This window comes from Lycium ferocissimum, chromosome 11 (assembly GCF_029784015.1).
Source record: "Lycium ferocissimum isolate CSIRO_LF1 chromosome 11, AGI_CSIRO_Lferr_CH_V1, whole genome shotgun sequence".
NCBI lineage: Eukaryota > Viridiplantae > Streptophyta > Magnoliopsida > Solanales > Solanaceae > Lycium > Lycium ferocissimum.
This window is the reverse complement of record NC_081352.1, coordinates 52,009,535-52,073,106: the sequence shown is the minus strand read 5'-3', so window position 1 is coordinate 52,073,106 and position 63,572 is coordinate 52,009,535. Positions and strand designations below refer to the sequence as shown.

The 63,572-nt window shown below is 36.2% G+C and overlaps 4 protein-coding genes, 1 long non-coding RNA gene and 1 other non-coding gene across 6 annotated transcripts; 2 read left to right on the top strand and 4 right to left on the bottom strand.

The window, feature by feature from the left end:
* Window positions 1-2,966: 2,966 nt before the first annotated feature.
* LOC132036872 (uncharacterized) lies at window positions 2,967-13,801 on the top strand. The gene is made up of 6 exons (XM_059427272.1): window positions 2,967-3,147; window positions 7,913-8,030; window positions 9,014-12,256; window positions 12,364-12,606; window positions 12,794-12,949; window positions 13,298-13,801. The coding sequence occupies exons 2-6, from the start codon at window positions 7,950-7,952 to the stop codon at window positions 13,550-13,552; spliced, it is 3,978 nt and encodes a 1,325-aa protein (XP_059283255.1). The 5' UTR covers window positions 2,967-3,147; window positions 7,913-7,949; the 3' UTR covers window positions 13,553-13,801.
* A 1,014-nt stretch (window positions 13,802-14,815) lies between these two features.
* On the bottom strand, window positions 14,816-16,658 carry LOC132036870 (scarecrow-like protein 23). The gene has a single exon (XM_059427270.1). The coding sequence runs from the start codon at window positions 16,440-16,442 to the stop codon at window positions 15,165-15,167; it is 1,278 nt and encodes a 425-aa protein (XP_059283253.1). The 5' UTR covers window positions 16,443-16,658; the 3' UTR covers window positions 14,816-15,164.
* Window positions 16,659-31,905: 15,247 nt separating this feature from the next.
* LOC132038814 (small nucleolar RNA snoR137) lies at window positions 31,906-32,040 on the bottom strand. Its single transcript, XR_009410289.1, has one exon. It is a non-coding gene; the product is annotated as a small nucleolar RNA snoR137 (small nucleolar RNA).
* A 1,102-nt stretch (window positions 32,041-33,142) lies between these two features.
* LOC132036861 (large ribosomal subunit protein eL27x-like) lies at window positions 33,143-33,793 on the bottom strand. Its single transcript, XM_059427257.1, has one exon. It carries the CDS (start codon window positions 33,691-33,693, stop codon window positions 33,286-33,288), a length of 408 nt encoding a protein of 135 aa, XP_059283240.1. The 5' UTR covers window positions 33,694-33,793; the 3' UTR covers window positions 33,143-33,285.
* Window positions 33,794-54,629: 20,836 nt separating this feature from the next.
* Window positions 54,630-56,694, top strand: LOC132036621 (zeatin O-glucosyltransferase-like). Its single transcript, XM_059426993.1, has 2 exons — window positions 54,630-55,256; window positions 55,690-56,694. Exons 1-2 carry the CDS (start codon window positions 54,635-54,637, stop codon window positions 56,463-56,465), a joined length of 1,398 nt encoding a protein of 465 aa, XP_059282976.1. The 5' UTR covers window positions 54,630-54,634; the 3' UTR covers window positions 56,466-56,694.
* Window positions 56,695-57,072: 378 nt separating this feature from the next.
* On the bottom strand, window positions 57,073-60,871 carry LOC132037136 (uncharacterized). The gene is made up of 3 exons (XR_009409783.1): window positions 60,528-60,871; window positions 60,114-60,185; window positions 57,073-57,218 (listed from the first exon to the last, which is right to left on the bottom strand). It is a non-coding gene; the product is annotated as an uncharacterized LOC132037136 (long non-coding RNA).
* Window positions 60,872-63,572: the final 2,701 nt, after the last annotated feature.

Below are 63,572 nucleotides of genomic sequence, written 5' to 3'. Positions count from 1 at the left end.
TGCGAGGGGGGGGTTTAATGCGAGATACGACGTGGCTATAACCCCCACGCCGGATTTAAATCGAATGAGATCGAATCGGTTTGATCAAGAAATTCGGCGAGACATTGGCTAAAGGGGCTTTAACTCGGTATTCTCTTTTGCCCGAACACTCTGTTGATTCATTTGCTATGCTCGCAGATATGTTTATCAAAGCATATGCTGGAGCCTGGAAGGTGCGAATGCGAAAGGCAGACATCTTCCGCATAACGTAAGGGGAGACCGAGTTGCTCCGGGACTTCGTCACCTAGTTCCAGAAGGAAAGGATGTTACTGCTCGTGGTTCCGGATGAATGGGAAGCTGAGGCTTTCACTATGGGTCTCAACCCTCTGAGTTCGGATGCTTCACAAAAACTCAAAGAAAATTTGCTAAAGTTTGAGGCACCGACATGGGAAGATGTTCACAATCGGTATACGTCGAAGATTCGCGTAGAAGATGAACAAGTAAATATACCGACATCTTCTATAGCCCGAAATCAAGGTCAATTGAACTTTGATCGGAGGCATTCCAGACACCAGTTTGAACCATACTCGCAGGGACCATGGACTGACAGGAAGCGGGAGCGTTTTCGGAGCGAGTCACTAGAAAATAACTCAAATGGAGAACAGTAATATCTACGAACACCGTCTCGTCAAAACAGCGGAAACCGCAATAATAAGTACCGGAAGCATTTGAAAATGGCTCCGAAGCAGTGACTAAAAAAAAAAGGCAAATGTGCCCAATTGCACCATGTTCGAATAAGATACCAGAGATAGCCCGAATTGGCTCCAGAATTTAACAAAAAAAAAAAAAAAGAATCAAGAACTGGCTAAACCCAATAGATGTCAGCACGGCCGCAAGTCTCTTGCAAGGTATTTTTGTCCATTTCAAGTAAACTGGTTGTAAACACTTGTGTACACTCAAGGAATGGAATGAAGCAAACTAATTGCACCTTCTGAACATTCTCGTATACGTCCAAATGAGACGAAATCATTCTTAAATTTGCTCACGCTTAAAGCAACTAAGGATTACGAATCCAAACAATTGTGCCCAAATGAACAAGAGATGTCCTCTTCATAAGCACCGAAATGTAAGGGCCCTCTCTTATAAAGCCGTCAAGTTAAATGGCAAAAAAGCCGGATGCTTTATTTTCCGGTCGTAAAGTTAACCGGACATGTTATTCCAGACTTTACCAGAACCAGAAGATTTAAATCCTTGGTCATTAAAATCCCTGGCTTCCAAGGCTACGAGGTTATAAAAGTTTCAGGTATAACTGAAAACCCTAGAATCAACACTCTAAACTTAAAAGTTTTTGGGAAAACTAAAAACTCAGAGTCAAGATTCAAAAGTTTAAAAGTTTTAGGGAAAACTAAAAACCCGAGAGTCGAAACTCAACGATTAAAAGTTTCGGATAAACACAAAAAATATGAGATCATGCTTTCTATAGTGATGGTACTTTTTCAGCACCAACCGGCCGTTGACAGAAGAAAAACTAGTGGTGGAGTTGTCATTTGAATCCCTAAGTCCTGCACTTTTTTTTTTTTTTTCTTTCGTCCGGTTTTTGTCCCAATTGGGTTTTTTCGGCAAGATTTTTAATGAGGCAGGCGAGAGGGTGATTACATGACTTTCCGGCAAGAAGGGAAAAAACTTCCACTTCCCGGTCACACCTGAGTAAGTAACCGGAAAGTGGGGGGACTATTTGTATAGGGTAAAATCCGTCGACACCAAGTGGACGTATCAAAGGATGACACGTGCCGATGGTGACATGTTAGATTTGAGTCAGCAAGTAAGGGGCTCCAGGAAAGCATAACAACGCTCCGGAGGAGTAACTTGGCAGCCGCTACCGGAGACAAAAACTATAAAGGGACCGAAGAAGCATGCCAACTCACCGGTCAAACATTGTTCAATGTGCAACTGTTACAAGAAACCTAAAGTCTTCCTCCAGTCTTAAATGTGCATTATTGCCCTTCATTGCCATTCATTGTCACAACATTAAATCCCTTTATTACCTTTTATTACCTTTGGCATTAATATTGGTAATGAAGAGGGCGTGATTTGAGGATCATGCACCCCATAGCTCTAGTATAAATAGATGTGCTCATCTCATTGTAAGGATCATCTGAAGATATATACAAGAATTACCTTGTTCTTATTTTGCTCTTAGTTCCAAATTGCTTTTGTTCAACTAAGCAAAGATCTGATCGTGCGCTTGCCCGGAGACTCTAGCTCAAAAGCTTCTCCAAGGCTCAGGCTATTGCTTTAAATTCCTTTAGCTTTCTTTATAATTATCTTGCTTAATTTTACATATTATCTCATTATTCGGTCATATTCATTTATGTGTCCTTAACCACATATCTTCAACTGTAACGATTTTTCGTGTAAACAATGACACTATCAGAGATACAAGAATAATAAAAATAAAAGTTTAAAGTCTTGTATACCATCAATATAAAAAACATTTTACACAACAGGTAATATAAATGATCTACAGGTAATTTTCTTTAAAATGTAATATTGAAAATAAAATTTATTACCCTTTATAACCGATAAAAATGACCGGATAGTGTCGAAATTGTTTCCACTGATGGTATGTGTTAAAACTCTGAAAATACAATAGTCAAAAGATTTGTTTATAGAGCATTGTATCATTAGGACTTGGTTTTAGAAAGTTAAACGAATTGAAATTTATGTAATTTGTAACCGTTGCATAAAAAAAGAGCGTGTTGTTTTGTATTAGGATGAAAAAGAAGACTAGTGTGACAATACAGATAAAGTTGTAATAATAGAAGAAAATGAGTGGCAAATGGTGCAAAGTAGGGTAAGGGAGCAACATTTAAAGAAAACAATTGGCTAATAGGGGACGGCCCGCCCACAAGCACAGCCACCTCCTCAAGGCCCCACTCCTCCTCTTTTACTAGCAAAAAATAGTCAAATAAAGAAAAATGCGTCTCTCCTATTTCCTTTCTGCTGCTCTACTAATACCAACATTTTCAAAGAATCTTTTCTTCATTCTCTCTCTCTCTCTTTGATTCATTCGTTAGGCACTTTTTGCAATTTCCAACCAAAAACAAAAGCTTCAATCCAATAAAGCAAAGAACCCAAAATCAAAATTATCGTCTCTCTCACACTCAGGTAAGCACTCATCATTTCCTCTGTGTTTTTTTTTTCCATCGATCTCTCTGTTATTATCTGTATGTATTATTGCATAAATTTGATCTGTGAAGTTACAGTGTTTATTTTTGCTCGTTTCTATGCTTCGAAATTTTGAAAAACCAAAAGGTGAAATTTCTAGTATGATCAGTTGATGAAGATCTCATTTTAGTTTCCTTTGATGATTGAACATCGAATTCTTCTACCTTCTTTCTCGATTTATATTTGAGTTTTTTTGGTTATATTTTATGTCGATTTAGATCGCTTATTAGTAATCAGTTTACAGTAAACGTTTAGCAGTGTGCTTTTGCTCTGATCTCGAAGACGAAAATACTCCAGTAAACTAGTATTAAAAGGAGCTTTTCGTAATCATATAATAATTTGATATTCATGATCTTTCTAATTGATTCTCGCTTCTTCGTAAACCGTTTGGTCGTCTTGCTTGGCTTACATCTTTAATTTTGTCATCAAGCACCAGTTCTTCTGATCATGTTTTACTTTCTGTTAAAAGTTTCGAAGTTGACAATTCAGACATTTAACATATGATAAGCTTATAATCACAAAGTTTGAAAAATATTTTGGTATATTATATATATTTTTAATTTAATATTACAAGATTCAAAAATCTCTTTTTATTTCTTAAACTCTACGTTCAGTCAAAATAAGACACTAACGGAGGAAATAAAATCGTGTAGGATTATTTTTGGCAATTTGTGGTTGAGAGGTTACATCAGTGGTGGATTTGATCATATTCATAGTGCAATACTTTCTCCGTATCAATTTATGTGATGTAGTTTGACTGGATACGAAATTTAAAAAATAAAGTAAGATTTTTATCTTATGGTCTAAAACAAATTAAAAATATTTGTACGATTATAGATTATTTCGTTAAGTGTAAAATGTAAAATTTAAAGTTAAATTATTATCAAATAAAAAAATATGTTATTTTTTTTTAATTTGACTAAAAAAAAATATTTCATATAAATTGAAACGGGTATCATAAGTACTGGAACTTTCAGTGATGTTGAAATGGTAATAGTTTGCGATTCTTATTTCTTACCTGGAAGACAGTGAGAGAATCAGTATGGTGCTTTACCTCCGTTGTTTACGCGATTTTGCCTCTCGAATTACGCCTTTAAATTTTGTTTTTCTTTATATTTTTTATTTTCCTTTCACTTTCGTTACAATTATGATTTATGTCCTCTGTGAAGGACATGCGAGCGCAACTATAGTTCAATTTTCGTCAGAGATCGGAATATAACCTGCATTTTGTGGGATCCACAAGCATCTTTTTTTTTTTCCTTTCTTTTTCAAATGAAAATCCGTGTGATTTGAAATATGAGAATATCTATGGCATATTACATTTGATTCGTCCTGAAATATGTTTTTACTAGATACTATAGTAGTTTCCAGTTTTTCACTTGGATAATTTTGCATTTAATTGCTTCGTCTCAGATTGCCAGCCTTTTTTTTTTTTTGAAACTTCTGCGCGCAGAGAAGTTTTCAATATTTCGTGTATAGACTCGTGTGTTGCACGTATATTTTGCAAGAATAAGTTTTTTTTTTTTTACTATATTTTGTGTACTATAATAATTTTGCCATTTCTATTTCTGTGGATTTTGTCTATATAATAATTTTACCACTCTTATTTCTGTGGATAGGAATTTCGGTATTTACAGTCAATTTTTCTCGCTTTGTTTGGAAAATGTAATATTTTACACCACGGGATATGCTTTAGGACGTTACGAGGAGAAAATCTAGTAATGTTACACTGTGCCGTGGAATAATTTGAGCTAATATGATTCTACTTTTCAACTCATTATTTTGACTGTAAAGTTCTGACACCGTGATGCTTAAGACTCGATTAGTTTTACATTTCTTTTACTATTAAATTCACTAAAAGGTGGTCGAATGTCGAAGAAAACAATAGTAATAAAGGTGGAATCCGAAGTAAATTTTTTAGCATGTCTCTTAGTAGTAGATTAAGTAACTCCAAAGCAATGAACTATAATAATCAATACTATTAGGTATGTGAGGCCTCACAACAAAGTGAATCTAAATTTATACTTTTTAGTGTATAAATTTTGTCTCCATTCATTTTGTAAGACAAAAAAAGAGCCAAATAATAAAAGAATTCAACTTTACATCTGGAGTTGGTAGAATTTCTTATTTGTTGGATCTATGACGGTGTGACTGTGATCTGATCGTGTTTTCGCTATTGTTATTTACGTTGTCATATTCCTAAATTTAATTGCAAACGAGCTCGCTTGTCTCACCTGGCCTACCAAACTTTAGTACTTTTTTCCTTTACTAAATTGACTGTAGCTGTCTGTAGTAGAAGGGCTAAATCTTTTGTTGTTTGTGTACATAGTAATCCTGTTTGACAATCGAAGGTAGAAATGGGGTAAAATATTGGGAACAGAACCTCCATTGTTGTTATCATCCAACAGGGAGGCCACGCTATAAGCAACAAATGATGACAAGAACTAAGAAAATGCCAATTGCCCTGCTTTGGATGTTTTGGTCTCTGTCCTACCTAGAAATTCGTGCACGGCATGATAGAGTAATGCTATCATATGGTTGGGTCCTTCAAGCAAAGTTCAATTAAATAATGCATTTACCTAATATTATAAATCAAAAAGATAAGATGATAAGTCTCAGCCTCACCAGTCAGCAGTTTATTTTTCCTTTCTGTAGAAGTAGCACTTGTTTTTTTCTTTTTCTTTTTTTCCTTCACTTTTTGATCCATGACCATCTAATCCCTCTCTCTTCATCCGAAAAGGGAAATGTAAAAACAGAAAAAGGATACTCCTTCCGTCTTAATTTAAGTGTCTTAGGAGCTATTTAGACATAATTTTATCTCATCAGATGAAATCATATTTGGACATACAATTTAAATTTCTTAAGTTACAGTTTTTTTTTATAAACATAAAAACCCTACAAGTTATGAAAACCATAAAAAATTTTCCAATTTTTATATAATCTTACCAAATGAGTAAATTATAGTTCATAATAAAATTAATACGCTACTAGAAGGTCTTTCTAAAAAATACAACATCAATTGATCAAATTTTTAGTTTAATAAAAAGGAAAATTTAACATGAATAGTAATGTAACTATTCTTTAATATAATCCTTTCACATGGTACGAACAATATCTTCACGCCGAGCATGCATTTCCCGGTTGGTAAACATGATTGATAAATATATCTATTAATTTATGGATTTTTTTTTTTAACAAAATATAAACATATGGGTCAAATTTTACATTTATATTTTTTGAAATCATGATTTCTAATCCCAAATCATGTCTTTTTGGATGATTTGGAATTTTATCTCATGAGATGAAATCGCATGTCCAAACGCTTACTTAATATATCTGGACACAAAGATTAAGGAATAAAAAGAGATTTTTGATTCTTGTGTTACTAAACTAAAGACGTGTTTAATGTACTAAAATGTCATTTTAATCCTGTAGTTTTAAGCTTGTCAATAATTATCATGTATGATGTTGAGACACTTTTATTGAGACAGATAAAAAAGAAAAATAAAACATTTAAATTGGGACGGAAAAGTAATATATTTTGTGTAGCCTTTTGGTTTAGTTACCCCCTGCTTTTGCTATCTTTTTGTCGTCCGTTAAAAAATAAAATAAAAAAATAAAAAAACAACAACAACAACAACAACTCTCTGTGATTTTCTTAATTGATTCATAAGGATGTATAAGCAAACTAAGAGCCCATTTGGCTTAGCTTAAAAAAATGACTTATAAGCTGGTTTGACAAAAAAATAGCTTGTAAGCCAAAAAAATAAGTTCGGTCACTTTAACTTATTTTTTTTAGCTTATTCTAAGCACTTTGTTAGCTTATAAGTTTATTTTGCTAAACATTTAAAAAATTAAAAAATAGCTTATAAGTTAGTTTGACTACTTACAAGCCAATCCAAACGGGCTCTAAATAAGTTGGACAAATTTGTTATTCCTTTATTGACCTTCCGTGGATTTAAAAGAAAGAGAATAAGTCACATTTCAATCACTAATATTGTGATGTGAGAAGTGAGAACTATGTCATCTGGAAATCTTGATGCCACAGCTTTTACGAAACCATTGAAAATAACTTTATGGTTTGGATAAATTATAAGTTATGTCCAAATCGATTTTTCGTTCCTTCTTTTCATTTGCTTTTTAAAACAAAAAGTCAATTCTTCTTTACAGCGATACTTCTATAACATGGGGCACGAAACTATATGCCAGTATTTTATATACGCCAATTTATCCAGCTAATGTTTTCTTCTCTTTCTTTTTCTTTTCCAATCCCTTTTAAGTTTCTAAATTTCTGGAACTAAGGTACCCTATTCATTTAGTTAATACTCGTCCACTTTTCCTTATCTTCTGTACGAAAAATAGATATTCATTTTTATTTATTCAATTTAGAAAATCAAATCATAATTAACACTTAATTCTGAACTTACCCTTATTATTTACTATAATCACTTATCAATACATTTCCCAAAGCATTGCATTTATTATACTCAAAAGGGTAATATAGTAAAATTATCATTCTATTTTTGGCTCCTTAATAGGCGTCGTGCCAAGTCAATATAAAAATGGACGGAGGGAGTAGTTACCAGAGAAGTAAAACAACATGATTGAAAAGTGAAGACTTTACAGCTTGTCTAAACTTTTAAAAAGCATTAGTACTTGTTAATTGATCTTTGTCTTACGAACTTAGCTGTTTTCATTAATCCAGATACTGTAAGAACTTCACAAGGTGAAATTATTTTGACATGGAAGCAGAGACAGCAACCACAGATGTACCCGCTGTACAAGTTTCAGAACAGATAGGGGGCAAAGAGGATCTTATTAAGGTAATGCTAGTTACTTGCTTTTTTGCTTCAGTGTCAAGAATATCATTTTCTTAAATATTGGCTGTGGTTAATATTGATATTCATATTGATGGGCTTCAGTAAATTGTATCAACGTATGGTTCAAATTAAAATGGCCAGAAACAAACTGTTCTTTCTTTTTCTGCCAATGCTTATTTTTTGAGAACTTCAGAAACCATTGATGTCCCACAGCATTTTTGCTTTGTCTGTGCCTATCGTGATTAAGATTATCGAAACCTCAGCAACTCGAATCACAGTAACAGAAACCTCGAAATTTGCACGTTTAATCAAACTACACGTCTGGCCAATTGCTTGATCTGTTGTGATTCCTTTATCGACAATAGTATGTGTTTACTTTTTCTTTTTGTGGGAATAGCATTTGGATCGCCGTGAGAACATTTAAATGTTGCTTATGTAAGAAAAAAATGCTGCTCTAAGTTTGTTTATTTTGTTAGACTTCTTCCTTAAGGATGAATGTTGATCAGTTCCATCTGAACATTAACATTGCATAAGTTAGGTGCTTTCGAGATTGAGGTTGCTCTCATGTGCAAATTTCTCACTCTAGAGTTTTTTTGTACTTAAAACGAAGTTTCTTTTTCTATCTACGAGCAAGCAAAAGACTCCGACTTATGTTACTCGAGGAGCACTTTACGAGTTTTCTTCTGACTACTTCTTGATCACTGGTGCTGGTTTAAAGAGTTAAGGTGGTGGTACCGGAAAAAGACAACATGAATTTACTGCACTGTTGTCAAATATGATGCAATAAATAGCCTATGACAATCTTAATTTTTTTCTACTCACTGCACGTTTAATACAATAACTATGGCAAGCAATTTACTTGATATCGAGTAAATCATTTTTCAAGTTTTCGCGGTTTAAAGATCAAGTAACTGTGATTGAATATACTGGTTAAGAAATTCCTTTTTCTTCTTCCTCATCTTCTGTTGGGGTAAATCTTATTTCAGGTGTCCAATGGCGAGAAAGGACAAAAGGAGCACGAAGAGTCTGCTTTTGATGGAGAGTTTATAAAAGTAGAGAAGGAAGCTTTGGAATCAAAGGGTGGTTCACATGCTGCAGCTGAAGCTTCTCCTGCAGAGGGCAAAGTGTTTGCAATGGAGCGCAGCTCAAATATTTCATCTGCTAGCAGAGAGTATCTTGAAGCACAAGAAAAGTCTCAAGAACGTGAGCTTGAATTGGAAAGAGTTGCTGGAGCATTAAAAGACACTGAATCTCAAAATGTGAAGTTAAAGGATGAATTGTCTCTCACAAAAGAGAAGCTGGAGGAAACTGCAAAGAAATTTGAAGGGCTTGAACTTGATCACAAGAAATTGCAAGAACAGATTGCCGAAGCAGAAAAGAGATATAACACTGAGCTTAACGCATTGCAAGAGGCATTGCAAGCTCACGAATTGAATAGCAAGGAGCATGTTAATGTTAAGGAGGCATTCGACAGACTTAGCCTCGAGTTTGAAAGCTCAAAGAAAAAGATTGGAGAGCTTGAGCAAGAGCTGCTGACTTCTGCGAGTGAGGCCCGCAAGTTTGAAGAGTTGCACAAACAAAGTGGCTCACTTGCAGAATCAGAGACAAAGAGGGCCTTGGATCTTGAGAGATTTCTGGAGTTGTCGAAACAGAGTGCAAAAGATGCTGAAGAGCAGATGACTTCTTTACAAAAAGAACTCAAGGGCCTAAATGAGAAGATTGCTGAAAATCAGAAGGTTGAAGAAGCACTCACGACTACAGCTTCAGAGCTTTCTAAAGTTCAAGGAGAGTTAGAGATCTCAAAATCACAAGTGCAAGATATTGAGAAGAAAATTGCATCAAAAGAAGCTCTTATAGATGAATTAAGCCAAGAGCTAAACATGAGAAAAGCTTCTGAATCTCAGGTAAAGGAGGATATTTCGGCTGTTGAGCTTCTATTATCGTCCAGTAAAGAAGATCTTCGGGCTAAGTTATCTGAGTTGGAAGACATAAAGTTGAAGCTTCAGGAGGAAGTAGGTTTAAAGGAAGATATTGAAGCTAAACTGAAAAGCCAGGAAACACAACTCTCGGTGTCGCAGGAGGAGCTGGACAAACTATCTACAGAGAAGGGAGCTCTTGAAGCTACTGTAGCCGAGCTAAACAATAATGTGGTCCAGATGAAGGAATTATGTAGTGATCTAGAGGTGAAACTGCAGCTCTCAGATGAGAAATTCTGGAATGCAGATTCTCTTCTTTCTCAAGCTTTAGCAAACAGTGCGGAGCTGGAACAGAAGCTGAAATCATTGGAAGAGCTTCACCATGAATCTGCATATGCCGTAACTACTGCTAACCAGAAAAATGTTGAGCTTGAGGACATGCTAAAAATCTCCAATACTGCTATAGAAGAAGCAAAATCTCAGTTTAAAGAAATGGAGAATCGCTGTGCTGCAGCTGAAGAAAGGAATGTGGAGCTAGAACAGCAAATATATCTGGTGGAACTGAAAAGCAATGATACGAAGAGGGAACTAGAGGAGTTCTCGGGGAAAGTTTCTGAACTAAATGCCACCCTTGAGAAGACCCTGGAAGAAAGGAAACAGCTGGATACCAGATTGCAGGAGTACGAGGAGAAGATAGCTCATTTGAATTCTGAGTTGGTCAAGTCAACTAGTCGTAATTCAGAACTTGAAGCGGAGCTTAAAAGTGTTGCTGACAAGTGCGCTGAGCATGAAGGTCGGGCCAACACCACTCATCAACGCAGCCGTGAATTAGAGGACTTGATGCTGGTATCACACTCAAAAGTAGAGGAAACGAGCAAACAGGTGAGTGATTTGGAGCTATTGCTCGAAACAGAGAAATATAGAATTCAGGAGCTTGAAGTACAAATAAGCACATTAGAGAAGAAATGTGTGGCGGCAGAAGCAGAATCTAAGAAGCACTCTGACAGGGTATCTGAGCTTGAAGCAGAAGTAGAGACATTCCAAACAAAATCATCAAGCCTTGAGGTTGCGTTGGCGGATACCAAGGAGAAGGAGAAGGAATTGAGTCAATGCCTGAACAGTGTGACAGAGGAGAAGAGTAACTTAGAGGATGTGTACAGGAATTCAATTGAAAAACTAGCTGAAACAGAAAACTTGCTTGAGGTCCTGCGTAATGAATTAAATGCCACACAACAGAAACTGGAAGGTATTGAGAACGATTTTAGTGCTGCTGGATTGAGAGAGAGTGAGGTGATGGAGAAGCTCAAATCAGCAGAAGAGCAGCTAGAGCAACAAGGAAAGGTTTTGGAGCAAGCAACAACTCGAAGCATAGAGCTTGAGTCATTGCATGACACTCTGAAAAGGGATTCCGAGCTCAAACTTCAAGAAGCAACTGGCAAATTTGTTACCAGAGAATCAGAGGCACAAACATTGAATGAGAAACTGAAGGCTCTTGAAGATCAGCTAAAGAGTTACGAGGAGCAGATTGGTAAATCTGCTGAAAGATTTTCAGCTGTTAAGGAAGAACTGGATCAGGTGTTGGTGAAGCTGGCTTCATCTGAAACTGTCAATGAGGACCTGAAAAAGAAAATATTGGAGGCAGAAGATAAAGCTGCAGACGTTTTATCTGAAAACCAACAATTGATGGACACAAATATGCTTCTAAAGAACAGGGTGAGTGATCTTGAAGAACTATTAAACTCAGCCCATGCAGAAAAGGAGGCCAGTGTTCAACAACTAGTTTCTCATATGAACACTATCACAGAACTGTCAGATCAGCATTCCAGAGCCTCTGAACTTCAATCGGCAACTGAAGCCCGCATATCAGAAACGGAGGCAAAGCTGCAGGAAGCCATTCAAAAGTTCACCAACAAAGAGTCTGAAGGTAAAGAGTTAATGGATAAGCTACACTCTCTTGAAGCTCTGGTGAAAACATATGAAGAGCAGGCTCATGAAACCACTACTCTGGCTGAAACTCAAAAAGTGGAACTAGAGCAAAGCCGCAAGAATTTGAGTGGGCTTGAAGGCGTTGTTGAAGAGCTGAAAGGGAAGTGTACCGAACTTAAAAAGGAGAAAGAAGGACTAACTCAAGAGAACTCGGAGCTAAAGGGAGAAGTGGCCTCAATTGGGTCTAAACTCAAAGATTTAGAAGCCAAAGTGTCAGCTGTATCTGCCGAGAAGAATGAAGCAGTTGAAGAGCTTAAATCCTCAAACCAGGTTATAGACAACTTAAAAGAACAGCTTAGTTCTGAAGGACAGAAGCTACAACTTCAGGTTAGTGACACTTTGAAACGGTATCATTCATACTACTAGGCAATTACTGCAGGTGCATATATTTATGTCTTAACAACTTACTATTCTAAAATATTCACTGTTTACAGTTATCATCCATTTTGGAGGAGAATAGCTTGCTCAATGAAACACATCAAGCCTCTAAAGAGGAACTGCAAAGTGTCGTAGCACATCTTGAAGAACAGTTGAAAGAAATCAAGTCAAGTGAAGATTCTCTGAAGAGTCAATTAGAAGTTTTCCAGGCTGAGATTCATCAGAAGTCTGAATTGCAAAGCCGCATCAAGGAGCTTGAAGATCACTTAGCTAGTGCTGAGGCGCAAGTGAAAAAAGAGGTAATGTAATTTTTAGACAGTTAAATATACAACCAAGCTAGCATTCTAGAGCCTAAATTATTAGCCAAATGGGTGATAGTCCCAGTAAATGTTTCTGGTTTTCCTCTTCCTCTAATATGGCATGAAAATTAAACATTTACTTCTCAAGCTTGATTACTAATTCATATTTGAAATGTCAACAACACAGAAAGAGGCTATGTCCAATAAGGGGTTGGAGCAGGAGGCAACTTTGAAGAGTTCATCAGAGGAGCTGCAAGCCAAAAGCAAGGAAGTACTAGTTCTACAAAACAAAGTCAAGGAACTTGACGAGAAATTGCAGCAGGCTGATGCTATCAAGCAGAAGGTTAGTTTCTCTCCTGAAACGTATTTGCTGGGTATCTTGATTGGAATTTTTTGATCCTATCATTTCCACATCATTTCTCTCAGCCTCCTGTTTTCTGCTGAGTCTACTGTTACCATCAGAATAGTTCCACATGCTTGACCTATAGAAGAAAGATGGCACATTGAAACATATAAGTAACTAAATGAACAAGGACATCTCATCCTTTTGTATCTTTAGTCTTTTAGCTGAATGCTGGCGTACAATTATTATGTATAAGAGCAATGTAAATAATGCAATTAATGTGACCATGGTGATCGTGAAATAGCTCGAAAGATTATTGATTTGCAATTACTGTAATTCAAATTGCAGGATATTGGCGGCAGTAGTAGTGATCGAAAGGATGACATAGAGGTGAAATCTAGGGACATAGACATTGGACAAATGCTCTCTACTCCAACAAAGCGAAAGAGCAAGAAGAAGTCGGAAGTCTCTTCAACTCAACCATCCTCCAGTGAATCACAAGTTCAACACGTCGAAGGATCTGCTGCCATTCCCCTGAAATTTATTTTGGGGGTTGCTCTAGTTTCAGTGATCCTGGGAATAATTCTTGGCAAAAGATATTAGTTCAAAGGTTTTCTGAGTTTTTGTCTTGTTTCTAGAATGTGTTATTCTTTTTTGGTGCGTCTTTTTCCCTTTGTGATATTTGAAAAGCACTTGATCATTATTGTTGGTATCTCACTCGATAGTTGGGGTGCAAGTTTGTCGGGAAACTGGTTTTAATATTTCCCTCAACTTAATTGATTAATGTGGTAATCAAGGTTGTATTTAGTTTTGCTCATGAATATGTTTACTTAAGAAAGCATGGTTATTGAAGATTCCAGGATACCAGTTTTTGCCGTAATTTTTGTTCTTGCTGAAGTCATTTTATTTGATGATATTTTTGTCATTTAAAGTTAATGGTAAAAAAATGTGCTTTTAGTGGACGAAACTTGTAGAGTATAATTCGCCGTGGAAATGAAAATTCTGAAATTGTTCTTGTTTCTTTTTGTTTTTTTCCATTTGTGTTATAACTTTGTTTTATACTTGAGATTGACCATAGACAAGTGAAACACACTCAACTTTCACATCAGTTTTCACCGAGTGTTACCTCTAAGTAAGGGAGCGTAGGATTCCTTACTTTGATATATACGCATACTAAACTTATTTCGCAGCAACCGTTTCACTCTTACAGTCTTACTCCGATTAAGTATTAACCATATAATCTGACAATTAGTTTTAATAAATTCCAGATTTGCAAGGGCCTGAACGATAACGAGGTTACGAATTGGGACTTATCTGATTGAAAAAAGTATTGACTTAATTTTTTTCTATAACGTGTCACAATTATTGTCGGCATTTACAAAGGATACTAATCGCCATGTGAAAATTATGTTACTTCACTCTCTTAACACCGATCAATAAAGTGTTTTAAGGATAATTGATGGCACCGTCTGCATTCAACCATCAGACTCTGTGAATAACATTATCTCCTCTATATATCTTTTTCTTCCTTCGCAGTCAAATTTGATGATATGCTTTGGCGATATTATCTACTCCCTCCATTTCAAAATAAATAAATCTTTAGAATAGGACACATCCCTTAAGAAAGTCAATTAGAGCCAACTACATAACTTTTACATCACTTTTTCTGTTATACTACTTTCCTGATCGCACCAATTGATGTATCATTCCCTACCTTTATACCTTTATATCTACCTTTAAAATACTCGCACATACCATGTCACTGTTCCCAAAACCAAATTCTACTTGCAACAATTTGTTTTAATTGAATCCCGAAATAGCAAGGAGCTGCTCCTGAGCGATTCTATTAGGTAACAGAGGAGAATCTTCCACAGTCCACATTGCAATTATTTCATAAAGAAAAAGGACAAAATCTTCTTTGATACATTGCAATTGTTTCTTAAAAAGAATAATTTCAAGAATGAGACAAATACATGTGTGGTCACCTCAGAATTAAGACCAAAGTGAACAGGAGCAGTTCACTTATTAGTACGTCCAATTTCTTTTAGGACAACGTCATAACATGATTTAACGGTTCAAATCGAACAAAAAACATTTTAATCGCACCAACCACTGATACTTGCATTAGATTAGACTGTTTACATCACCGTTCTTGAAGGTGAAGTCATTTTCCGAACCCTACAAACGCAAAACGCTTTGTGCATTGAACTGTCCTTTAGTCGCAGGGTTGCCATGCAGAAGCAGTCAACAAAGACAAATCCTTCCAACCCAACTTCAAACACCCATTTTCCTCAACCAAAGTATACCCTCTTGGAAACATCCCTAGCAACAAACTAGCTTGTGCAGCGGGGGTACCCGATAACGAAACGGGTAAAAATCCGACCCGTTTCAACTCATCACCCCATCTCTCCACAGGCACCTCACCAGTCCTCTTGGGCCCACCAACAGCTACAATATTCCTAATTTCACTACCAAACAATTGCTGTTCCACCATATGCCTCTCTACACTCTCTTCACTCAATCCATCCCCTAATGCATCAAACAAAGCTGAATAATAATGCAATGCCTCAACAAACCTGCCCAAAAAATTACCTCCATGACCCAAATCTTGTTCAACGGTCGTGATCAATTTGGGCCTTAACAAAGTCAACAATCTGAACGTCCCTAAATCACTCCCAGTTATATCATAAAGACAATGATGCATCCAATTAACTACAGTAGTTTCCCCTACTTTCACACCGAGTTGACTCAGGTCAGTGATATTTCCGATTTTGCCCTCGACCGGTTTAAACTCGAAGGGCAGCCCGAACGAGTTAGCAAACTCGGTGAGTCGCCTGCCCGTCGATTCCAGCAACTCCATTGACGATCCAATCCCAGTGATCTTAAATGAATGCAGTTTCTTCGGTCGACTTGTTAGAATCTGGAACAATCCAGGCCACTGAAGACCTTGCATGATGTCGAGATCGATGACGTGGACGTGATCTTCGCCCTCCAGTGCCTGATATATGGCCTGATTGGCGGTGTAGTGAGAGAATTTGATGAGAGGGCTAATCGTGTTGTACGATTGCAAAGCGGTGAATAGCTTTTGCGAATGCGTTAGGGTTAGGGATTTGAGGTTGAGAGGAGAGTAAAATCGGAGGTGACAGCTGATGATCCTAGCCGAGAGAGCTTCCGCAAAGTACGCGGCGACTCTCTCGGCTGAAGAGCCGTAAGGCGAAGAAAGCTCGGCGATTTCGGGCAATAAATTGCCCGCTTCGCCGAGGTTTTCTGTTGCTACGCACTCAGCGCATTGTAGCAACAACCCTAGAAGGCGAAGACCAATAGAGTCCGCGTCATCAACGCGGACTACTTCTTGTTCTTCGCCTTCTGAAAAGTTGCGGGGCCGTTTTGTAATTACTGGATCTTCTTCAACAAGGGAGCGTTTGGAAGACATGGAAGAAGATGATGAAGAAGAAGGGTTATTTGTGTAAGTATTAATGGGACTTTGTAGCATGATCACTATACTATTGTTATGAGTTGTACTGTATATTTTGTCAGATAAAGAACATGGCTGAGAATGTAAGAATTAATTGGCAGTAGAAAAAAATGAGTGGTAAGGAAGAAGGGGTAGTGATAATACAAAGGGGGGGATTTGTGGGAAAAAGGTTGATGACTTTTTGGAATTATCGATGTTTGTAAAAGAAACATTGAAGTGAGAGGTTTTGTACTTTAGTGTTTGAATCTTTCCGAGAACATAAAATACTATACGAGTATTAGTAGTATATCATTATCATAACGTAAAATATATTTAGATGTTCCAAGGGAAAAAACATAGTTTCCTTGGAATATAATATTCTCTGCCTCTCTCTCTGTTTTGTCCCATGATTTTTAGGTGTTCTAGATTGATTTTATGGTCAATTTAATTAATTTCAGATAATAGTTACCCTCTAAATACTTGTCGTGTTTTAATAAGGATGGTGTTTTGATATTTTACTCTCTTTATAAAAAGTGCAATGGAGTAAAGGCTAGAAGCAATTAGTGCACTTGTTATTTCCAAACGTTAGTAAATGTTTATAAGCACAAGGCAAATTTTTTTTTTTTTTTTTTTTTTTGGTATGTGAACTCATAACATTAAGACTGATATTTTTAATAAGGACGACAAGTATTTTGAGACGGCGGTAGTTATCTTCATTTAGGAAATACAAGAAACTAAAATGTTAGTGAAAGGTTCATTTTTATTAAAAAATACATAACAGAATTAAGAACAGAATTTCGAGTGTAGAAATTTAATTTGCCAAATTCAGATTTGAACAATAGATTGGAGACGGACTAACTGAAGTTTTGAACCGTGCTAAGCAATTTTTAAGTCAGTTTTATTGCTACACTCAAAAGTGTATTTTATACTAAGGAATTTAATAATTATATATACAAAACTGTTTTATATTATTTGCTAATATATTTTTCCTCACAAGGGGGGTTCAACTGAATCATGACCTCTCGGATCATATAACTCGCCCTAATGTTGGCAACTGAGGAACCCCAATTAGGAATAATATAAGCTTCTTGAAAATCTTGTAAAGAAATACTTGTACTAGTTTGTCAAGACTCAACTCAAGTATGTTTTTCTACTGATATACTTTGCAGAGGAACTTATACGGTAGTTATCATGTTACTCCTTGTAGCTTCAATACCCTATGTTGCTTGGACTTATCTGCCACTGTTATTTTTACCGAAGATAAAAAGTAAGGCTTGAATAGTACTCTAGTGCAAGTCTCCTGTTTAATCATTCTTAAGATTCTCGAGGATTTGTTTGGGAAATGTGGGGGAATCCAATATAGGGTGTGTTTGGTACGAAGGAAGATACATTATTAGAAAATATTTTTAATATTTTTCACGTTTGGTAGGTCAATATGTTAATGAAATATTTTTTCTCAAACTTTTATAGTTTGTCAAGACTCAAGTATGTTTTTGAGTTAATTCCCTAAAAGGTCACTCATGTTTTGAGAACTACCTCCTAATATTACTGTTGTTTCTTTTAGAATTAGAATATCACTCAACTAACCCCATTTTTCTCAAAAAATACTAAACATTACAAAACCCTCTTTCTCTCTTAGTTGGCATGCCATGTAACATTCAATTTTTTTTTTTAATAATAAACTTATGAAATAATTTCAAAAACCTTCCTCCAAATTTGCCTAATACTTAGTTTCCTTTAACTAGCTTCCCTTATTTTTATTCTTTTGTAATCAAACTAATTTTAAATACTAAAAATTATTTATGTTGCTAATATACCCTTTTGTAACCTTATTTATAATGTTTAAACTTTTGACGATAATAGTTTCATATTGATTGTACGCTTTTTTTCTAATTTATAACTATCTAATTTTATAGGTAACGTGTTGGTTTTTTCTTTTTTCTTTTTTTCTTTTTTTTGTGCTTGAAAATTTTAATCTCGAACACTAAAATATGAAATTCAACAACTGTGATATGAAAATTGATTCAAAAGACTAGGACTTCATGCTGCTTCATTAATTATTTTTAAAGTCTGACGCTGTATATACAGTTTCCAACCCTTTTTCGTAGATATAATTATGCTCCTTCTACCAAAAAAATTAATATAAAATTTATTACAGTTATACAACTGCAAGAATTTAAAAAATAGATTATTCATCTCACCCTCTAAATACTAAATGTGTGATGTGCTCCTTTTAGCCCAAATATTGTTATTAATAACATGATTATAAGAACAAAGAGAAATATAACCGTAACACTAGAATTTGGGATTTCTCATAGCAATATTACATTAACACTAGAATTTAGGATTTCTTATTTAGATATAAGATAGTTTTAAATTTTTAGCCTAACTATTAATATAACAATCCTAGCAATTTTAGGGGAGAGAACTGTTACGAAACATTGTTTACATAATTAAGTTATAAAAGGGTTTATTTGAAATATATAGATTTTTAATTATTTAAACAAGTTTGGTTACAAAAATTGAAATAAGTGATGTTAGTGTAAATATCTCAAAGCACAAGGGAACTAAATGTTATCAAGATAAATTTGGAGAGAGGTCTTTGAAATTATTCCATAAATTTATTATTAAAAAATAAAATTTGAATGTGACATGACATGCCAACTAAGAGAGAAAGAGGTTTTGTAATGTTTAGTATTTTTTGAGAAAAATGGGAATAGCTGAATGATATTCTAATCCTAAAAAAAAAAAATGATATTAAAAAGTAATTATCAAAACATGAGTGACTTTTAAGGAATTAGCTTCATCTTTTTTCTACTGATATATTTTGCAAAGAAACTTACACAGTAGTTATCAAGTTACTCCTTGTAGCTTCAATACCCCATGTTGCTTGGACTTATTTGTCACTGTAACTTTTACCCAAGATAAAAAGTAAGGCTTGAATAGTACTCTAGTGCAAGTCTCCGGTTTAATCATTCCTGAGATTCTCGAGGATTTGTTTGGGAATCCAATATAGGGTGTGTTTGGTACGAAGGAAGATACATTATTAGAAAATATTTTTTATATTTTTCACGTTTGGTAGGTCAACATGTTATAAAATATATTTTTAGAAAAATTAAAGTCTAAAAAATTATGAAAATGACTTTTCTTGTAAAACTAAGAAAAATTAATTCCATAAGTACATTTCAAGTTAATTATCTCTTCCCACCTTGGCCTCCACCTATGCTCTCATCCCCCAACCCCAACCCCTGCTCCTCCCCACAACCTTTACATCCATAATAGTTGCGTAAATTATATATAATACTTTAGAGATAATATTTTCTGCTTACGTATCCACCATAAGAAAATAAATTTTGAAAAAACTACCCATACTAACTATGTAGATATTGGATTGGGCTCCTCTCCATTTTCCCCAACTTCTACCTTGGATTTGAAACACATGACATGGATTAGAATTAATGGCTAAGATTTAATTGACTAAAGCGATGCCCTAACCATGATTTACATAATTAATAACTTATCCATAAATATATTAAAACTATTTTCTCTCTCTTCCTATTTTACTTTTCCTACGCAAAGAAAATATCTTTTCTCCTTTACCCGATTATTTTTCCCTCTTAATTTTTTTCCCTACGCAGAAATAGAACCCATTCTTCAATTGGTGATATTTTTCATTTTTTTCCAATTATGATGCTTACTAATTCACATATATAGACTCCATTATTCAATTGGTAATTGCATATTTTCGAAAGAGTTGTCTATATTCCGAAAAATATCAACATTAAAGAATTGTCATAATTGGAAAAAATGGAATATTAAAATAGGAAGAGAGAGAAAATATTTTAATATATTAATGAATAAATTATTAATTATATAAATCATGGTTAGAATCTTGCTTTAGTGAACTAAATCTTAGATATTAATTCTGATCCATACCATGTATCTCTAATCTAAGATAGAATTTGAAAAAAATAGAGAGATGAGAAATTGAGAGGAGCCCAATCCGTAGATATTGATGCGTCTTTTTACTTATTTGCTTTTTTGTTTTTTTCGTTACGAGTTACGACCTGTTAGGTTGATGTGATGATCATTTCGTCATCATAGCAATGTCTAGTTGCTTGCTTATTTGACTAGCATTTAGCAATTTGTAAATTTTATCAATCGGACGTGCGTCTGACTTAGTTTCTCTTTCTTCTATAGGTTCTCTGTAGATTAGTATTCATGACACCATTTAGCAATTCAATTTTTTACCTAAATACTTTAAGACAGAGAAGAAAGGAAAGATCCATTGCGTGCAGTTCTATACCTCACTTTGCACACCAAACATCACACCTTGCAGAGAAAAAGGTTCAAATATCCCTTCATTTTGCGATTTAGAGCAGATATAGCTCCCGTTATAAAAGTGGTGTAAATATCCCCTACCATTACAAAATAATGCAAATATACCCCTTTTGCTGACGGAATTTTAAAAAAAAATCATTTAGTTTATTTTTTTATTAAAAAAAAAATCACGTGGCTTTGAAAAAAGTCTACCCATTTTTTTGAATAGACATATTTTCCAAACAACATGATAATTTTTTTCCCTGGTGAATCGGGACTGGTTCGTTAAAAAAAATGCGTAGACTTTTTTTTTTAAAAGCCACGGAAATATTTTTTAAAATGAACCAGACCCGACCTACCAGAAAAATTTACCATGTGGCATTAGAAAAATATGTCTACTCAAAAAAATGAGTAGACTTTTTTTCTAAAGCCACATGACATTTATTTTTATTAAAAAATAAGCTAAATGATTTTTTTAAAAAAATTCCCCTAGCAAAAAAGGGTATATTTGCACTATTTGTGTAAGGGCAGGAGAATATCTGCATCATTTTATAACCGTAAGAGTATATATACACCATTCTTTTAACGGAAGGGCATATCTGCTATAAATCGCAAAGTTGAGGGGTATATTTACACCTTTGCCCCACCTTGTAAATAAACTTGTAGTGATATCCGTGGAAATCTCTCGTATTAATTTATGTGAATTCAATTCTCATTTTTTTTTTTCCCTTTCTCTTCTCGTTGTCTCCATGCAATAGAGGTGAATGTAATACTATTAGTATATATCGTTTATCTGAATCCACTTCTAGAAATTAACATAAGTCTTTTTCCATCCATATTCAGTAAAAAATTTGTGTTATAAAAAATGATTTTCCCACTTTATTATTCCGAACCAATTCAATGGGAAACATATTTCCATTGAAATGCTGAAACTTCTTAATTTTCAGATGTGAAAACACTACTATTTAGGGAATAACCACTGAACATTTTTAGTGGGAAAATAGTGATTTTTAGTATTGGATTGCAAGGTATAAATTTTGCATAAAAACTCATTAAAATTGCAACAAATAGCTAGGGTAAATACAACGGTTCAACACTAAAAATATGATAGATTGAATTTATAAAAGTTAATTCTTGAATATACCTGCTATGTACTAGGATTAAAAATTCAATTAGAAAATTAAAAGAACTTGTACGCAAAGCAACAGTTTTAACAGTTTCACTCTCCTTTTTATTTGCTTGGATTTTCGTTTTAAACAAGAAAAGTTATTCTCTTACTTTATTAAGCATTAAGAGAGTTTTGTTTTTTCTTTTTCACGAAGTAGTTATCCAAATCTTAAATTTTTAAGTACTATATATTTAAGTACTATAATAACTGTTAGTATTAGTGATATTATATTGTCATAAAAACTAACAATGGCAACCTATGAAATTACTATTAATTTATGTCTCTTCTACAACTTTTCGGTTTAGAGAGCATCTAAGAGGGCGGCACTGCTTGTACGGGAGTAAAACACCAATGAACATTTTTCTTTCGATGTGTTATAATATCCTTTTCAATTTTAGACAGACTCAAATAAAAATGAATAAAATCTTTAGTTATAATCGCTTTTATTAAATAATAATTGCTTTACAGAAAAAAGAAAAAGCAAAAAAAAAAAAAAAAAAAAAAAAATTAAAATCATGAGATCAGCGAAAGTTTTGCCGCATTTGTTGTTGAAGAAATCGAAACAATATGTTTGGTTTACACACAAACTTACACATCATTTTAAGTTTTGGTTTCAAGTTCAAGAATTCTAGGGACTTGGATGCATAATCAAACTCTGTGTTTTGCAGAAGATATCTATAAAAAAAAAAAAAAACACATATAGTTCAAGAACAAAAAATTAATACTTTCTGTTTTTGTAAATGTCATTTTACCATTCAAAACAGTCCAAAAGAACAACTAAAACAACGAATAAAACTTGAACTCACGGCTTCCGATCGCTATCCTGTGAGTTTCGACTAAAAACACGTCTACAATGGTCAAACGAGCTTATAAAGAAGAATAGCGACAGCATCTTACCTTGCTGTTCAATTACTTGATTTTTCTCTACTTGATGCCCTTCATGTTGGGAACAAACAAGCAAATACCAAATTACACGACAAGGAAACAGCAGAAGAATTACCCAAGTCAACTTCCAACACTATTAGAGTCAAGAGAAGGCAATAAACACTAAACAAATGAAAATTCGGACAACAACTATACCAACAACAAGATATCAAAGCAAGCACAATAAATCGAATGCAAGAGATACCAAATTTACGTGGTAAAACCCCTTCAAGGTGAAGAGGAAACATCCACGGGTCCAAAGCTCCACTATATCAAATGAGGGTTACAAAGTTCTCCAAAATGGCTACAATATGAATGCCAAATGCGGAACAACAATAGCAACAACAATACAATTGAAGAAAAAAGAGAAATCACCAAAAACAGATCTACTGTTCACTGCTCGAAAACTGCTGCTACAAACCATCAAAATCGATCTCCACCGTTTAGATCGAAGAACAATGTGTTTTGAACACTCACTACACTAAAAGAGGCTTTTAGTGGCAATATATTTTCCTTTTAGCGGCAATAGTTATTGCCCCAAAAACATTTACTGGCAATTGGTTAATGTCATTAGATCCAACGTCAGTAAAGCCTTTAGCGGCATTTATTGTTAGGACTGAAGTTTGGTATTGCCGGTAATAATTGATTCTAGAATATAATTAGTGGCAAGTAAGTTATTGCCGCAAATTAATTGCCGCTAAAAGCATATTTTGTTGTAGTGACTCAGGTAAAATTTTAATCAAATCCAACGGTTAGATCAACGAGGATCGTCAAAAAAACAAAGCTGGTCGCACAGAATTTTCAGCAAAGACAAAAACTCTATTTCTCTCACTTGGTTGCCTCTTTCTTTTTCCTCTTTGTTGTGACCAACCCTAAAAATCAGACCACTCAAGTCTATATATATGTGGGCTAAAATGATATGTGGGTTAGGATCAAATGGTATTTTATTTATCCACATAGGAAGGAAAAATGCCCAAAAGCCTAACAATTCTCCTCCTCCCGACTATGTGGAGAAGGCAACCATCCCGAATCGAGCAAAGAATCCTCAAACTTCCCTCTTGGCAAAGATTTAGTCATCATGTCGGATCCATTATCCTCCGTGTGAATCTTCTCAAGTTCAAGCAACTTAGAATGCAGCACATCACGAATCCAATGGTATCTCACATCAATATGTTTCGACCTACCATGAAATGTAAAGTTCTTGCCAAGATGATAGCACTTTGACTGTCGCAATAAAGCACATACCTCTCTTGAGCAAAGCCAAGTTCCTCCATAAATCTCTTCATCCAGAAGCAATCTTTACAAGCTTCAATCGGCAAAGAATAAGCTCAAATTTTCCGTAGTAGAGCGACACATTTTTGCAATCTAAATTGACAAGACACAACTCCCCCTGCATAAGTAATCAAGTAGCCTGAAATAGACTTGCAAGTATCAACATCACCGGCCATATCTGAATCAGTATAACCACAAAGAATAGGCTTCCCTGTCCCAAAACACAAACTCAAACTAGAAGTGGCACAAAGATATCTCATAATCCACTTCACAACATTCCAATGCTCTCTTCCTGGATTAGAAAGAAAACGGCTAACAATACTAACAACATGGACAATAGTTGGTCTTGTACAAATCATCGCATATATCAAACTGCCAACGACTGAAGCATGAGGAACTTCTTTCATACCTTCCTTCTCATCATCACTGGAAGAACACTGCTTCGTGCTCAATTTGAAGTGCATAGCTAAAGGTGTCCTAACAACCTTAGCTCTGTCCATTTTGAACCTGCGAAGTACTTTCTGAACGTACTTCTCTTGTGATAACCACAACTTCTTGGCCTTTCTGTCACGAACAATCTGCATGCCAAGAATCTGCCTTGTTGGTCCCAAGTCTTTCATAGCAAAAGACTCATTCAACTCTTACTTCAACTTCTGAATTCTGCAAGCATTATGACCAACAACAAGCATGTCATCAACATAAAGCAATAGAATGATAAAGTCACCATTAGAGAATTTTTGCACATAAACACAATAATCTGAAGAAGTCTTCTTGAAGCCCTGTTGACTCATAAAGGAACCAAACTTCTTGTACCATTGCATGGGCCTTGTTTCAAACCGTAAAAGCTCTTCTTCAATTTGCAAACATAAAACTCTTTACCCTTGACTTCAAAACCTTTTGGCTGCTCCATATAAATTTCTTCATCTAAGTCACCATGGAGAAAAGCCAAACATCCATTTGTTCAACCTCTAAATCTAGACTTGCAAAGAAAGCCCAGAATAACCCGAATAGATGACATCTTCACAACTGGAGAAAGGATTTCATAAAAATCAACTCCCTTTTTCTGATTAAAGCTCTTGACAACCAATCTAGCCTTGTACCATGGAACTGGGTTACCATCTTCATGTTTCACCCTGAAAACCCACTTGTTTTTCAAAGCTTTTCTGTCTCGAGGAAGCTTAATCAGATCAAATTTATGATTATCATGCAACGATTTAATATCATTTTGCATAGCATCAAACAACCTTTCTTTTTCTTCACTATCCATGGCCTCATCAAAACATTCAGGTTCTCTCCGGTCAGTCAAGTGTACAAACTCATTGGGAGAATAACGAGATGAAAGTACTTTCTCTATAGTAGATCTTCTGAGAGAACTCCCTAGAGCATCAATAACAGCTAGTCGCTGCCACCACATCATCTTCCACTGGAGCATCAACAACATCATGCTGGTCATTCTGAACATGATTATTATCTTCATTATCAACTTGATCTTCATTATTTTGAAGATTTTCTTCAGGTGCTATAGTCACAAGAACTAGGTCAATATCAACTAAGCTCTCATTACTCTGAGAATCAACCTTCTTAGCTTTGTCAAAATCTTCAATTGTCTGGTCATCAAAGAACACAACATCACGGCTTCTAACAAGTTTTTTCTCAACTGGATCATAGAAACAATAGCCAAATTCGTCTTGACCATAACCAATGAAGACACACTGCCTAGTTTTAACTTCCAGCTTTGACCTCTCATCCTTAGGAACATGCACAAAAAGCCTTACACCCGAAGACTCTACATAAGAGACATCCTTACCAAACCAAACTTTGTCAGGGACATCACCATCCAAAGCAACAGGAGGATATAAATTGATAACATAAGCAACAGATATGCTTTCCGCCCAAAATGAATCTGGCAACTTAGAATCTGAAAGCAAACATCTAACCCTCTCAACTAGAGTTCTGTTCATCCTCTCTGCTAAATCATTTAACTGAGGAGTCTTTGGAGGAGTTTTCTAATACCGAATACCTTGCTGTCAGCAATAATTATCAAAAGGACCAATGCATTCACCATCATTGTCTGAGTGAATGTATTTTAGTTTCTTCCCTATCTATTTCTCAACCAAGGCCTGAAAAGTCTTGAACACATCAAGTACTTGATCCTTGGACTTTAAAGGAAATACCCAAAGTTTGTGAGGATGATCATCAATAAAAGTCACAAAGTAAAGTGCACCACCACGAGAGCTTACTTTAAAACGACCATGCAAATGAGAATGTACCAACTCCAGCAAATCAAGCTTTCTTGAAGGCGAATGACTCTGAAAAGAAACTCTTTTCTGTTTCCCGGCTAAGCAATGAACACATCTCTTTAACTTTGCTTGTTTCACTCCAAAAAGCAAGTTCTTCTTAGCCAAATTATCAATCTCTTTCTCGCTTATATGGCTCAGCCTTCTATGTCATAACTCTGATGAAGTATCATTCTCCACCAAATTTACTGAGTCACTACAAATGGTGCCCTGAAATAAGTACAAGTCAGATATCTTGTTACCTCAAGCCACAATCATTGAACCTCTAAGAAGCTCCACTGGCCACCACCAACGATTTGATCATAACCCTCATCATTAAGCTTTCCTACAGAAATTAAATTCAAACGAACATCTAGAGCATACTTGACATTGTTAAGAACCAACCTCAAACGATTCTTACCTTTCAAGCAAACTGTCCCAATGCCAAATTCCTCAACCTCATTATCATTGCCCATTCGTAACATTCCAAAATTATCTGGGGTATAAGAAGAAAATAATTCCTTCTTTGGTGTGACATGAAAAGTGGCACCTGAATCCACAAACCAAGTAAACTCATCACAAACAAGATATCATTTTTACTACAAGCAACAAGAAGATAGTCCCATGTAGCAATGTTTCTTGGTGTGCCTTTTCAAGTGACAATAGTCCCATGTAAGATTCTTGTACCTAGAGGATCTTAACTTGCTTCTACTTTTGCCTCTGTCATTTTGACCTCTGAAATTGCTTCCCCCTGGTCTTCAATAACCAAAACATCGGAGTGTGAAGCTGAAGAAGGCGAAGCTTGAGATCTTCTTCTCATCTCTTCATTCAAAACACCACTCTTAGCATATTCTATAGTTACACCATCACTGGGAGCAGAATTAGTCAAAGACACTCGAAGAGTTTCCCAAGAGTCTGCCAGAGTATTAAGAAGCCAAAGTTCGGTGTTTCCTCAACTGTAAACATTTCCTCAGCTGCAAGTTGGTCTCCTCGAATTTGTTTAATTCCTTCGGAGTAGGAAACTTCAGCGTCATATGCAGAGTTGACGGCACAGGCTCCATATCATGTATCCATGGCCTACCGAATAACGCGTTGTACCTCATCACACCAGCTATGACATAAAACTTCATTTGTCGAACCATTTCGGTTGCATGAACTAGTAGAATGATTTCACCTCTTGTTGTTTCAATCGCCATATTGAAATTATTCAGAAGTCGTATTGCTGGAACAATTTGATCTAGCAAAGCCTTCTGCTCTACCACCCTCCATTGGATTATATTGACCGAGCTACCTGGATCAATCAAAATACGTTTAACCAGAAAATCATTAATATTTACAGTAATCACCAACGCGAAATTATGCAGATAGGCGACATCCTCCGCATCTTCATGATTAAATGTGATTGCTTCATCTCGCAAGTAGTCTCAGGATCTTTCCTCTCGAGTTACTAACACTTTCATTTTCTTTGAAGCCACGATGGTAGTTTTTGTACCATCCGCTCCCCCAATAATCATGTTAATAACATGTTGAGGTTTAATCGGCTCCACAGGGTTATTTGCGTCTTTATTTTTGTCGTAATTCGCTTTAGCCCGATCACTTAGGAATTCCCTCAAGTGCCCTTCCTTTAATAGTCGAGCTACTTCATCCCTCAAATGACAAAGAATCTTACGCCCGATGACCGTGTGTTTGATGGAATGCACATATCAACTTCCGATCCCTTAGGTTAGGGTCTGTTCAGATATCTTTTAGGAATCTGGCACCTTCGACGCGACCAATTGCTAATACCAACTCAGCTGCATCTATATTGAAATTATATTCGTACAACCTGGGATTTTCTACATTATTAGAAAATGAATTCCCAACACCAATTTTGTTTTGTAAACCTCTGCTTGAAGGCCTGCGATCGTAACGCTTGTCGCTACCACCCCTCTTAGATGAGAAAGGACGGTTATTCTGCCATCGATCTGATCGGAAGTTTGATCGCTTCGGAGCTCCATAATGCTGATATCTATCCTTTAATGTCTTTAGGTCTATTCTTTTCGACTTGTCACATCACTTGATTCTTCCAATAGACCACCTTCGGAATTCGAATTGATCATCTTCCACCCGGATCTTTGACTCATACCAGTTATGCACATCCGCCAATGTCACTACTGGAAACTCTAGCAAGTTTTCCTTCAATTTCAGTGACGCATTAGAACTTCTTGGATTTAAACCTTTAGTGAAGGCTTCAGCCGCCCATTCGTCTGGTACTGCGGGAAGGAGCATCCGTTCCTTTTGAAATCTCATCAAGAATTCCCGTAACAGCTCATCATCTTTCTGGGCTATTCTGAATATATTGGCCTTCCTCGGTTCAACTTTTTTTGCTTCGACATGAGCCTTAATGAGCGCATCTGCAAGCATTTCAAAAGAAGTAATAGAATGTTCAAGTAACTGAGTGTACCAAGTCATTGCTCCTTTAGCAAACGTTTCACCAAACTTTTTTAGCATAACAGACTCAATTTCATCTGGCTGCATATCATTGCCTTTGACTGCGCATGTGTACGTTGTCACATGCTTCCGCGGATCCGTAGTCCCATCATATTTCGAAAGATCCGGCATCTTGAACCTTTTAGGGCTCATTTGGTTGGAAACTACTTATCCCGGGATAACTAATTCCGAGATTAGTTATTCCACCCTCAAGGTAAGATAAAAAAACACTAATAACTAATGCCGGGATTAGTTATCTCGAGTTTTTATTCCAACCAAACGTGGGATAAGGCGGCACTAAATTTTATCCCAGGACTATTTTTTTTTATCCATCATACCAAACGAGCCCTTAGGGATTAACTTCGGAGCAGTACTTGGGGGAAATGGAAACTGTATGTACTTCTTTGAATCCGGTCCCTTTAGGATCGGGGGTGCTCTAGGAATTTGATCTACCCGTGAATTGAAAATATCTACCTTCTTTTCATTCCGTTCCATACAGCTATTAAGATCCTGGAGCAATTTCAAAACCTCCGAGACTCATTTGTTTCTGAATCTCTGCCATTCCCATCACCTCGACCTTCAGTGTGTGCCACGTCGTTTTCATTTGCTTTGTTGCCCTTTTCCTGCAACCGTGTAATCACCTGTTGTTGCTTCTCTAGCATATCAAATATCCTGTCCAAATCTGACCTGGCTACTCGTACCCCATTCTCTGCTTCATCCTCGTCGTTATTCTTTCTGGACCCTTAAGGCAAAGCAATTTGTCAATTCCCGGTTTCACCAGTCGCTGGATTGAAGGCCGGGGCTTCATTGTCGACTATGTTGTTATTATTGTTAGCGTCGTTATGTTCTTGACTTCCAGACATTTTTGATAAACGTTCACCTATTCACAAAAACCTCAAAAGAAATAAGCGAGTTTTGAACAAATCACCACTATTATCCTTAGCCCCACGGTGGGCGCCAAACTGTTTACCAATAAAAAAAAATACAGTTGAATTTGTTAGTGGTTTAAAGGATATGTGAATTTATTTGTTAGAAATAAGAATAAGTAAATTACAATTGACAGTGAAATCAAGTAAACATAAAGCAAGAAAATTGTAAAACAAGCCTGGACCGTATGAGCTTCGGAGGAATCCTTCGATGAGGACAACTCTGAAAAAACACTTAGCCTTGGCGAGCACAATTGATCCGTTGAAATAACAAGGCAAAAGAATGAAATAGGCATGTTGTATTATTATTTGCATAAAAATAGTGATTGTTCGTATTCAGAATTATCCCCCCAATATGAATGTTATGCCCGTTTTTATAGCACAGGCAGCAGCCCTTAAGCTGTGATTAATTATCTAATAATGGCTAATAATGAGCCATAAATGCTACTCTTAATGCCAATCGTAACGCTTACCTCGGATCTGGTCCGGTTGAGTAACGTCAACGCAATTCGCTGCTCTTGTTAATAACCCGACCTATTGATGTTCCGATGCAATTCTATCTTTAAGGGGTCGTTTGGTGCATGGTATAGGCTGGGATATCCCAGCACTAATTTTTTGTACCGTGTTTGGTAGGCGGTATAAATTTATCCAAATTTATCCAGAGATAAATTTATACCTCCTACCAAACATAATACAAAATGAAACCTTATCCCACCTTATCCCACTTATCCTGAGATTATTTTATCCCATCTCCCAGATGAGATAAAATAATCCCAAGAAGTGAGATAAATTAATCCCGAGATTATAATCCCAATATAATTTTGGCTAACTACTAAACAACCACTAAGGGTTTGCTCCGAGTATAACCGAAGTTGTCCGTATTGACTCGGTAGACACTTCTACCTCTATTGCCACATGCCTTGCTACCATCACGCCACGTATCAAGTTTCACATCACCATGTATACAATAACCACCCATCTCGGGAATCTAAGATCACGGGTCTAAAGGTCAGTCAATGCGATGGAGAAAATTTAGATCAACGGCCCATGAATTCTGCAAAAACATTTTGAGGGCCTACAATAGTGGAAAATGAATAGTAGAATGCTGCTAATGAAACACAAACTCTGAGCAATCCAAAACTTTCGGGCTACTTGCTTTCACGACACTCGCGTTAGCTTTCGGACTGGAAAAAAGTGGGAATTTCTGAACCTTTGGATTATTGTACTTTAATAAATCAACTTGGCAGTTGGCACTATGCTCACTATCATAGCAAGGAAACTGCTCATTGGGTATGAATTTTACAATTAACGAGAATATGCATAACATAGAGCATAATAAAGGAGTAATCTACTTGATTAAACAGTTCTTTAGATAATTGAAAAACAAAGTTTCACTACAAATACATTATAGTAATTTTTTTGATAAAGCCATAAACATTTTTCATTGTTAAATGCCCACAGGTGTAGAAAAATTCTGACGATGGGCTATACGACGCTAAAATGATATGAGAAAGAGAACTCCCTCTAATGTTATAAGCATTGGATGAATTAGCAGGAAGAGAGTTTACAAGCTTATATTTGTTATCATTTCACTAAGAGTTTTAACTTTTAAAGACCACAAGCGTAAAAGATTTATAGATTATCGGATCATATGAAAGATAAGATACATGTTATTCCATAAAAGTGAAATTAGTAACCTGTTATTGTACAAAAGTTATATAGTAAAACTCTACACATGTCAAATCCTTTTATAAATAGTCAAAACACATATATGCATCGCTTGAATAGTAAAAGTACATCTAGACATCCCTTAATCAAATTAGCGAACTCACTAAACAGCAAGCAAGAAAAACCAATGACAGCCTAGCACAAATTACTAATGCATCCCATACCATGCATAAACTTCTATTAAATGACCATGTAGTGATAATAACTGAGGGCCAAATAATGAACTTGTCTCTCTACCAATCTCCTCTTAGTATTCTATAAGAAGTTTAAACTAAGAGTAAACTGCACTTACTATAATTTAGAAGTAAATATGGAAACAACTGAATTGCATTCAACAATATTAGGAAGCAGAAAATACCTAAACCATTACTTCTAAAGATCTACTACAGGGCATCCTAAAACTTAGAAATGGCAATATATAATGTGGCAGGAGACAGGTAGCAAGATGCAATTGAAATTACACCATGCTGTTTAATACTGACTATTCATTTATGCTTCGGAAACTTGAACATCCCTCACTTCAATTTAAGAGAGAGTTCACCATATGAAGCAACCACATTTTCATAAACCAAAAAAAAAGAACAAGGTTCTATCTTGGCAGGAACGTTCCCAATTGACCTCTTTTCTGATAGTTACATGTCGCAATCCAACTATCAAGCAAACTTGATAAGAAACTTGTTCACTGAAAAGTGAAATCACTAAACGAGTTGGGATTGACATTAATATATGCTTCCCTTGACACGTCCACTGGATATTAACAGACCAATGCACGCAACGCCTCAGAAAGCAATTGACATTACCAGTTCGGGTTCTTTACAATGACAGTGTCTGTGCTTTTCATTATTATATTAAAATGACCTATAAACATACAAACAGGTAACTGTCAACAACAACAACAAACACAACATACCCAGTGTAATCCCACAAGTGGGGTCTGGGAAGGGTAGGGTATACGCAGGAATTAGACCTACCTCGTGGAGGTAGAGAGGTTATTTCCTAAAAGAGGATATTTCCGAAAGACCCTCGGCTCAAGTGCACCAAACCCAAATAGACAACTAATACGGAAAGCAGCACAAAGCATTCGGGAAAGAACACTAAGAGCGAAACACAGCAAACAACATATGGTAATAAATATCAAAAAAGTAAGAATACAAGGATAAGGCTAATACACAGTGCTCCATACTACCACCAAGCCTAATCTCTACCAAAAGCTAGACACCGCTCAACTACCTACTAATATGTACCATAATCAGCGACCTCCCCTCTATAACAATCTTAATTTGTTACTATTCACTGATGCACTAATTATCAAAAATTATACTAACAATTCAGGATTTGTCTATAATAATCACAATACACAGATACATACCCACCACTCCTAGTAAAATCGAAAACGAGTAGTGAAGTCGATTTCCATCATAATAATTGCAATGTAAATAGCAAATATCTATATATAGCAACAGGTAGCTGTCTATATAACAACATACTCAGTGAAACAGGTAACTGTCTATAATAATCTTGATTTGTTACCAAAAATTATACTGATGATTTGGGATTTGTGAATAATAAATGGATAACGAGTAGTGATTTTTATTTCCATCATAACAATTGCAATATTAAGCACTTGTAAAAGCATATATCTATAAATAGAACACATTAGCAATGCGAATAATAACTAAACATAAAACGAGATCTACCATTTCAAATCCAACACTGTTTCCACAAAATAAAACAAAACCAAGATCCTCAAAATAACCAAAACAGAAAATCAAAATACCCAACAGTAAAACCAACCCACTTCAAAACCTAAGCTTAGTAAAAAACCATCTATTCTTGCCAGTCTTAAACCTCTCTTCAAACTTAGCCTTGACATCTTTAGCAGCACTAACCTTCTTATCTCTACTCTGAAGACAATCAACAGTAACACTTTCCTTCAAATCAACATCCAATGTATAACGTGTTGGCATAATATGTGTATAATTAACAACCTTAATAAATGTCTTAACACGTGATTTCTTTGCTTGTTTTTTAGCAGAGTCTTTACGGATAACCTTTTTCGGGTATTTTGCTACACCTGCGACTAAACAATGTCCGTATGGTCTGTCACGTGTACCATCATCAAAGGCACGTACGATTACTGCTTTACGACCTGCGTATTTGCCTTGCAGGACAACTACGGCTTTGTTTGGTTTCAAGAATTTTACCATTTTTTGGGGCTGGTTGAGATACGGGGAGTGAAGAAGGATGGAAGCGGAGCTAGGTTTTTCTGTTGTTTATATATTGGGAGAGAGGAGGGCAGAAAATGAGACCCTAAGTAGTTGTTCTGGGCTTTTGGGCTTGGGTTTTATAACTCGAGAAAATGGCATAAATATACCAACGGGAGATATTCTATAATGAAGAAATTGTACTATCCTTCAAATGGACTGGAATTTAATTTTTGGCCTTTTAATGAGCTGATTTTAATTTTTGTCCTTCAAAATAGAATTTTATGCCTAGCGAGGTGTAATTTCTTTAAGGTTCCTGCATAACTTGTGAAATATTAGGAAGCAAAAATATAAACTTATGCCATGTGAAAAAAATATTTGTCTTGAGGGCCAAAAATTAAAGACCAACACAAAATAGGGAAAGGTGCAAATGACCCGATATGATTGTCACTGAGGACCCACTTTGTTGTCATTAGCAAGCTCCAACAAAATTTGACAAGAAAATTGGCAAATGATAGTCAAATAACAAAACCCTAATCCTAAATTCAAATCCTCAATTTATTGTCCTGCCTACTAACAAGTTATGTCTCGCGCCCTTAAAGAATTTATGCCCTACACGACATAAGTCCGATTTTGAAAGGCAAACAATCCATTTGAAGGGAAAAAATTAATGACCGGTAAAACCATATAATTTCTTCATTATCAAGGTCTAACCAAATTTGACAACAAAATTGGCAACCTATAGCCAAGCACCAAAAGCCTAATTCTAAATTCAAATCCTCAATTTACTGTCCGGCCTAACAACAAACTCTGTGATACCTACATCAAATCTTACATGACGAGTTCTCAGGTTATTCAATCTTTAGAAGAAGTGATGATTTGAAAAATCGTTTTTCTTGGTGACGGTGAAGGTGTTTCCTTAAATCCCAAATTCCAAAAATGCACTTTTCCCAACAAATCAAGAAATTTCTACACTCCTCTTTTCGAGAGGAAAAATTATATAGAACATTGTCAAAACTATCGCCATGGTATGTACAGAAGTAAAGACAATTGAAGCTTGGTTCAAACTTTTTGGTTTGTGTAATTGTGATTTTTTTTTCGATTAGGTGATATCGTATTTTGTTGGTAACATCAGAAGGAGCTTGAAATCAATTTTTAAGGTGTTGGAGATAATTTAAGGCAAATTTGAACATATTTTCATATTCAAACTCGAGGTTAAAGACGACTCAATTCATGTATCCCTCATGTAAATTTTCGATATATCAATATGTAGCCCTTTGTATATCTTTTGTACCTCTTGTATAATAAGTACACCAACAACAACATACCCAGTGAAATCCCACAATGTAGGGTCGGGGGAGGATAAAGTGTATGCAGATCTTACTAGGGGTAGGCATGGTACGGTAGTTGAAACTTTGGTATGGTAACTTCGGTTTTCAGTTTCTAAAAATACTATACCATTACCGTACCAAATTAATTCGGTATGTTTCGGTATTTTAAAGTTTGGTTTCGGTATTTTACGATACGATAAATCGGTACCACAGTTTGTCCGACTTCGACTTACACATACTCATATCGTGGAGAATTATGACTTCCGCTACTTAAGAAATGTCTCAATTATTATGTACTAAATACCTTACACATGTAAAAATATTCAAAAGAAAGTACAAGCAATCCCCTTCGTAAATCAATTACACAAAAAAGACATTTAAATCAAAATAGAGTAGTCAAAGTTCCAACATTTAAACAATTAGTTTTCTAATAATACTAGTTTATATATTTGTTAGTATCATGATAGTAAGATATATGAATTGTATATGTAATTAAATACTTCGGTATGGTATTCGGTATTTTCGTTATGAATACCGAACACCAAACTTTTTAAAAATGCATACCAAATACCACAATACCAAAATCGGGGCATAAAAAATTTCAATTTCGGTATGGTAATCGGTATCTACCATACCATGCCCACGCCTAGACCTTACCCCTACCTCGAAAGGTAAGGAGGCTATTTCCGAAAGACCCTCGGCTCAAGAGAAAACATGACGAAAAAAGGTCAGATAAGGACAAGCAATTCAAATCAGTATGAAAATGAAACTAATGGAAGCGAAAAAGCCATGATAAAATAGTATGGAAAAAAATAGAGCAATAACAATTGCAGATAAATAAGATAATCGAAGTACAAGAAATAATAGATAGTAGCAAGAATCAAAGGATAATAAATTGTAGAGCAAACCTACGATTACTAGTACAAAGGGATAAGCGAGACTACCTACTAGCCTTCTACCCTAATCTGAATCCTTCATAACCTCCTATATAAGGTCATGTCCTCGGTAAGCTGGAACTGTGCCATGTCCTATCTAATCACCTCTCTCCAATACTTTTTCATTCTACCTCTACCTCATCTGAAACCGTCCATATCCAATCTGTCACACCTCCGCACTGGGGCATCCGTGTCTCTCCTCTTAACATGCCCAAACTATCTCAGCCTCGCTTCTCGCATTTTGTCCTCCATCGATGCCACTCCCCTCTTATCCTGGACATCTTCATTCCTAATCCTATCTCTCCTAGTGTGGCCACACATCCATCGTAGCATTCTCATTTCCGCAACTTTCATCTTTTGAACATGAAGTTCTTGACTGGTCAACACTCCGCCCCATAAAATAAAGTTCGTCTCACCACCACTTTGTAGAACCTTCCTTTAAGTTTTGGTGGCAACTTCTTATCACACAACACTCCTAAAAGCCTCCATTTCATTCACTCTGCACCAATACGATGTGTGATATCATTGTCAATATCCCCATTTCCTTGTATAACAGACCTAATATATTTGAAACTTCTTTTCTTTTGGATGGCCTGGGAATCAAACCTCACTTCCACATCAGCCTCACTCTTGTATAAGAAGTTTATCCATGAAATTTGTATAACATACACTGATATACAAGATATACAACATGATCTATACATGTCGCAATAACATTTTTCAAGTCCCAATCTCAACTAAAAAAAAAGTTCAAATCACCTTCAATCTTCCTCTAATGTTGTATATAGACTTGTACAACCAATTTCAACCTCACTCACTCTAGAAAATATAGTAAACAAAGATTATATGAAAAAGTAAAACCAAACTTAGATTTAAAAAAATGTGTCGGAAATAGGCATCTCTAGCGACATGTAATTTTTTCCGGCTTTAGAAGATTACCTTGAAATTTTATGGATTATTTAGGGAAACTCGGATGAGAATACTCACTTACTTATTTTTTCCATTTGTTTCGGAAGAGTTGGACATTTAATGCTAATTTTTTGTGTTATTATTGACACGCCTAATCTTTGGCTAGTTTGGTGACAATAGATGCTATGACTTGTGTATATGTGTGTTAATATCCCTTATAACAATGGTCATATAACTTCACTTTTAACACATTTGACTGCTCGGCCCAAAACAATGATAGTTGCTAGCCAGTATACAAAAAATATGAAGAAAGAGACATGAAAAGTATAAGAGTCCCATGTTGCCAATATTCTTGGGCCACAGGTGCCACTACTGATTGTTGGCTAAATGTTTTCAAATAGATATTTGGAGTTGTATAAAAATGTCAATCTCAAATCACAAATTATTTATCGGTCTAACAGTATAACTCTGACTTGTTTCCTCCAGGATACAACAACCCGTAAACATCATGTGACTCAAACAACTACGGACTAGTTGAAGAGTCCAAAGCTCCACCATAAGAACACCTTCCTTCAACTAAATAAAACTCTCTTTTATACTCACTTTTTCAAAAACTCTCCAATATTTTTCACACACCACAAGGTTAGAATGACTAACTATTTATAGTTTACAACATCTTCCTTGAATTGAATAGGATAAGAGTGGGGTAGTAATGTGAGTAAATAATGCGAGAATTATGGCTTAGAGGTTACATAAGTTACAAGACTAAAGAGGATGAATGTGGTAAATAAACAAGCTAGTAGGAGGATGAAAGTAAGCCACATTCAGCTAACATTCTGCCATAACTGAATGTTGATAATGTGGAACTTTAATTTGACAATTTGTAATATTAAAATTCTTAAATATCCTACAATCCCTCACTCATTTTAATATTAAATTAAGAGAGTATACCAGCTGAAGGTAGACTATTATGCATAATGAAGGTATGCTCTTCACTGAACCTCCACTTACTAAAACAGTAATCTTTACTCCAGAGTCAGTAGTGGTCTCAAACTTGAATTATGACTGCTTAAGGGAAATAAAGAATCACTACTTACACATAATAATCAAGTTGTTGGCATGAGCTTTAACAGCCAGCACATTATGGCCTTGTGCTATCTCGGTTTTTATGAGTGCTTCTGAGAACAAGCTTAATTCTCATAGGAAGCGGCCTACCTCCACACTCACATAGGTGACATTCTGTCAAGGGTGCTCCTGTAACTTTAACACCCCACTCATACGAGCTACAGATTTTCAATAAGAGTTCATAGACTCAACCTCCACAAATCATTACAGGAAAATGCACTCATACCATATGGAGGGAATAAAATAAATATAATAGTGCATTCCACAACAAGTCCTCATATGTTTTGTTTTTTCCATTGAACCTAGTTATAGGATCTCTAATCCCTAGGTTGTGTTTCCTCATATATAGCTCAGGAATCAATGGGCTTCAATTCCATCCCGCTCGATGTGCTCCTGACCGTTTTTCTTGCTAAGGCCTTAGTTCGCGAATCTGCAAGATTATCACAAGATTTGACATTACCAACGTTAATGATACCACTTGTCAAATATGATCTCGCAATATATTATTTTCTCCTCATAGGTCTGGATTTACCGTTATAATAACGGTTTTGACCTCTACCATATTGGTGCTTTCACAATAATCAAAATTAGAAGAAATTGATTTTCAAAATAAGAAAATAGAATTCTCAACCAATTCTCTACTTCACTAGCTGAAGCTAAAAACCGAGGGAACAGTTATATTTATCTAGCGGTTTAAAGGATACGTGATTTGCCTCGTAATGAGTAAAGACATAAAAAGATTAATAGAGATGAACGTGATAATAAACAAATAAAATGACTGAGATAAGTACGAATGAAATGATTAAGCCTGGGCTTGATTAATCCTCGGAGCAAATCCTTTGATGAGCTTTATCCGGTGGGACAATACTCAGGTTACAGGAATATTCCAGAGCGAGGAAGCAATTTAAGAGAGTAAATTTAAATAATAAAATCTTATAAGAATAAAGTGTAATACCTTGTATTCTATATGTTTTCCTAAGGACTCTTCAACTTCTTTTTATAGTACAAGTAACCCCTTTCTTAATCTATGATTACATTCTAATAAATAGTGATAATGGACAATAAATATTGTTTAATGCTGAATCGTAACGTATTCCCCATATATGGCTGGCCACATAACGTTATTCTTCCATTGATGACCCTGTGTCACTGTTTTTGGCGGATTAGCTCCGGATACCACCAGAGTTCTTCATCCGAATTAAATGAGACAACTCGTATCGTTATATCTTCTCCCGCCATGTGCTCCAAAACTAATCTGACATGTGTCAAATTGTATGTTGGCATGTATACAGATAGTCCCTCCACTTTTCGATATAATAAAGTGAAACCGGAGAGTGGAATTGAAATCGTCACTGGAGCCGTCACTTAATAGCGGGAAAACGAATTGTCTCCTCAATTCATTCAAAAAAACAAATACCAAATTTTAAAGTTTAATGCATCTATTACAAAACGCCGGCACCCATTCAATCGGCATGATTGACATAAAGCTGCCACTCATTGGAAGTTATGTCCCTTTGAATGCAGAACGCTTCATCATCCCTGCTTGGGTTATAATTAAGGCAAGAAATCAATTATCAAATCTAATCAAATCTTGTCCATTCTTAAAGCAAAACACTTCCTTCTTCAAGAACATTTCTTTCTTTACAAACACTTCCTTCTTCATCTTTGCCAAATTTCAATCATGTCTGCTCATAATGACAATCCCTCACCTGGACGTCGTTCTGGGAAGGCTCCAGTTTCTCCTTTAAATGAAAAGATTGATTTAAAATCTCTTGCTGTCGATATTCTCCCTGCAGGGTTCAAATATCACGACGACTTCAGTGTCGTCGATTATCATCAAAGTGTCGAAGAGATTGAGTTGTTTATCACTACTGACACTATCCCCAAAGTTCATGCAGATTGCAATTTTACTCCCGAAATTGCGATCGCTGCCGTTAGTTATGGGGCCAAGATGAATCATCACTCGGATGGTTTTTCTATGGTTTATACTTATCCTTTTACAATTGGCTTCGATCTTCTTATTCCACAAATAATTAAGGACTTCTGTCGCCGATATCGAGTCTACGTTGGTTAGGTTGCTTCGTAAATCTGGTGTATTGTCTATTGTATTGCATTTCTGGTAAATAAAGCAGGAGCTCCTTTCTCCCTTGATCATCTGATGCACTTATATACTCATTGGGTTTTTCGGGAAGGGTTAGTTCACTTGTACCCCCACGGAAGGCGCAGCCTGGTCAACCCAAAAGATGACTCTGATAGGGGTTCTCTTCATAGGTTTATCATGATCCGGACTAGTCATTTCCATCGGTTTGAGCTTGAACCCTTCCCGGAGGCTTGGAATCCCACTCGTGAGTCTTTGCTATGCTCTTTTCTTTTCCTTCATTTTCCTTTTAACATCGTGAATTGTATTCATTTAACCCTTTCTTAACATTGTCATGTTTTATACTTTTATTCTTCCACAGTTCCTGTTGAGCCAGAGCTCATAGTCGGGATCTTTGAATGGGTAGTAGCATTATTGAGTACTTTTCCTAATTTGATTCGCTCCTGGAAGAGCATTACGTCTGACTGGTAGAGGGAAAAAGGACGGTGAGATAAACTTTTTGTAACTCCTTTATCTTTGCTTCGGTTTCTTCTTCCCTCTTTTAATACTTTTGAAGTTACAGATCTTCCGGGTCGAAAACCCATTTCCCGAAGAGTCCATACGTAGAAGGCTGCTCTGTCAAGCATCGTAAATGCTAATTCTTCTAACTGGAAACGCAAACCAAAGGATGCTTCTGTTTCTTCGGTGGGCATTGGTTCTAGGATGTGCATAGCCGTCGCTTGCTTATGGAAGATTTGAGCAAGGTTCAACAGGATGCCCCTCTTGAGGTAGTTCTTATTGATGATGATGATGAGCAAACGCTAGCCGGTGGTGCCCGAGCCTATTGCTTGATGACTCCAACAAATAGTCCGGATAGGTCAGGACCCTTCCTGTTAATCAACGTCCAACGAGTCCTACTCCATCGGTCTGCGAGCTATCGCAAAGAAGCATTGTTCCTCCGATTGAAGCAGGAACCTCAGGTTCGTCTCCACATCCCAAGCCTCCGGTTGCCAACCTGGAGGCTTCCTTAGCTCATCTTGCCAATCTGTTCCTTCAGGTTCCTGCTTCTTTTGATCTTTTCTGCCAGTCCCCATTATTTTTTAATAACCTTTTTTTGCAACTTTTGCTTTTTAGGGTCATGTTGCTGCTATCTCTACTGCCGAACTTGCACGCTTACTTGCTCCTTCCCGCCGAGAAGTAAAGCTCCAGGGGGACAATGACCACCTTCGGGCTGAAGTAGAGAGATTGCAGGCCGAGATCAGAGACTCTGATTCCCTCCAGGCTTCTTTGAGAATTCGTTTAGAAGATGTGGTCAATTCATTATGGGTATCGGGAAATCTCTGTACAAACTCTGGCTTCCTATTATGTTGGATTTCAGAATAAAGTTGCCTTGCTTAAGGATGATTTAAACAACATCCGGGGCCAGCTACTTAGTGCTGAAGTTTCCCGTGAATGCTTGTGGGATCGATGTCGAAAGCTGCTACTTCATCGTGATTTAGTCATTCTTGAGACTAGGAGGAGTACGCTCGAAGAGGCAAGCGCTCTTGATTTTGATCTCTCAACGGCGCTTCTTGAAGCTATAATTGATTTGAAAGCTGCGAAAATGGCTCTCAAGGACATCCAAGATCCTGAGGCAAATGAACCGGGAAGTGAAGACTCCGGATCTCCACCGGCTACCGAGATTGCCCTGGACAATTAGTCCTCGTACTTGCTCTAAACTTCTTCAATACCTACAATTTTATTTTGTTTTCCCTTTTTGACTACCTAATAACCCCTTAGTTGTTTTCGTTTCTTAGGCCTCTTAAGAGGAATAATGGAGTCTTAACAAAAAAAAAAAAATGTTCTTTGCCGTACAACAACCAAAGAAAAGAACATTTAAGAAGTTCGGTTCGGTTTATCGGTTACAGTAGAGGATAGATCTCGATTCTCTCTTCGATAAATCTAAGTGTAAAATCCGATGAGCTTGTTAAGATCACTTTCCAATTCTTTTGCGCTCGATAAAATGATGTCGCGATGTTTTTATTTTTGTTGAAATCACAATATGGTTATCGAGAGGTTTGAAGAGGAGGTGACTCATAGACTTAGTCTTAACAAAAAAAAAAAAATGTTCTTTGCAGAAATAGTATCTTTTAAACATTTTTTTTATCATAATTACGTAGGAAGAATTTCTCACTCCAATTTTGAGGATAATAGATGTCATGAACTATAATATTTTGTCAGTTCCACTGTGAATTAATCAATAACCTAATACCAATAACAAAGACACTATAACCCCTTTGTACTTATCTCCAGTTATCTGGTCATCCTTAATGGATGTATTTCATTTCAGACTAAAGTAGCATGACCTTTATGCATATCTTATTGTTGTACTTTTGTCTGTAATTCTGAGACTTTACTATTCTGGCATAAAATAAATCGAAACTTATGTAAATACTCATTACTTACCTGAATATGTTGTTTCCCAAAGGCGTCTCCTTCACTATTTTTATAAGTTGCACAACAGTTCCTCGGGTGAAATAACAAATTCGTACCTTATTGGTCTTCAAATATTTCCATCGCTTGCCCGAGATGAATTGTTTATTATCTTTTTCCAAAGTTTATCTTGATAATCTTGGGCTCAATTGTTATTGAGCCTGATTTTTCGAGATTAAATACCCAAAAGTTTGTTCATGAACTTGACTTAATTGGGTTTTTTATGCAAAAACTCTGGGGTTTTATTGTGCGTGTGTGTGAGGTTTTTTACCCCCATTTCTGATTTAGTGACCGAGAATAAATAGTCGGGTTCAATTTTCTTTGAATAAGGCCTTATCACTATGCTAATGAATCAGACATCTCCGATTCATTTTTAGGTATTATTTGCTTTGAATGCAAACTTATCATTTCGTACATTACTTGGAAATGAGTAACCATTCAGACAATGTTTCTGGTTGAAAAGTTTATTCAATCAACACAATTCTCTTTTTGCTATGAGTCTAGCAATTTGAACAACAACTTATTACAATCAGTCATACTTTGACATCGCATCTGGTACACGGTCCCTAGTTCTTACAACGTTATCTTAAAAAATTTGTTGATATGACACTGGAGTCAAACAAAGCTTCTTATAGCCACTTTTCTTAGACGCTTTTTTAAGATTATCATCAAATTAAATCCTTTGACTATCATTCAGAGTGACACGTTTGCTTGTTAAAAATCTTGTCGGAAAAAAGCTACCTTCAAATTTTTAGGGGGATAAAAATCGGTCAAAGGAAAAAAGAGTGCAGCACCTGGTGTATTAAGTCCTCTAGATTATTGTTACGTTCCTCCTTTGCCTATGAGTTTCATCCATTTAGGGAATCATTTTGGGATTAATCCTCTGCCTTTGGGGTTCATCTTTATTGACAGGTATTCCAGAATTAATCCTTTGACCTTTTTTTTTCCTCCGGACTTCATCCTTGCCAGGTAATGTCCCTGGATCAACCTCTTTTTCTCCTGCAATATTAAAAAAAAAAAAATTATTATAGAATAATTCGCCCATACCTTAGACTTACCTCCGTATGACTTTGGCCTGAAAAACCCCTGTGTTTTTTATCAGACCTTCATTTTTTTTTTCATTTTTTTTTGCAACCTTAAAGGTTCCTTTACCAGCCATTCCACTCAACGAAGCTTCTTGCCGGAACATGCAACACTCCCTTCGGGTCTGGAAATTCCAATCGTTTTAGTGAAGCCGATATCACGACTTTTGAATCTTGAATCCATGGCTTCCCTAATATGGCCTTGAAACCCTCATCATCATCGATTACTTGAAACTCCACATTTCCTTCTCCACCTCCAGTGGCTACCACTAGTTCCACAATTCCGGAGAGAAAAAGGCTAACAACTCCTTTTTCGGACAACTTCATTTCAACTATTTGCTCTATAACTTCCCACTGAACTTAGTAGTTTCTTGCTTGAGCACCTCCGTCCTTACTACTGAAATCACCCTTTCTGGTGAAGGTCCCTCTTCATCTGATCTTGACCAATCAATATTTTTTAACAAAAATCTACAAACTCTAAGCCTGAGCTCCGAAGGTAATCTGGTGCCCAAGTACACCTCTCTTTCCGATTTTCGATTCGAAGGGGCAATTTGATCCCTTTCCGGTATTACTTCAGATTGTCCAGGCTCATCAATTATCATGTTAATAACATGACGAGGCTCAACCTGCGGTTCCTGCTTAACCGACTCCCTATGCTATTCGTAATTATCTTTAGCCTTATCACTTAAGAATTCCCTTAAATAGCCATCATTCAACAGTCGAGCAATCACCTCCCTAAGGTGTCGGCAATTAACTGTCTGATGACCATGAGTTCTATGATAATCACAAAATAAATTCATATCCCTCTGACTTGGATCCATTCTCATTGGTCTGGGTCGCTTTGCACTGTCGATTTTATCTATCTTCGTAATCAACACTACTAGATAAATGTTAAAATTATACTCGATAGCCTCGGGTTCTCAATTTTGTTTGTGACCGAGTCATCCGTTGCTGCCTTAGGTTGTAATCCGTGCTTACTCTGACCAGACTCACCCTTTCTATCCAAAACCGGTCTCTCACAATGACTGTCCGACTTCGTTCTGGTCTCGTTCGAGACCTTTCTTGTTGACCATAGTGCAGATATTTGTCATTTCCAACTCTGGAATCAGAGTCAATGTTTCTTTTTGGTCTGTCGTAGTTTCGACTTCGACTGGTTGAACCAGCTGACAGACCAAATTGATCATCCTCCACCCGAATTTTTGATTCATACCTATTATGAACGTCTGCCTATGTTGTGGCAGGAAATTCCAATAGGTTTTCTTTCAACTTCAACGAAGCACTCGAACTTCTTGGGTTTAACACTTTAGCAAATGCCTCTGCCGCCCATTCATCCGGAACAGTTGGAAGCAGCATTCGCTCCTTTTGAAACGGAATAACGAATTCTCTGAGCAATTCGTCATCTCCCTGGGCGGTTTTAAATATATCCACCTTCTTTGCTAACACCTTTTTCGCCCCGGAATGTGCCTCAATGAAGGCATCTGCAAGCATTTCGAAATAATGAATGGAATGCTCCGGAAGAAATGAATACCAGGTCATTGCTCCTTTGGATAGAGTCTCACCAAATTTATTGAGCAACTGGGACTCAATTTCATCCGGTTGTATAGCGTTACCTTTAAGAAGACATGTGTATGAAGTCACATGCTCCTGAGAATCTATAGTCCTATCGTATTTGGGCAGATTCGATATCTTAAATCTTTTTGGAATGAGTTTAGGAGCAAAGACTTGGTTGGTATGGAAATTGCATGTATCTTTTTGAATCTGGCCCCTTTAACATTGGTGGGGCTCCCGGAATCTGACCTATCCGAGAATTAAACTCCTTAAATTCCTTTTCACTTTTATCCAACAGGCTATTTAATTCTTTCTCATTTTTCTCTAACCGGTTGGAAAGAGCTTCTAGGTACTGCATACTTCGGGTTCTCCCCCGTTGCCACGGGCTACACCATTGTCTTTTTCTCACCGCGCATCCGTATTAGGTGGATCTCCATCAGCATTGTTTCTTCCTGCCTGCAAATCCGTAATGGCTTCTGCTGCTTTTCCAACAACTTCAATATTTTAGACATTGCCGGATCTACTTTCCTAACCACCCCTTCTTCATGATCATTGTTTGGAAAGAAATCAATACCAGTGTGCTTGGATCCACGAGGTAATTCCTGCATCTGTTCGTTCCTGGTTAGATCGTCTTCTACGGTTTGAGTCCTTCCTTAAGTGTTTGTATTGTTCAACACTCCATCTGCTTGGTTTCCAGTATTCATCATCTTTCAAGACTTATCTGGTGACAACAAAATAAGAATTGTAAGTTTAAAGGTTAGAGCAACAAAACAATATCACTATTATCATTAGCCCCACGGTGGGCGCCAAACTGTTTAACCTAAAAATCGAGGGAACGGTTAAATTTATCTAGGTGTTTAAAGGATACACAATTTACCTCGTTATGAGTAAAGATATAAAAAGATTAATAGGGATGAACGTGATAATAAACAAATAAATTGATTGAGATAAGTAAGAATGAAATGATTAAGCCTGGGCTTGATTAATCCTCGGAGCAAATTGTTTGATGAGCTTTATCTAGTGGGACAATACTCAGGTTACAACAATATTCCAGAGTGAGGAAGAAATTTAAGATAGTAAATTTAAATAGCAAAAACTTATAAGAATAAAGTGTAATACGTTGTATTCTATATGTTTTCCTAGGGACTCTTCAGCTTATTTTTATAGTACAAGTAACCCCCTTCTTAGGCTATGATTACATTCTAATAAATATCAATAATGGACAATAAGTATTGTTTAATGTTGAATCGTAATGTCTGCCCCGTATATGGCCGGTCACATAACGTTATTCTTTCATTAATAACCCGTGTCACTGCTTTTGGTGGATTAGCTCCGGATACCACTGGAGTTCTTCATCCGAATTAAATGAGACAACTCGTATCGTTATATCTTCTCCCACCATTTGTGTTATACCCTGTACTTCGTACGTTGAAATATTTTAAGTTGATTGCGGAAAGTTAATGACAAGGTTATTTTCCGACTTTGTTTTAAGGTCCGAGTTGTTTGTGATAGTATTGGTATGGAGTGTTAAGGGTAAACTTGGAATAAGGAATTTGGGGTTAAAAGCGAAATATAGAAAGTTAGACATTTCATGAGAATTTTGGGACCAAAAAAAGAATTATGGAAAGTTGGCCATTATTTGAAAATGGCCATAGGTGGCCACATGGGTGTGTGTGTGGGCCATGGGGCCATGTGGGTGAATTATATGTGGGATAAGATGACTAACTTAGTCATTTTTATCATTATCCTCCTTAAGAAAAAAATCAAGAAGCATGGAGAACAACTTTAGAGGCCGTTCGGCCATGGGCAGCATTTGGCCATGATCAATTGATGAAGAAAAATTATTTTCTTCTAGGTTTTATACTCCTTGGAAGGTCCTAAGCATCATGAAGTAGTTGGTGGAAGCAAGCAAAGCCTTATTGTTGCAAAAACAAGCTCTAACCGAATGGAAGAATTGGGTGAAGAAGGTATGGTTTGATCTTCTCTTTATATGTTATGCATGGTTGTGTATGTTGTGAAGTGTGGGAATGAAAAGAAAATCATGAAAACATGCGTGTTGAGGGCGGCCCAGTGAGTGTGTGTGTGTAACCGTGTATATGTGTGGTTGTGTAGAGGTGAAGAATTAAGTGTATGTAGCATGTTTGCAAGTTGTTTTGGCATGTATAAATGAATAAAAAGTCATGGAATTGATGTGTGTTGGTGTTGGCCGAATAGGGGCTGTTTTGGTAGCTTGTAGCGAATTGATCTTCCTTAGTATTTTGGTCGTTGTTGTCATGGATTATGCGATGAGAATGAATGTATTGAATGATTCAAGTTGAATATGTAATTGTGGTGTGGTGGCCGAGTATGTGTAGTATAGCGTGGAAATGAAGACTTAATTTTATTTAGTGCAATTTGGTTGTTGTGTTGTGAAATATGTGAAGAAAATGAGAGCTTAATGATCCAAATTGAAGTGTGGTTGTTGTTGGGCTGTTTTAGAACTAATGTGATTCTAGTATGGTTTCTTGTATTTTTGAGATCAATGTTTTTAAAGTATGGATTGTTAGTGTGGTTTATGAGTTTGGAAGAAAGAAATATGTTGTTGACATTTCCTTGGATTTGAAAGGTTTTGGGTTGCCTTATGTTTAGGTTGGGTTGTTTGGAATAATTTTGTGGATTGTTGGAAATGTTTTTGAATCGCGTTTGAAAGGTTTGAATTGTTATTTGAATATGCGATCGTTGATATTAGTTTGGAAATATGTAGCTAAGTTGAATATAATTGGAATGTTGTCAAAGTATGTGGAAATGACTTGTTAGTGTTAGAATGCGTTTGAAATTACTTATTGATGTTGTTGGAATGGTTGTTGGTATTGTTGTTGAAGATTTGGCCGAGTTAAATTCTCGGGGCGTCCAAGTTATAGGGGAAGTGCTGCCCAAAATTCGTAGAAAAAGTAGTGGCTTGGAATTGAATTCTTCGACGCTTATGGCTAATGTTCGACGCCTATTGACGTTGTTGTAGTTTTTGAGAAGCCGAGATTTGAGTTTGGATTAGCTTAGGAAGCAATCAAGGTATGTGAAGCTTACCCTTTTTTTCTTTTGGCATGTCTTAGACGGGATTAGGGTATGACATGATTTGTGCCTCGGGGTAACTCCATTCGTAATTTCGAGTATGTTTGTGATTCGTAGTTGCTTTGATGTTGGCATCCTTAGTATGGTCCGCATGTCTTGGATATGATTGAGTTTGAAATGCTGCGTAAGTGATTCTTATATGTTTCTTGATATTCGTATCCTTAATACGGTCGAGTTATGATCCTTATGTCTTTTGTATGATTAAATTTCTAAGGTTGCAAAAGAGTTATATTTTCAAAAGAATTTTGTTTTCAAACGAGACATGTTCCTAAACGATTTCGAAACTACGAACGTTCATAACTTTCGACTAAGGGCTCGGATTGCTTTGATTTCTTCACAAATGATGTCATGACGAGTAAGGACTTAAATTTTTATAGGCGGGCCGGATTGGGTTGACGCTCGTCCGTGGTCCCGCGACTTTTCTATGTTGGTTTTAAATAACCTATTTTTTTTAAAAAAAGGATTTAATACGACCACTTTTCCGATCCCAAGCATGATTATTTATTTAACTGTCGAGTTGGAAATAAGGATTTTATGCCCATGATTTTGATACGTAACAACGGTTTCTGAAGTCCGGTTTGATATGTCCCGAGCGAGATCCGGGAGAAAACTTGATTTGACTATGGTTTTGGATTTTCAAAAAAGAGGGTTCGTTTTGATCACTCGGTTGAGTCTGTGATGATGTCTGACGTGCGTGTGGTTACTTACGATCTGTTCGTGCGTTCTGTTATTACCTCTTTCACCGGATCCCGGGCCGGTATATGATCGTGCGCACTATGATATACTCTGGTGTTATGCTGTGTTACGGTTCCCGAGACCTCGCCATAGGGCCGGGTTCCGTTTATGGAGTTATCTTTGTGATATGTCTTATGATATGTTGTGATGGTGTGTTATGTTCGGGGTTGTACGGAGATTTGAAACTTCGGTGTTATCTTGTGTTGTGGCGCCAGATAGGGTGGCGACCACGTTCTGTCCGCCGGGTCCTATGGACCGCATATGATATGTGATGATGTATGACGATATGATGAGTTTGTTCACTGATGGTGGGGCAAACCCAATGATGAGGCAAAATCCCACATTGGTTTAGGCAAATCCCACATCGGTTAATGTTATTTCATATGACAGATTATGATGTGTTCGGTATGAGTATGTACAATTTGTGTGTCGGATGTAAGTACTTGGGTAATTGGGTTGTTACAACTTCACTTTCTGTACTCCCCACTTTGGTTATGACCTCGTTTGATGTATGCTATGCTTTACATGCTCAGTACATATTTCGTACTGACCCCCTTTCTTCGGGGGGCTGCGTTTCATGCCACGCAGGTACCCACGGATGAGTAGGTGATGTTAGCAGAAGATGCTCCAGCTGGATTGGCGAGCTCCACTTCCTCCGGAGTGCTGCCGAGTCCGAGTGCTTGTATGGTATCTGAGACGTTAGTAGAGACTTTGCGAACGTTAATCGAGTGTATGATATGTCGAATGTTTGTAAGCGGCTATATAAGCCGGTGTGTTTGTATGCATTACGCTACCGATGTGTTTGGCAAGCGGCTATATAAGCCGAAGTCTTTGTTGTGCCTTATATTACGGTTTTTCATACGATTGCGATTTTATTTGATTCGAAAAAAAAAAAGCGAAAGGCATGTTTGTTTTTTACGAAAAATTTTCATTACGTGCGTATGTTATGTTTTGTGGGCCCGCATATGGTTATGAGTATTACGATAGTCAGCGGGTTCGCTCGGTCCTAAGTAAGGGTCGGGTGCCCATCATGCCCTATCGGAAATTAGGGTGTGACAATTTGCTCCAACACTAATTTGACGCGTGTCAAGCTGTATTTTGGCATGTATATAAAGCCCATTGCGGCATAATCTTCAACGGTTCAATAGTATAACTCTGACTTGTCCCTTCCAGGATAAAATAACCCCTCAACATCATGTGACTCCAACAACTCCGGACTAGTTGAAGAGTCCAAATCTCCACCATAAGAACACCCTTCCTTCAACTAAATAAAACTCTCTTTTATCCTCACTTTTTCAAGAACTCTCCAATATTTTTCACACACCACAAGGTTAGGATGACTATTATTTATAGTTAACAACATCATTTTTGAATTGAATAGGATAAGAGTGGGGTAGTAATGTGAGTAAATAATGGGAGAATTATGGCTTAAAAGTTACATGAGTTACAAGACTAAAGACGATGAATGTGGATAAATAAATGAGTTAGTGGAAAGATGAAAGTAAGGCACAAACATTATGCCATAACCGAATGTGGAACTCTAATTTGACAATTTGTAATATTAAAATGCTCAAATATCCTACATCAAGTCTCTACAGAAAAAAGCATGCTAAGTATTTTTCTCCGTAGACTATAAATAAAGGCATATTGTGATGGTAGTGGACTTGGCATTGACCCTCGTCTTGTCTTGTATACTCAAAATGTGAATACATGACCAACTCAATATATTTTGGATGCAAGTGCATGTTCTTATTATATGGTGTTTACAAGATTTCAATTTACTGTGAAATTGAAACGCTAAAGTACCGACGCAAGCAGGTGGAGGAGCAATTTACCAGAAGCTGCAGTACCAAGGATTACAAACACTTCATAATAAGAGAAAATTCCGATAATAAGATGAGAAAATTAAACTTTTAGCTGCATATATGACGATATAAATTAAATAATATCAAATGTGGTCACATAACTTTTAAAGAATCTCAAGTCTCTATAGCAAAAACATTCTAAGTATTTATCTCTATAAATAAAGGCAAATTGTGGTGGTGGTGGACTTTGGCATTGACCCTTGTCTTGTATAATAAGAATCAGAAGGTGAATACATAAAGGAGGGGACATGGAATTGAACTTTCTCAAAACTATACATAAGTTAGACACGACCAACTCAATACACCTTTGATGCAAGTGAATGTTTTTATGATGTGTGTGATCCAATTATGAATTAAAACATGATAGAGAAAACTGCTCTTATTTGTTTCTTCCTTTAAGCATTTGACTCTGTTTTATACAAAAGTGAAGTATGTCTGTGCATTAACTTTTATCTATCCCTACAAATTTTGCACTTATGATGGCTCATAGATGAATTACTCTTCTTTCTCGTGGAAACTCGAAAGAGTAGTAAATGTCATCTCTCATATGTATGATACCTCTTAACTTGATGAGTACCTTTCAAAAATCATTATACAATTAAGGCAAAATACATCAATCACACTTAAACTATACCCGAATTGTCGAGTTCACACTCAAACTATACTGGCAACCTATTACACACCTAAATATCTAAAAACTGAATTTATTTGCACCTTGCAAACTGACGTGGCATAAAAAATAATTATAATAAAACCAAGCACGTATGCGATCGAAAATTATAGCAAAGGATCAGAACACCCCCCCCCCCCGCCTTCTTCACGCCCCACCGTCCATTCCTTCTACTTCATTTTTTTTTATCGCAATTCTCTACAACAACTTCATCAATCCATAACGATCTTCAAAATTCTTCATCAATCCATTTAGAAGAAATTCAGCATGTTACAACAACTTCACCAATTTAATCTTTTTCACTATCCAAAATCAAATCCGTACACACCCACAACGGATTTCACTACCCCTCTAAACCCCACCCTACCAATTTCACCACTACCAAACCTTCCATCACCAAAAGTTACAACACCACCATCACCTATTTCAACACCCATCACCAAATATCACAACAGCACCACCGCCACCACAAAAAATGACGACCACCATCATCAATTTCATCACCTTCCACCAAAACCACCACTAAAGAATAATTTGGTGCAAAATCAAGCGAGGATTTTATAGAGAGAGAGAGGAACGGTCCAAGAAAATAGCAAAGGTTGAATTTTGTGCAAAACCCATAGAGAATTTTCCGGTATCTTGGCTGGATTTTTGCGGCAGATTCCGGCTTCTTCTTTTTTTTCCGTCTCTCTTTTTCTCTCACCATCGAGATTCATTTTCTGCTTTTTACGGTGGGCCGTAAAATTGGTGGTGATGGCATTTTTGTTTATAGCTAGTAAATTTGATGGTGATGATGGAATTGATGATTGGGTTTGGGGATGGTGATATGCCACCGGTGATAATGGAGGTTTTGTAATGAGTATAGAAGAAAAGGAAAAAGGAAAAAAGAAAAAGTACTTAAAATAATAAAATTTATTTTATTTCCAAGTGGCGCTGACGTGGCATGCACCTATGAAACATCACACACTGTGAAAGTGGTATAATGCCTTGTAGGGTGCAAATAAATTCAGTTTTTAGATGTTCAAGTGTGTAATAAGTCGCCTATATAGTTTGAGCGTGAACTCGGCATTTTTGGTATAGTTTAAGCAGAGGCGTATCTAGCATAGTAAATGGGGGTTCAATTGAACCCCTAACTTTCGATGCGGAGTATAAATTTATGTGTAAAAAATTATTAAAACTCTAACAAATAGTAGATATGAACACATAACTTTAAAAATATAATAGGTTCAATACTAAAAATCTTAAGGTTGAACCCCTAAAATTTAAATCCTAGATCCGCCCGAGTTTAAGTGTGATTTGATATATTTTACGTACAATTAATTAATTGTATATGGAGATATGACTAGAAAAAGATATGACTAGAAAAATCATACTGGCAACAACTTTATTAACCTTCCTATATCAGTGTTGCAAGAAGTTAATTCCTTGAGTTCTTCTACCTCATTTATATTATTAAGAGAAATGAAGTCCTCCGGTAATTTAAAATATGATTAATAAGCTATCATGTGGCTATCTCATTTTTCTTTGCACCAAATGAGTCCATAAAATATTACCTTTGCCTGAATCCAATTTCTTAAACCTGGGTTCAAAGATAAAGAGTAAGCAAATATAAAATGTTCATGATGATCCCTAATTATCCTCCCTCACCAAATATTTCATCCTTACAACTTTCACCATTGTTTATCTTAACAAAGAGAGTAGTGTATCAGTCCACTTAACAAGTTTGACGTTTCGTAGCTCCAATTAAAAATTAATTCACTGAATTTTACAAAATTGATGAGTGATTAGCGAGGAGATAGTGTAATCAATTAGTGTCACATATCTAAATAAATGTCATAACCATGGGTGATACTACTATTTTTGGACTTTCATAACTTTCAAAATAGTAACTGCTGGAGTAGCTTTTACAATGAAGAAAATAATTGGGTGTCTGGATTTGAAACCATATAATAAGATTGATATAGTTGGTTTAGGCTTCAAGGCAATAGAACAACTATGAACAAAAGCGGGTGCGAGATCATTCCTAGCCGTTGAAATACAAGAGAAGGCTTTGTCTAGCGTTTTACCATGCGATATACATATAACTATTGTAACCTATAAATAAGGGAGTTCGACCTGACAAGTGTGAAAAATACTTTTGGAGCATATTTTGGTGTGGATTCATCGAGTTTATCTTTTCCTTATTTCTTTTATTGTAGTTTATGATTTTTTTTTTCTTTTTTTTTTCTTCGTGTTATTGAGATTATCACCGTGATGCCTGATTAGTTCCTTTTGCAGACAATCAAGTTTGTCCCTCCTATACGCCTAGCTTATTTCCTAGGTGGCTATTTTGATTAAAAAGGTCATTATAATAGTTAAATTATTTTTAATATTGTTATAGCTATTATCACTTTCTTATAGCTTACACCGCATATTCTATTTACTTAATATGTAATTTTTAAATATTTAAAGTATTACAATTTTTCAACATATTTATATAGTTATATAAAGTAATATTTATTTTATGCATTTCATTTATTATTATTCATACTATTATATTATTGTGTCCTTTTAAAGCATTAAATAAGAGCCCAAGTTTCAACCACAAGATGGCTCAAATTAAAGCCCAAGCCCTTTTGCTTGTAGCCTAAACCCACCAAAGCCCCTTAAACCTCGGCCCACCAACTACACTCCCCTAAGCTGCCAAAACTAAGCCCAAACCTTAAAACAAAATTCATTTCAGCCCCCTAGCCCACCAACAGACCAAAAATGAAAATAATCTTTTAATTTTTTGTTGCTTTTGGTAAAAGTAATGTTATTCTGGTTGATAATCTCAATTTAATTGTCTTGTAGCCCTAAAAAAAAGATGTTGTATAATGTATTAAAATGTACTTTGAATCTTGTGGTTATAAATTTGTCACGTATGATGTTTGAATTATCAACTTACTAAATAGAGAAAGAGACACTCTTTTTGGGACATACTAAACAATTAAATTGGGACGGAGGGAGTAATATATTTTGTTATAAGCTTTATAATAATAATAATATTCGATTTAAATAGAGGGAGTCGTAAACCGGAACTAATTCAATTTGTTTTGCGTCTCTTCAATGGCTGCCAACTCTAATATTGATGTAGCTGTGGTCATGGTGCCCTTTCCTGAATATGGACACCAATCTCCATTTCTCCACCTTTCCCGTCTTATCTCTTCCTATAATATACCAGTTCACTATGTCAGCATTGGTGCACGAAATCATGAACTAAAGCTTCGACAACAAAACGACCAATTGCCCAACATACAATTCCACGACCTTATAATACCTGAAAAAAATAGTTGTGCAAATGAGGAAGATTATTTGTCCTACTTTGAATCCTTGAACCTACTTGGTGGGCCCATCTGCGAAATTTGTCGTGCACTTTTAATTAGCAGTAGTTGTAGAAGAGTGGTGGTCATCCATGACTCCATAATGCTATCAGTTGTTGAAGGCATGATTTCAATAGCTAATGTGGAGACATACATTTTCCACGTCATCTCGGCTTTCACTGTTTGTTCATTGTTCAAGCAAGTTAGTAACGATGATGACGACGATGACGAGTTGTTCTTACCTTTGCAATCCCACATGCCGTCCATGGAGAGCTGCTACAAGAAGGAGATGTCGGAATTTGTAAAAATGCTACGTCATTGGACCTTTAAATCTGGAGATATCTTCAATACATGCAGAGATATAGAAGGTCCTGTTAGTATTCGCCTTAAATTTTCTACCTTATTGAAATTCTATCATAATTGTGTTTTACTTCAAAAAGATTTTCTTGGTCACCAAACCATATTTATAAAGATTATGCCTCTTTTAATATATTACCTCCTCTGTCCCAAAAAGATTGTCCTCCTTTCTTTTTTAGTTTGTCCCAAAAAAATTATCACCTTTCTATATTTAGAAATAATTTAACTTTATGAGATGATTTACAGCCACACAAATATTTAAGGCTTGTTTTGGACCACACATTTCAAAAGTCTTCCTTTATTTCTTAAACTTTGTGCCAAATCAAAAGAGGATAATCTTTTTGGGACGGAGGACGTATCTTTTATCGTCTGATTTATTGCCGTTTAAAATTTCTTGTATTAGCTTACGCATGACGCGCATTGTTGTTATTTTGATTTCAACAGGTATCTATCTCGACGCACTCGCTAAACGAAGCGACAAGCCAATCTGGGGTCTTGGTCCATCAATTAATCATGTCAATATTGTCTACAACCACAACCACACCCACGACGATGATTCTTCCTCGCCTGATAAAATATTAAGCCACAAATGCATTGAGTGGCTTGATAAACAACCCAAAAACTCCGTCATCTACGTTTCATTCGGAACAGTAACCACCTTCTCACCTGAACAAATCAACGAGCTTGCCCTTGGTCTTGAACGGTCCGAGCAGAATTTCGTTTGGGTTCTAAGAGAAAAAGATAAAAAAGGGAATGACATGACAAAAGACATTTCGAAAATGGAGCTGCCAGAAGGGTTTGAAGAAAGAGTAGCAAAAAGAGGAATAATCGCGAGAGAATGGGTCCCACAATTAGAAATTCTAGCACACCCTTCCACAGGTGGTTACTTGTTTCATTCAGGATGGAATTCTTTCTTGGAGAGCGTTACCATGGGAGTGCCTATGGCAACTTGGCCTATCCATTCAGATAATCCCTTTAATGATGTGCTTATAACAAAGGTTTTGAAAGTTGGTCTAGTTGTGAAGGAGTGGGCACACAAAGATGAATTGGTGAGTTCAAATACAATTGAAAATGCTGTGAGAATTTTGATGAATTCCCCTGACGGGGAAGAGATGAGGCAAAGGGTGGTCGAGTTGAGCCAAGCTATCAAGATTTCCATGAAAGATGGTGGTGCCTCGAAGAAGGAAACGGAATCTTTCATCGTTCACATCACCAGATAATTAAGTACTGATCATGTTTTAAAGGACGTCGTTATCATGATGAATTTATTAGTCCGGGATGCAGGAGAATCTCTTTGTTGAATCATTTTGAATAACTGTTTTTATTACATTAATTATGATGGTGTTTTTGGTGAAGGAATCTGTGGATGTTGGGTGTATGTTGTAGTCGTATGTCAAGTATGTGTGTATGTTACTGGTTATGGAGTAATTAATGTATGTCTAATGTATGTGGCGTGTGTATATTTTCGCCCGTTTCTAATAAAATCAAGAATGAATGTTCACCCATTTCTAATAAAAAGATCAAGCGACGGAAGACCCTTATATAATTTAAAGATACTCTTAATGTCACGTCCCAAAATACCGGCTAGACGCGATTGACACCCAGCAAACACCACCCGCCAGGCGAACCATATATCATACTCTTAATCATTTACAAAAGCACTAAAAGAAAATAAGTGCAGGTTCAACAACGTTATTAATGATAAAAATGCGAAATAGTTGCCAACCAAATCTATAATCGATTTATGAAAACCAACCAACGCTAAGATAAAAAGAATCTCTAGCCCACATCCCACGCTAAGACCATGGAGCATCTAATAGATCGGGCATGTAAACCCAAAATAAAAGAAATAACTAGAAATAAGCTAGATAAAGCTGAAATAGTTGCCTCCACGAACAATGCGGTGGCTCACCTCAGCAACAGAATCCACTCACGAAGTCTTCAATTACCAGCCTCGTTCTCAACGACAGTATCTGCATGGACATGCAGGTAAGGAGTGAGTTATACATAAATATAACCCAGTAAGATCCTCGACCCGCCACTTCAAATACCCCTGGAACAAGTGTTAGAAAATACAAACACACAACAAGCACAAAAATATTATGCATATGAATATATCATTATATAATAGCAACCAAGGTCCAAACCACATTTATCAAATATATTATATATCTCAACACAATTTACACTACAAACCGTCATAAGTGACGGTTAAAGAATTAGTCAACACTATGAATCCACGAACATACACAATGTGCCAAATATGTCGAAGCATACACAATGCTAAGGGAAGCATACACAACGCCCCAATATAATCGAAAGCATACACAATGCTAAGGGAAGCATACACAATGTCCCAATATCATGGCTCACAGCTATATCACATCACAAAATAATTTATAAAGAGAGTTTTGGATTATTTGAAAATAAAGTTTATGCGGTTGGCCTTAAGGACCACCGATTCTGCCAAGCACACGCTCGCCCCGACACATGGACCAGGCAGACAAAATGTCACAACCCGCCTAGAGGGCCGCGACGGGTACCCGGAGCTAGATACCGAGCACCATACATCATACCACTATCGTCTTAACCTGTAATCATATAAGCTTCATAAACATGTACACATATCCACATATACAAGCATTCATGACAGCAAAAGAATAGTGTACAGAATATACATCGAGGGCACATGACAACTGCTACCCACATACAAGTATCTACGAGCCTCTAACTGAAACGCTGTGGTCATGAAGATGGGACAGGACACCATCATATCCAAATATGTACACAAAAGAATATATCAAAGACGGCACCTCCGGTCTATGGAAGTGCTTCGGTGCAAGCTGGTCCGACTCCTAGGAGAGGTCGGGTCATCTCCCTGTCTACACCGCGGGTATGAAAGCATCCAAAAGAAAGGGATGTCAGTACGAACAATGTACTGAGTATGTAAGGCATCTATCGTAAAGTAACAGAAGAACAAGGAGGCAAAACAAAGGTGAAAAGATAGCTGGTAACTGCTTGCCTCTTAAGGCGGAGCCATGCATGCATACGCGTAACATATCATATCATGTATTGCTGCGGAACGTGCAGCCCGATCCATATATTGCCATGGAACGTACGGCCCGATCCATTATCCATATAGCCCGCGTCCGGGATAATATCATAATAGGCCAGCTGGTCAGGTGGCTATGCTTCTATAGCATATATAATATACGTAGCATGCATGAGAGCCCAAATAAAAGTGCGCTCTCTCGGAGTGACATAAGGTCGTAAACCTCCGAGTGCATTATGACGTCATCATCATTAGATCGTGTCTGGTGCTCCATGACGTAACCTACGACCATATGTAATAGAGCTCAGACATAAGCTGAAGCCATATGCTTTATAGCCTGGGGCCATATGTAATATAGCTCACTTAGACACGAGCAGTGGCTATATGCTTTATAGCCCACTCAGTCACGTCAGGAAACTATTTAGAATGCTAAGCTCGAAAATCTTTCGAATTGGAGTCATTGTAAGATTCTTTAGTAACTATAAGCTTTTGGCATTTCTAGGAGTAAAATATAGAGAATGACATATATAGAATCAACATGTAGGGGTCATGCCTTTGAAAGAAGAAGGGGATAGCCTCACATACCTTTGTATCTCCTTAACGACGTCGACTAAAACTCTCCTTCCGACTTTCAATTCTACATATAAGAGGGTTCGTATGAAAGTTAGATTGTTGAAGGCATACTTAAGTTTAAACTAAAGCGGATAAGGCTAACGAAAATTGGGTAGCATTTCGTTTGTTTCGACAACTTTTCCTCATATAACCAAACAACTTCCAAACAACACAACAACATCCATAATATCATAATACGCAAATTCCCTCAAGTTAAACATTATTTGACCTTTAAACCCATTTCCGGAATTCACCATGACCATAGCTATAATACAACTTCATACTTGTTCATAATTCCAATTCTTCAACTACTCAACACCCTTACTAACATGAAATAATTGTAATACTCACCTTGATTATGTAAGGATGATCTTTGGATAAAAATACTCCACTTGAGAAGAACTCCACTTGACTACCAAGGAGATTTCCAACTTCTATCAATCTTTCGGAAGCATTTACACCCTTGATTCTACTAACTTTTGGTGTTTGATTCTTTAATTTCCCTCCTTAGATATGTGTTAGTGTGGTATGGAGAAAATTCTAGAGGTTTGGAGAGTGTTTGAGAAGTGAGAAGTGGGAAAAAGAAGGGAAAACCGTGCCTATATAAAAATAAAATTCGGACCCGACCCGGAATATACGGTTCAATATATGGTCCGTACAATTTATACGGTCCGTATATTGGACCGTATGTTCCTTCCAGAATCTCCAGAAAATTCACCCTTCACTGGAAGGGTTCTACGGCCAGATATCCGGGCCTTATAAAATATACGGTCCGTATGTACGGCCGTATAATCCCCAGTTTTTCCGATTTCGTTCTCGTCGCTTCGTTTGATCTCGAATCCTTATGGAACTTTCTTGGTACTCGTGCAACACCTCCTTCACGATCCAACGGACATTATAACTCGTCCTTAAATCCTTGCTAAACATTCCTTAGCTCGACACCCATGAAATCCTTCCCAAACATAACTTATACTTCACTTTCATAACGAGCCTAGTTTCGCCAAGTCCGATAACCTAAGAATCTTATCATATATACATTAAGGTTGCCAATCACCCTCTTATAGTCGTGAAGGTCTCGTGTCCGCCTTGACCGACGTTAGTCCATTCACGACACAACGTCACGAAATTACCAAGGTGTAACACAAAACATATTTTTAAAACGGGTTTTGAAAAGCAAGTACCCAAAGCTTAAAGTCTCACTTACCTCGAATTCACAATTCAAGCACACTTCCCAATAATTCAAAACTGCGTTCTCGAGTCTCCGGATTGCCTCAAACTACACAAAAACGGATTTAGAATTGTCAAAACCCTTAGGGTAAACCACTTCTATATTTTTAGAGGCTTAAACGGTTAAAGTCAAATTTTAAAGGACGAAAAACGCCTCTGGGTCAATGTGTTCAAAACCCGACAAGACTTATGTTTTCGAAAAGGCCTTAACGAGAGGATTCCAACGATATATGTAAGTCTAAAATCCGACGCTATTTGCCTTTCAAATCAATGATTTTGGTTGAAGAACCACAGCCTAAACTTTCTCAATTCCTCAAAATATCCCTGTTTTCACCATAAAGATTCACCCATAATTATGTAATAAACTTAAATAAAAGATTAGATTCATTACCTTGATGATTTGGGATGAAAGTTCTTATTTTTATCCTCTCTTTTCCTTTCTTTTTCTCCCTTTCTTTTCCTTTGTCCCACTGTTTTTTTTCTCCTTCTGTTGGCACGTTTCCCCCTTTTTTTTTCCTTTCAGCAATTTAGTGATTCACGTCTGATGGCTTAGCCATCAGAATTTTAAAGCCCCCCCCCCCCCCCCCCCCCCTTTTTTTTTTTCCTTTTTGGGCTTGGCCCACTAAATTGCTTCTTTTTCTATTTTCTCTTTAATTTTAATTACGAATTTCTTTTCTTTTAAATTCCTTTTAGCTAAAATTATCAACTAAACCCTTATTTAAAAATTAAGTTATTACACTTAAGTCTTAACATAGTATAATATTATTCTCATTTACCAAAAGTTTGTGCAATATTTTCTTCAAAAGACCTCATGACACTATTAAAAGTATTCGGTACTTTGTAAGTGGCTTCCATTTTTTATTTTTTTATTTTTTTATGAGACTTTATTCACACAAATCGAACAATTTCCTCTTTAAACTAAATTTCACATGATCCATCAGCATTCACAGGTTAATTTGAAGATTATTGCGTGCCACCACATCAACGTACTGAGTATTCATGGCCAGCCAAACCCGCTGACTCTTTTTTTGTCTATGCTTTTTCAAAGTTTTTGGTTGAAGCTAGCAAATTGACAACAGAGAGACTAAGTCTGGTCCACACTGTCATCTCATACTCATCTCTCTGAATCATTGCTTGTTATATCTTTTGTTGGACTAAAACAGTTCAGTGGTACTCTTTAACATGATGTAACATTACGTGTTTTAGATCAAGTCCGTATGATTCCTTTAAAAAATTTCACATCATTAAAAATATCCAATAATTTATTGTAAGTGTTTTTTTCTTTTAGTTTTCATGTAAATATTTGTTTTCACACACCCAATAAATCTAATCTATTTTAATCAAGCGCCACTCCTTTATGATTTTTTTTTTCCAGCCTCTTTTATGCTTCTCTACCCACCATGAACCAGGAGTCGAGTAACAACAAAGCCAAGCCTCTTTTTGCCTTTAATTAGTCCAAAACCATCTATCTTTCCCGTTCCAACTAGCAATATTATGTAACATTACTTGCTGATCTAAGAGAGATGCTATATCGCTTCTACTTAGATTAGAACTAAAGATATTTTGAAGCTAAATGTGCTATCTTTAATAAAATAAGGAGCAAACATAGAAAAAGAAACAATAATTTAGGGACCACATATACCATAAAAAATTAAATACTTTAACCTAACTCAATTTGATTGAAGGAGCATAATTAGTAGTATAATAAATATAAAAGAAACGAACAAAACTAACGAATTTAAAAGCATGACGTTTTATGATGAATTTATTACTTTTACCTGCTACTCCATTTAATTGATTGATGGAGCAATTTTGATAGTACTCCGTCCGGTCCAATTTACATGTCGTTCTTATTAAATATAGATGATTCAAATTTTTTAGAAAATCAAGATTTAATTAAATACTTTTTCATCTTTATCTGTATTCAGTAAATAGAGAGAGAGGCTAATACGTGGTGAAAAGAGAGTAGAATTAAATTAAAATAACAAATAAATAGAAAAAATTTAGTCAAATTATTTTTTTTAGTTAATATTTTTTATGAAGCGTGTAAAAGAAAAACATGGCAACTAAAATGGATCAGAGAAGTAGTAAATGTGAAAGTAACGTTACCATCTGACAACTTAATCTACATATTTCACACGTGTTGGGAAATATTGAAGCTATGTGCATGAGATATTACTACTCCGTCGGTCTTAAATTATTTGTTACTTTTTTGTTTTAAAAGTCCTTTAAGATATAACTAAAAGGGGTATTTGACTAACTTTATATATATATGTGTGTCTAAATTATAATTTCTCTTCATTAAATATTAACTCTATTTATGTATCATCTTGATTAATGATAAAATCTTATTAAATATAAAATGGCAAAGAAGTAAATTATTGTGTCTTGAACTTCTAAAATGATAAATAATTTAATACAATTATTTTTAATCACCAAACAAATAATTTGAGACAGAGGGACTGCCAAAAACGGTTAATAGTGGAAATTGAATGAGTCTCTTACCCGAAATTAAAGTGGGCAGACGAAGGGACTTTTCTGAAGGACTTTTTTTTTTTTTTTCCCACCCATTTAGATTTATAGTGTTTCCACACTTCCTCCAAATGATTTTGAACCTGGTGGTGGGTGGAGGTGCTTTACCACTGAGCCATCCCTCACTTGTCTGATTTTGACTTATAAGTCAAAAGTCATAAGTTAAAAATTTTAATTTATGACTTTTGACTTATTTTTATATTTTGACTTATAAATAAATGCTTAAATTTTTTCTTTTTTAATTTACCCGAATATAAAAAAAATGCTTAAAAACTATTTTGGCTTAAAAACTCTTAAATAAGCCAATCCAAACAGGCTCTTTGCTCATTTCCCAAGGCATGCATCTTACGGTTTCTTTCTGCATGCATGGGGACTCTTCAGATTAATGCATGCAATGACCAGTGGAGTCCACTCATCAGCTAAAGGAGTAGATCATTTCAAGGTGCAGGTGTTGTCATTTAATTACCTCCAGTCCAGTGGATCCATGCACTGGTCAGCTACACCCTCCATCCCTTATTAATTGTTCACATTATTAAAAATATCTATCTTAAAATACTTATTAATTTACAAGATCAAGATAGAGTTAATTAAATTTTTTTAATTTTATTCTTAATATTAGTTGTTTTTTAAAGTAATTAATATTGACCAGAGCACAATATCTTGAAGAGAGATAAGAATAATATGCTAAAAATATACTTGTATTTATAATTTTTTAAGAGGCGCATACAGGAGAAAGTGAACAAATAATATGGGATGAAAGGAGTAATTAATTTCAGTCCTGTTGCATTTATATAGCTCACATGTTTCGAGTTACTTGGCTGTTGCAATTGGGGTGACAATTCGAGAGTACTGGAACATGCAACAACTAATGTTCGACCAGGTCGCATATGAAAACGACGTTTTC

Bases quoted from the DNA above. Each gene is read 5' to 3' on its own strand.
- LOC132036872 (XM_059427272.1), top strand. From the start codon at position 7,950: ATGGAAGCAGAGACAGCAACCACAGATGTACCCGCTGTACAAGTTTCA. The intron at 8,031-9,013 runs GTAATGCTAGTT...ATCTTATTTCAG, and splicing joins GCAAAGAGGATCTTATTAAG to GTGTCCAATGGCGAGAAAGG. The intron at 12,257-12,363 runs GTTAGTGACACT...CACTGTTTACAG, and splicing joins GACAGAAGCTACAACTTCAG to TTATCATCCATTTTGGAGGA.
- LOC132036870 (XM_059427270.1), bottom strand. From the start codon at position 16,442: ATGCTACAAAGTCCCATTAATACTTACACAAATAACCCTTCTTCTTCA.
- LOC132036861 (XM_059427257.1), bottom strand. From the start codon at position 33,693: ATGGTAAAATTCTTGAAACCAAACAAAGCCGTAGTTGTCCTGCAAGGC.
- LOC132036621 (XM_059426993.1), top strand. From the start codon at position 54,635: ATGGCTGCCAACTCTAATATTGATGTAGCTGTGGTCATGGTGCCCTTT. The intron at 55,257-55,689 runs GTCCTGTTAGTA...TGATTTCAACAG, and splicing joins TACATGCAGAGATATAGAAG to GTATCTATCTCGACGCACTC.